General features: G+C 34.2%; 6 protein-coding genes and 1 non-coding gene across 9 annotated transcripts; 3 read left to right on the forward strand and 4 right to left on the reverse strand.

Moving 5' to 3' along the window:
- Positions 1-9,796: 9,796 nt before the first annotated feature.
- On the reverse strand, positions 9,797-15,806 carry LOC140867430 (uncharacterized). Its single transcript, XM_073272502.1, has 10 exons — positions 15,755-15,806; positions 13,407-14,699; positions 13,194-13,298; positions 12,081-12,161; positions 11,884-11,988; positions 11,082-11,189; positions 10,945-11,007; positions 10,361-10,446; positions 10,212-10,263; positions 9,797-9,934 (listed from the first exon to the last, which is right to left on the reverse strand). Exons 2-10 carry the CDS (start codon positions 14,685-14,687, stop codon positions 9,869-9,871), a joined length of 1,947 nt encoding a protein of 648 aa, XP_073128603.1. The 5' UTR covers positions 14,688-14,699; positions 15,755-15,806; the 3' UTR covers positions 9,797-9,868.
- A 10-nt stretch (positions 15,807-15,816) lies between these two features.
- LOC140867431 (sister chromatid cohesion protein PDS5 homolog C-like) lies at positions 15,817-18,040 on the reverse strand. Of its 3 annotated transcripts, none has more exons than XM_073272504.1 (4): positions 17,861-18,040; positions 17,104-17,307; positions 16,755-16,936; positions 15,817-15,922 (listed from the first exon to the last, which is right to left on the reverse strand). In XM_073272504.1, the coding sequence occupies exons 1-4, from the start codon at positions 18,011-18,013 to the stop codon at positions 15,826-15,828; spliced, it is 636 nt and encodes a 211-aa protein (XP_073128605.1). In that variant the 5' UTR covers positions 18,014-18,040; the 3' UTR covers positions 15,817-15,825. The 3 variants fall into 3 exon arrangements, with proteins under 3 accessions (XP_073128605.1, XP_073128604.1, XP_073128606.1); XM_073272503.1 differs by lacking the exon at positions 15,817-15,922 and adding an exon at positions 15,926-16,135; XM_073272505.1 differs by lacking the exon at positions 15,817-15,922 and adding an exon at positions 16,000-16,058.
- Positions 18,041-19,199: 1,159 nt separating this feature from the next.
- On the forward strand, positions 19,200-22,644 carry LOC140864297 (large ribosomal subunit protein eL34-like). The gene is made up of 7 exons (XM_073268392.1): positions 19,200-19,336; positions 19,455-19,534; positions 20,515-20,624; positions 20,746-21,681; positions 21,796-22,141; positions 22,280-22,369; positions 22,470-22,644. Exons 1-4 carry the CDS (start codon positions 19,258-19,260, stop codon positions 20,837-20,839), a joined length of 363 nt encoding a protein of 120 aa, XP_073124493.1. The 5' UTR covers positions 19,200-19,257; the 3' UTR covers positions 20,840-21,681; positions 21,796-22,141; positions 22,280-22,369; positions 22,470-22,644.
- Positions 21,857-22,515, forward strand: LOC140862171 (glyceraldehyde-3-phosphate dehydrogenase, cytosolic-like). Its single transcript, XM_073265178.1, has 4 exons — positions 21,857-21,919; positions 21,987-22,141; positions 22,280-22,369; positions 22,470-22,515. The coding sequence occupies exons 1-4, from the start codon at positions 21,857-21,859 to the stop codon at positions 22,513-22,515; spliced, it is 354 nt and encodes a 117-aa protein (XP_073121279.1).
- A 4,416-nt stretch (positions 22,645-27,060) lies between the features above and the next one.
- On the reverse strand, positions 27,061-27,140 carry TRNAL-CAG (transfer RNA leucine (anticodon CAG)). The gene has a single exon. It is a non-coding gene; the product is annotated as a tRNA-Leu (tRNA).
- A 121-nt stretch (positions 27,141-27,261) lies between these two features.
- Positions 27,262-30,490, forward strand: LOC140862543 (pentatricopeptide repeat-containing protein At1g74600, chloroplastic). The gene is made up of 2 exons (XM_073265571.1): positions 27,262-30,222; positions 30,471-30,490. The coding sequence occupies exon 1, from the start codon at positions 27,267-27,269 to the stop codon at positions 29,943-29,945; it is 2,679 nt and encodes an 892-aa protein (XP_073121672.1). The 5' UTR covers positions 27,262-27,266; the 3' UTR covers positions 29,946-30,222; positions 30,471-30,490.
- A 58-nt stretch (positions 30,491-30,548) lies between these two features.
- On the reverse strand, positions 30,549-33,045 carry LOC140862544 (heat shock cognate 70 kDa protein-like). The gene is made up of 2 exons (XM_073265572.1): positions 32,685-33,045; positions 30,549-32,598 (listed from the first exon to the last, which is right to left on the reverse strand). The coding sequence occupies exons 1-2, from the start codon at positions 32,896-32,898 to the stop codon at positions 30,974-30,976; spliced, it is 1,839 nt and encodes a 612-aa protein (XP_073121673.1). The 5' UTR covers positions 32,899-33,045; the 3' UTR covers positions 30,549-30,973.
- Between the last annotated feature and the right edge of the window lie 39,044 nt (positions 33,046-72,089).

Below are 72,089 nucleotides of genomic sequence, written 5' to 3' on the forward strand. Positions count from 1 at the left end.
GGTGTTGCAACACTGGCGGCAACATCGGGTTCTTTATGGCCTATCTCGCTTCTAATATCCTGTGGATCAAAGCCTGCCATGGCAAATAAAAATTTTATAGAAAGAAGGATGTAGGGTTTGCAGAAGACTTGATTGGGAATAAAGCAAATTGAGAAGATGATAATGCCCGATAATCACGAAAACTTATATATAGAACCCTTATCACAAACGGTAATATTCTCCTAACAAACCCATAATTACCCTGATCCCTGATCTCCCTCAAGTTACAACGGTAACTTTCCTAAACGGCCAAAATTTTAAAAGCCGAGATTTAAGAGATAAAATCTCATAAATAAGGCAATAATCCGAGATAAATATTTCAGCTCAAATCTTCCAGAATTACCTCCACATCAGCCTAACTCCACTGAAAGAAAAGGCAATCACAAAAATTCAATTTTTAGTAAATAGGGTAAATCATCAAAATTCGTCTATTTAGAACCTTACCCAAAAACAGAACCCTATTAACAAAAATACATATGCATGGCCTATTTTATGCCTAAACAAAATGTAATATAAAATAAGAATGCAATCACAAGCAAACAATATATTGACAAGTGTAGTGTTGCCTCTCATGTTGCCAACATCATCAAAAACACCATAGTTTTTCAAAAAGCATTTGAGATTACCCTTGTTTTCAGAAAAATTCCAGAAGTGGTAGCCTGCACACTAAAAGAACAGTCTTCATTGGACTCAATTAGGTAGCTTTTTCCATTTTTTTCCGATTATTTATAAAGCTTGTAAATATGACATTGGTCATCAAACTTTAAAAAAACTGAACACTGAATTTGCAAAACCACCGTTCACATGGGACAAGAACATGGAATACACGTACATCCCTCAACTACTTAGTGGTTTAGTCAGAGTTCGATTTGCAAGGGTCAGTGTGTTTCAATAAATATTTTGCAGAAAAACTTGGCATCGATTGAATCAATGAAACAGAGATTTAAACACTACACATAACAGAGTGAGTGTAGAATGCCTAAGATCCTAAAAATGCATGACAAGAAAAACAACAGTGTTGTCGGTAGTGTTGTAACACCGCAGACAACATATGCAAAGGATTATAATGCACACATGCTGAGAGACCTCCGAAGAGTTGAGAATCTATCATGATCTAATGCTTTAGTAAAAATTTCTGCCAATTGGTTATTGGTTCCAACAAACTCCATTCGAATCATATTTTTTTCTACCAAATCTCGAATAAAGTGATGACGAATGTCAATGTGTTTTGTGCGTGAGTGTTAAACTGGATTCTTTGATATATCAATAGCACTCGAATTATCACAATAAACAATGGGGGGTTCACTCTTAAAACCATAATCTTCAATCATTTGGTTCATCCAAAGAAGTTGTGAACAACAACTTTCGGCTGCCACATATTCAGATTCAGCAGTCGAAAGTGACACATAATTTTGCTTACGACTATACCATGAAACCAAATTATTGCCAAGGTAAAAACACTCACCCGTAGTGCTCTTTCTATCATTCACATCACCAGCCCAATCAGCATCACTAAAACCTACAAGATTAGTGTTGGTTTCCCTCGTATACCACAATCCCAAATCCAGTGTACCCGAAACATATTTCAAAATTCTCATCACAGCTTTTAAATGGGTTACCTTTGGATCAGATTGGCACCTAGCACATAAACACACACTGAACATGATATCCGGACGACTAGCAGTCAAGTACAAAAGACTTCCTATCATGCTGCGATACATGGTGTTGTCAACACCAGCCGCAACACTGTCTTTTCCTAATTTTTCACTCGAGCCCATAGGAGTTTTCATGTTCTAAACATTCTCTTTGCAAAACTTTTTCACCAAATTCTTTGCATACTTACTTTGACAAAGAAAAATCCCATCATTTGATTGTTTAACTTGCAGTCCAAGGAAAAAAGTTAATTCTCCTACCATGCTCATTTCAAACGTAGAAGACATGCATTCAACAAAACTATCAACATGCTTTTGAGAAGAAGCGCCAAATATAATGTCATCCACATAGACTTGACAAATAAGAATTTCACCTTTGGCCTTTTGAATAAAAAGGGTTTTGTCAACCTCACCTCGTTTGAAGCCAATTTCGAGCAAATACTCGGTCAACCTACCATACCATGCTCGTGGAGCTTGCTTCAAGCCATAGAATGCCTTCTTCAACTTGTAAACATGATCCAAGTGGTGTGGATCCTCAAAGCCTTTGGGTTGCTTCACATACACTTCCTCATTTAAAATACCATTAAAAAACGCACTCTTCACATCCATTTGGTAAAGTTTTATACCCATATGACATGCAATAGCTAGCAATAGTCGGACTGACTCAATGCGGGCAACAGGAGCGAATGTCTCATCAAAATCAACCCCCTCAACCTGCGTATACCCTTGAGCAACCAACCTTGCTTTGTTCCTAATGATGTTTCCTGATTCATCGGTTTTATTTTTAAAAATCCATTTTGTACCAATAACATTACCATGATCAGGAGGTGAAACCAAAAACCACACATCATTTCGGACAAATTGCTCAAGTTCTTCATGCATGACATTTACCCAAAATTCATCATTCAAAGCATCATTGACATTCTTGGGTTCAATATTGGAAACAAAACAGGAATGCATTACCTATGAGTACACGGAACTCATGCATACTAACCCAACCAACTTGCGGTAGTCAACTTTGTCCTTAGCTCGGGTTTACCTTGTTCCATGAACATCTCCAATAATTTGTGATGATGGATGATTCTTCTGTATCTTGCTTGGAATGTCCTTTTCAGTAATCATCTCAGCTTCCTCAATACTTTGGGAATTTTCCTCATGGACAGTTTCTGGAGGAACCAGTGTTGTGTTTGGTGTTGTAACATCCGGGACAACACTGTGTTCTTCGGGAGGAATTTCCAGCAAGCCTTCAATATCATCTTCAGTAGTTTTTTCTTTGAGATCTGCACCATCATAAAAAACAACATTAATAGATTCCATAATTGTTCTGGTCCTAAGGTTATACATCCTATATGCACGACTATTAGTAGAATAACCAAGGAACAAACACTTATCACTTTTGGAATCAAATTTTGGTAGGTGATTTCTATCATTCAAAACATAGCATACACAGCCAAAGATATGAAAATAAGTGAGATTTGGCTTCTTTCCCATGAGAATTTCATAGGAAGTCATCGAAGAACCACTTCTCAAATACACACAATTGGAAATATGACATTCTGTGTTTAATGCTTCTACCCAAAATCTCTTGGAGATATTTTTTGAGCTCATTATCACCCTAGCCATCTCCTGCAACGTCCTATTATTCCTTTCGGCAATTCCATTCCGTTGAGGAGTTTTTGGAGCAGAGAACTCCTGTGAGATGCCCTTCTTATCACACAAAAAAAAAAGATGAGTTCTCAAACTCCTTTCCATGATCAGTTCTGATCCTTGCTACAGTCAAAGTATGTAGGTTAGTAATCTTGGTAAACAACTTCTTAAAAACATCAAAAGTATCTGATTTTTCTCTAAGAAACCTTACCCATGTAAAACGAGAAAAATCATCAACACATACCAAGGAATACCTTTTACCTCCATAGCTTTTGACTTCCATAGGACCCATTAAATCCATGTGAAAAAGTTCAAGACACCGTGTTGTCCCACAGTGTTGTAACATGGGATGCGCAACACGGGTTTGCTTACCTTTTTGGCATGCACCACAAACATATGGAACACCAGACTTTAGATTTGGAAGACCTCTGACAGCTTCAAACTTACTCAGATTTTTTAAGGTCTTGAAATTCACATGTCCAAGCTTTTGGTGCCATAGACTAAACTCATCAACCTTTGAGTGTCTACATGCCAATTCCTCACCAAGTTGGTAGCAATTATCCACTGATCTTGTACTTGTTATAACACAATGATTAGTATTATCAAAAACTTCACAAGTATTCTTATCAAACTTCACATGCAAGTCGTCATCACACAGTTGACTTATTGAAATTAAGTTTGCATTAAGTCCTTCAACGTGTAAGATGTTATGAAGCTTTGGAAACCCTTCCACATTGAGTGTTCCTTTGCCAACAATTCTTTCCTTTGCACCACCTCCATAGGTCACTCTACCACCATTTTGTTCAACGTAATCAGTGAGGTGATCTTTCAAGCCTGTCATGTGCCGAGAGCTTCCACTATCAAAATACCAATTACCTGCAGTGTTAGCTTTCAAGGAAGTATAAATAACAAAACATCTAACATCAGGCTTTTGTATCCAAACTTTCTTCACAGTGGGCCTCTTTCTTCCAGTGTTGCTCTTGGTGTTGGGCAACACGGGGGGCAACACCTGCTTAGATTCCCACAACACATAGTCATTCTTCAGCTTTCGACAAAAAAGTCTGATATGACCAGATTTGAGACAATAGTGACATACAAAAGGACGCTTCCATTGTTTTGGCTTAGGGACAGAAACATTCTTTTCAACAATGGCCTTTCGAAGCAGTTGAAGGATGGTTCAAGGAATCATTACCTTCCTTCACAAACACTGGTGTTTTGGAAGATTCACCAGTTTCAAAAACACTTTCTTTAAAACCAAGACCAAACTTATCATTTTTACCCATAGTCAAAATGGAATTAAGTTTGCTTGAACTGGAATTAAATTTATCAAGTGTTGTTTTTACTCTTTCAAGTTCAGAATTCAGCAACCCTAATTCCAGATCTTTCTTACTCATGAGAACTTCCAATCTAGCCATAGCAGCTTTCAATTCAGTATTCTCTTTTGTGAGGGTTGTGTTCAACTCATTCCTCTTGTTCCAATCATAGTATAACTCTTCATAGAGTTTTTTAATACCTTCCAGAGTATAAGGATCAGCTACCTGTTCTTCATGATTATTGGAATTATCAAGGTTAGAAGCAACAAAACAAACAGATTTTTGAACTGTGTTGCGTCCAGATGTTGCAACACCGGAGCCAACACCGAGTGGATTGATCTGAAAATTTTTCTTACTTTCCAGTAAAGCAGTAAAAGATATGAGATCTGCCTGTTCAACCTTTTCTTGTTCTTCTTCCGAATCATCATCACTTAGAGACACATTCATACCTTTCCGAAGGCGATTTGCGCATTCATAAGCATAGTGGCCATATCCCTTACATTCCCTGCATTGAACATTATCAAAATTTTTACTTGAGGACTCAACCTTACCTTCATACCTTTGTCGAGATCCCCGAGTAGCAGCAGGTTTTTGAGGCTTCTCTGAAGTAGGCAGTTAAGGGAATTTTGAAGGTTGTGTACCTTTTACATCCTTCTTTTCTTTCATTACCTTAAGATAATCAGTGAATTTCTTCGAGATCAAAGCAATTGAATTCTCTTCAAGATCAGATTCCTTTAATTCCTGTTGAACTTCAGAAAAATCATTGTAAACATCATTAGATACTTGAAAGGCAATAAACTTACCTTTTGAGTCATCTTCGGCTTCCAACTCCATCTCATAGGTGCGAAGAGAACTAATTAACTCATCCAAACCCATTATAGATGTATCTTTTGATTCATCTATAGCACAAACCTTGGTGTGAAATCTTTTGGGGACAGAACGAAGCACTTTGGATACAAGTCTCTCGTTTGAAATAGGATCACCAAGAACAGACGCTTCATTTGCAAGGCTCTTCAATCTTCCAATATATTCCATGATGGTCTCAGATTCCTCCATTCTCATTTTCTCAAATTTTGAAGTTATGAGACGCATCCTTGTTTTCTTAACACTTGCCGAGCCTTCACAGTGGGTTTGCAGTTTCTTTCAAGCATCACTAGCACAAGTACAAGTACCAATTAGATTAAACATATTCATATCAACAGAAACAAACATAGCATTAAGAGCTTTAGCGTTATAAATAGCCGCAGTATTCTCCTCGGCTGTCCATTGTGATCTTGGCTTTGGTCCTGGTACATCATCATCTCTCATAGGTGGTGACCAGCCGTCAAGAACACGTTGCCAAGCCCTGGACTAAATGGATTGGATGTACATGCTCATCTTCAATTTCCAAGGGCCGTAATTTGTTTCATCCAAAATAGGTGGACGAATTGCACTTGTGTACGGAGTGTCCATAACTAACCTGTAACACAAACCAGGAACTCACTTAGTAAAGTCAAGTGGTGGCTCTGATGCCACGTGAAAAAAATGGTGTGTGGTTGGTTATGTAAAATAGGCAGTGTTGTCCTTTGTGTTATAACACCACAGACAACACAGTGAAGCGGAAATTTAAAGCATAAATAAAACACAAGTAAATAATTTTGCACGAGTATAAAAACTCGTGCGGGTGCCTTAGGGCTAAATATTACGAGTAAACGTAAGATCAGTCTTACAAAGCAATCCTAGTAATTTTACGAAAAGTCATTAAATCCTAAATTTCTCAACAAGTTGAGAAATCAAACTTGCATCCTAAAATACAACAGAGTATAAAAGAAATTGGATGCAACTCCCGTAGCCTAAATTGAAGAGACAGAAAAAATCTTCAACAACACAGTTTCCACAGTGTTGTCTCTGATGTTTTCAACACGAACGGCAACACGGGGACATGCAACAACGATGGTTGCAAACCTTGCTTCAGAGTTCTTCAAATTCTTCAACAGAATTCTTCAGAGTATGCGCAAAGAATTGTACGTCTGAAGCTTGCGTTCATCTTGTGCGTGAAATTTCCTTTTATAGATTAGCATTCAAATCTTGAAGATTTCCTTAGATAGAGTACTACAAGAATAAGCAACTATCTTTTAGTAAGAAATAAACTCTATCAAATCTTGCAAATCAAATCTTGATAATATCGAATTATATTATATCAAATAATCACCTTATCAAGACATGATTTAAACTTGGCAAATATATCTTTAACATAATCGATATATATATAGGATATTTATCATATATTTTATCTTGTCTAGAAAGCAAAATCTTATAATATCCAATTAATTAAGGGCCGAAAATATCAATGAATAAAATTCCTTTCAGTCTTAAAAACAATCTTGAAAAATTTGCAAAAAAATAATACACGGACCCGTGTCCGGACCTTGCACAGTCGGATCTGGCACAAGGTCCGTGCATGTGCGCGAAAAATTTCCCTAATTTACACATAATTATGAAATTTATGGAAAATTCTGATTGCATTCAGTTTTTGGACATTCTTAGGCACAAATTAATGAAAAAAATGAGGTTTTTTTTTTTAAAAAAATGAAAGATAAAATATAAAAGGGAACCTGGGCCCAAGTGGAGAGGTTTTCGGCTAGGGTTTGGAAGAAGGAGAAAACCAAGGACACAAACAATATTCGCATACCATCGCTGAGATTTTCTTATTCTTCTTAATTTTCCCTATTCGTTATGAATTCAAACATTGGATTTTTGTTTAATTTTGATTTTATGGAGTAGTCGTCTTTTTTTTAAGCGGTGGAGTAGTCATCTTTTGACTATACTACAATATGACCAAACTATTGATTTTGCTCGGGTATTTGATTGATTGACAGTTTGATTTATTTTACGTTTATTGATTACTATTCACGTAGGTTTCTTCTTTTAATCTGATTAATTAATTGCATAATAAATTGCATGTTTGTTGTTCAATCTTGACTTGAAAAATAATAGATCGAAAATAACTTCAAAAATATTTGATCAGCACATGATTAAACCGACTAGAAATATTATTCGATTTCAGCGTGCGATTTTAGGCAAAAGCTGAAATTCCATAGTTACGAATATGTTTTTGTTTCATTAAATTCAATTAGATATAATTGATCTGTTAAAAAAAATAAGATTATTAATTCTAGAAACTTGTTTAATTAAATTTAATTAGAAATAATTGATCTGTTAAATTAAATAAAATTATTAATTCTAGAAATAGATAATCATGATAGAGAATTTCATCGTGAACGTAGATAATTCTTGCTTGATTAAATCCAATACATGAAAATAATTGATATTTGATATCGTTGTGCGTCCAACGTCCCGATCATTTTCCTGAAATTTGAATGTTTCGAGTTTATTAATATTTGATTTAATTAAGATTCTGCTTTAGAATAACTTGGTTTATTTTAATTTGTTTAAGTAATTAATCAATATCACTTTTTTAATTTATCCTAGATTAATTAAATAATTTACATCCTAGTAATTATATACTAGTACTGTCAGCTAAAGTCTAAGAGCCCGTTTGGATTTGGTAAACATTTTTTTAAAAAAGTTTTTTTTTAAGTTATAATTTTTGGCTTTTAAAAAAAGCTCTAATTTTGACTTAAAAAGTGCTTTTTTATGCACTTATTTTGTCATCCAAACACCTTATTAACTAAAAAAGCACTTTTTTTAATTTTTTTAAAAAAGTGCTTTTCTAGTCCGGCTTTTGAAACCAAACGGGGCCTAAACTGGATGTCTAGCTTGCTGCCATGGGACATCGCAGCTAAAGTCTAAACAGTCACCAAGTTTCTAGTTCATAAAAAGAACTTTCCCTTTCAATGATATAACTCAAAATCATCATCATAAAATAAATGTTCTAAAAAGCGTTGGATGGTAGGCGGGCGGTCACCCACCGCCTAGTACCTAGACGCTTAGGTGGCCACTTAGGCAAGACCTAGGCGATTTTTTTCTTTTAGGCTAAATATCTAATTATTCTAGTCCGATCCATCTTAATATTTCTCCAACAATTCGTCTTTATCGAATTCATCTGTCTAAGTGATGTTTTTTAGTCTAAATATATAATTATTCTTGTTAGTTTTAATATTTCTCCAATAATTCCTCTTTATCGAATTCAAACTTGAAATACATAACATATTTCTCGTCTTCATCCGCTACAAATTGATAGGCAAATATATCAAATAAACTTTTTTAAAAAAAAAGTTAAATATATGATCATCTAGGCGGCCAATTAGGTGTATTTTGCGGCGTCTAAGCAGCGATTAGAAGGTCAATTAATGTAATAACGTCTAGGCGGCGATTAGAAAGTCAATTAATGTAATAACTCTCTGAAACTTCAACTGTCTAAAAATTGGAGTGATGGACAACCGCCTAGCGCCTAGGCGCCACTTAGGCGTTCCTAGACGTCGCCTTTTAGAGCACTGATAGAATACATGCTTTCAGAGCAAATGCAAATAGAAATTCAGATCCAGATCAACATGCTGGGGAATCTCTTAGCCTTAGTTTACGTTTTGAAGAATTGAGAAGAGTTGGTCCCATCATCACAGGATCTACATGCCAAAAAGTAGTATAAGACTAAATTTAAACATTGGCAGCATTTAAACTACAGAGTCGATAATACGTGTGAACCAAGTGCACTCGACAAAAAATGTATGTTTGGATCTTTTGTGCCATTCTCCAATCAGCTTCAAAACGATTTTTACCTGGTTAAAAGCCAAGACTATTATAGTAAAAAATATTTTTTAAAAAAAAAACCAAGAATAATGATTCAAACATTATGGGGTTACAAAACTAGAAAGATAACTAACAACTAATTAATACAATATTCAAGTTATTAATTTATAATCTTCTCACATTAAGTGTTGGTGTTCCTCACCGGAGAACTGTATTATAAGGGTCAATATTAACAAAAACAGAATCATGCACTTCAGGAAGCATTTCCAGGCATAGTACGAATAAAATCAAGTCATGCTTTCTTTGTCCCGCACTGTTTATACGAGACCAACTGAACAACTAAATTGCAATCAAGTCGCAACTGTACTTGCATAATGTAGAGGCACCAGGAGGTGCCGGAACACTAGTCCTCTGTTCTTGTTGGTAAAAAAAAAAGAAAAAAAAAGTGTCATATAACCAAATTGTATGGGAGGAAAAATAGGAACAAATTAGTGAGTGCAACACTCACATGAGCGGAAATTTGCCTTCTCATAACATTTCCCAACATTCACTTCTAAGGTCCAGTATTTCTTTTTCACCATCATCATAATCGACCTATTCATGAAACAAAAACAATTAAAATTCCGAAAGAGTTGATTTAAATTATTTATCAATTCCCCAATTACTAAATTCATAAAATTTAAGTTAATATCACTTTAGGCACATCTTAGAGCTTAAAAAATTACATCCTGCATTTAGAAGTGACTCGGGAATTATGATGACGGGTAAATGCATATGTGAATCCAGAAATTGAATTAGCCAAAGTAGTTGTGATTGTTAAGGTGAAACTAAGAGTTTCAGACAAGGCATAGGCATTACTGTGAAGTTTTACCTGGTGTTTCTTTTTCAAATAGTCGTAAGACGCAACCTTTCCATCATAATACCTATAAAACCAGAAAAGTAGTTATGGAGAAGAAAATTCTCACTAGAAGAAGTGTTATGAACACCTAGTGATCAGGAATCAGGATTTGAAGTACTTACAGCTTATCCATTGGCCACCAAACTTTTATCTTGCAACCAACCAATTCCTCACCATGACATTTATTTGCAGGATTTACCTTAGGAGCCTAAAGATATAAGGTAAGAAAATCCAAGACAAAATATAGCTGGGTCATATAACTCACCCGAAATGATAAAAATCGATGGAAGTGAATGTCTAGAAACCAATAGAGTAACCACTCTCTAATGGCACAAATGCGGAATATACATTGAATGGAAAATGAATGTATAATTGTGTTTAAGGATTGAAGGCGTGATCTGACACCAACTAATGAATCAGCATGTGCACAATAGAAGACACTAACCACAGAACCAATAGTCAAGGAAAGACTAACGAAACTCAGAGAGGATAAAAAGTTCATTAAGACACTAACCACAACACCGATAGCCAGGGAAAGACTAACGAAATTCAAGAGGATAAAATGTTCATAAACAAAGAAGCCTACGAAGAAAATTGATCTAAAGTTTACCATCGAGTATTTTGAAGGAACATTTGACAAGTAAATATTTATACAATGGATGTTGAACTTATAAGTGATAGAGCAAGATCATTAATAAGACCATACCGTCCGTTGTGGGTCAGAAACTTCATCAGAACGAGCTTCCTCTTTAGATTGAGAAACTAAAGTCTGCAAAGATCGTGATTGGCATGTGAAAAGAGTCGCAACAAACTGCAAAAAAAATTTGTTCAAGCAGTTATTACCTTGATGCTGATATCTTCAGTCTGATTATCGAAAATAACAGCCTTTCCTTGGCTGGTCACTTTCTGGGTCTTCTTGGCTGGAGCATGTATTCTTGTCTTAGAGTGGTTCTGGATCCCATCAGTCAATACCACATTATGAAGTTGGATTTGCAAAACAAAAGTTAAATAAAGAAAGAAGCACGGTAAACAAAAGAGCCTGCGATAACAGAAATATCTTGGCATACATCTCATTGACCATAACCGAGGCAAAAAATAACATTATAGATATCCAAAACATGGTTTGCATGATTGGAATTATAAAAATATTAATTCATCTGACGAAGATTCATAAGAGATTTCAGTAGGCAAACAAATCAATTATTTCCATTTGACGTCCGAAAAATACAATGGTTTTCCTCATTATTTGATCAACAATGTATAATTTTTTTTTTGACATAATCAACAATGCATAAATTGAGGAGTAATATGAGTGAATAAGATATCTAGATACCCGATGGTTGCAGACTTGATTGAACTTCTCCAACAGTTCTAATACATTCAAAACTGCAAATGATGCTTATTCAGTGGTTCCATAATCATCAGGGCTATACGTTATCTTAAATGTTGCAATGGCAAGCATATTTTTTAGACTCATGCATGCCTCAATTGAAGCATGAATGATGATTGATGATAGGAAGGTAAATAGATATCAAGTACAACCTAAAATTACTAAAAATTGTTCTCTTATCATCAAGATTTTTAGAAGAACATCCAACAGATATACGATATGTTGCAAGACTGTTAATAGTGATTAGTGACAAACCTCCTCTTTAGATGAGATGCTACTCCTCTGTTGCTGTAGATTAGAGGCTTCCTGAGAATCAGCTTCCCGTTTAGATAATCTGATTCTAGATTGAGGAGCCATCGTCTTCACCGGATAATGAAATACATAAGAAATTACTTCAGAATACTACTTACACTTGGAAAATCAATACCAAACCTATTGAAGTCAGCTTTTACCTTGACAATAACAGTCTTGCCTGTACCTGTTTCTCCAGGGGCCTTTTTCGTCAAAAACAGTTTTCTTTTCTTAATCTGATTCTGGATACATTTAATTGAACACCACATTAGAGAGGTAGAATATCAAAGGAGGGAAGGAAATGGTGAAAATATGAAATCCATGAGATTGCATTAACATATATGTTGTTGACTAGGAAATAAGGGAAAAGATCATTTTCATGCGTTTCTTTTAACTTGTTACAAGTGAAAACTCCAGTGAAATATAATAAATGTCATTCTCATGATACAAGTTCGCACGTATTTGAAAGGAAAGAAGATTAAATAATCACATTTGGAGTTGGATTTCCAAATACCGTTAGTTAATTTCAATAGTGTTTTCTCGATAACATAATGTGAGTTCATATGTTTTTTGTCACCCCCAACTTGACATTTCCAAATCTGCGGGGAAAAAAATTCCAGATGCATTTACACTTTCCCTTAGAGTGCAAAATCATAAGATATTGATATGGTGAAGACTAAGGGTGTAAATGGGTCCGACACGTGAAATTTCACTAGCTCAGAACAAGGATCTCAGCTCGCGAACTCAGATTAGGTGTATGAACTTTCACAAACATGCTCGCGAGCTTCAGCTCATGAACTAAATAGTGATCTTTATGAATAAAATTCATACAAAATATTTTACATAATCGTAATATTGCATATTATGTTAAAATACAATAATTAAGTTATATTTTGGTGCTGGCTAATGTGCTCATTAACAATTATTTTTTAGCTTGAGCTCGAATCTTAAGCTTAATTGAGTTTGAATCAAGTCAGTTCATCAGCTGGCTTGACTCACCTTACACTCTTGTCAAGACATACTTTAGACTCAATGTCTCACCATGTGATGGTTGACGCTTTGTTAACACAAAAATGGTAATAATTGTACGGGGATGTAAGAACTGTTTAGGAGGACAAACCAAGAAACTTACTCCAACCACTTCTTTATCATAAAAAATTTAGAAGAGCACGCAATAATTTAACAATATATGCATCAAAACGACAAACTTTAGGAAATTGAACAGAAGGTAACCATAAACCAAGTATGCACGAAAAATGTTAACAAAGCAAGACCTCTTCGTCAGGTAATATCTCTCTCTTCAGCAGCTGAGGGTTGGAAAATTCCACAGAGTGAGCTATCCTTTTAGATGACTCATTTCGAGATTGCGAAATCAATGTCTGCATGGCACAAAAAAAGGTGTGGGAAAATACATAAAAGCAAAAGAAAGAACTTCAAAAACAAATTACTTGGATTCAGTAAATGGTAACAAAATCATCAATTACTACCTTGATGAGGAAATCTCCTGATAAATCCTCCGAAATAACAGTTTTTCCCTTACGCTTTCGTGCATGAGTTTCCTTTTTTGAGGGCATTTGTCTATAACGCTTTGGGGTCGTGTAAATATTATTAGCACATAAAATTTTATCTGAGGTCTTCCTAAGTTTCTCTTCTAATGTGTGTACATCTGCTGAATCTTTTGAACTGCCGGTCTCAAGTACTATATTTCTCCTCCAGCTTTCTTTGGCTGGAAGTGCCATGGTAGAAGACCTTTTCCCTTTTACTGTGTTTTGCAGGACTCCATTGATTACACCATGAAGAAAATCCTCCCCTGGGCTTTTATCCATTTTCTCCTTTCTACTCTCTGCGACAGTAATATCTTTAGAAGTGCTTATCTCACGTACATCACTATCTGAGGTGGATAATAAATATTGAACATTATCCTGATCCACTCTATCATCCTTTTTCTCTTTGAGAAACTTCTCCTGAGTGTCGCGAACATTCAATTGTTCCCCCACATGACTGTGCAAAGATTGTGAAGCCTTGGAAATTATAATTCTGTCCTCATAACTAGCATTCCTCAGGCTATTTTTCCTACAGCAAGAATATTTCGTTGGTACCCATTCAGTCATGATCCATGAAGGGTCATATCCCTCCTCTGGTTTTATTAAGGAGTGTGGTTTCCTATTCCTTTTTTGTGAAACTGGAACATCATCTGTTTCCAGTTCTCGTTCCACGCGATTTGGATTGCCTACATTTTCTGAGTGAGAATTTATGCATGCATCATAAGAAACATGCTGCTCTGAAGATTTTCCTTCAAATACAATATCATGATCTTTAATTTGAGAATCTTCCTTAAATGGAATTAAACTAGAATCTCGACCCCCTGATGAATCCACATCTCTTGAACAACTAGCATCAGTTAAGTTTTTAGAACTTAACCTAACCACCTTTTGGTTCTTGACACGATTACAACTATACCATGGTTTTACATTTTCATCTTTCCGACTGTCGCTCCTTGTTTCACCATTACCACCCTTGCTTACTGGAGTCTTAGTTCCATCATCTATGGAAAGGTCATTTACACCAGGGAATTCACCCTCTGGTGCAGGTATATCAAGAACAATTTCTTGGTTGTTGGTTAAATCAGTGGTACGTGACAACACCCCGTGATTTTCCCTAAAATTTTCATCATCCTTCAGATTATCAGTGTCATTCTCCTCTAGCTTGGATAATCCACCATTTCCTGCAACATCAACCTCTCCACGAGAAGAAGCATGGACTCCCATCTCATTAGCATCCTGGAAAGGGAAAAAAAAGAAAATATTATTTGGTCATAAAAGCGATAGAACGTCCTCCTTTGGAAACAAATGCAGTTCAGTAAGACTGAAATAACCTAGTTTGTCAGTAAGAGAAAATTGGACACCTGAACACAAAACTGCAAACATACATTTGCCTTAGGGATGTAAACTTGATCATGGGCTCCAAAGGCATGTAGTGTGAACGAATTTACAACAGAAATCCTTTTACGTTAACTTTCCTCGTGGAAAAACTAACTCGGGGAAATAAAGTAATTATCATTTGCCATCTAAATGTAGTAAAATCTGGCGTTTTAGTTTAGGTTGCCTAGTTAGTCAATTATCCTAATGAAGTTGCTACCATTTTAACTCAGGATGTCACATTAAAACACCATTGCTTTAGGATCATTTTTTTGAGAAGTATGATTGCTGATGGTATTGGATTTGTATTCAGTCAATTTTCCAGATAATCTTTTCACAAGAATAAGGTTCAACAAGAACTCATTGACCATGTATGCCCGTTTAGAGCACAAGAACGTTAGAGACACATGAGCAATAATTTTATAAGGTTCGAATAATCAAGAAAACATACAAAATAACAATTAGTCAATTAACTGCTAACTTATCCATACAAGTGTATTCAAGCTTAAGGCCAAAACAAAAGCAAAACTTCGAATACATCATTCTCAATCCAGTCATAGACTCATAATACAGAATCCATCTCATTGAATTTTAAAGCAGTGAAATCCTTATTAATAGAACGCAACATGATACAAGATCTATTGGTCAGCCACGAAACGTACATTCACAACAGAATGTCTGGAGGACTAAACCTCTTAAATACCTCTCTTATTTAATTTTAATACAATCGATACTTCTATATCATATATAGAAAAGAAATATTTATGGATAACATGGTGGTAAATTTTTCTTGACAAAAATCATTCAACAATGTATTAAAATCTTAGTAATATCAAATTTGATTCAGGAATATAGTTATTGATGTCTAAAAAACCTTTTATTAACATTTAATTTAAGTCATTACGAGAGAAACACACCACGTCGGCCCTTTGAGTTGAATCTTGGAATGATGATACAACAAGACCATCATACTCCTCAACAGAAACCTTCATGCATCTAACAGCCTCTGGAATGTAGTCTTTGAGGTCATTAGCACATTTCTCAAACACTTTATTTGCCAATTGAAAGGCAAGTGGTGAAACATTCTGTAGAAAAACAATTAGAAAGATCAAAAGACATTCCAATACTAATATCATAAAAAAGTAAAACTAGGATCAGTTACTTCATTTTCCTTCTTCATAGCGACGAGAAGGATCTTAGTAAGCTCCAATGGTGATTCATCTGAATCCACATTATTTTGAATCATCAGAGTCATAACATGTTCCATGCTTGAGGATACCGATTCTGAATGGCTAGGCCTAAAGTTGGCAAAGAATAAAATGCCAATATTTGGTAATTATGACCCCAAATAACCAATAAAGATTCAAAAGATTCAATGCTACAACAGAACTTTCTTACACAATAAAAGTTTATATTAGAAGATAAGGAGGAGGTGGCAATATGGACCAAATCCCTACTAGTACAGGAGTACAAACTGAACCCTGAAAGACAATTGGTTCTATATAATGTAAAAACTAAAGACCTGTGGTGCAATCTACACAAAAAGTGACAATAACATAAAATACAATCTCCAAAAGTCAACAAGGTTGTCAGGAAAGTGAGTTTAACAGTGACATGTTATCTTCGTATACCAACGAATCTCAGTGGCTAACTCAAGCAACTCAAAATTTCAAATTAGCCAGGTATTAGATTTCATTTTGATTAGGCCATCTACATAATTTAACCCAAAAGGAATCAAAATTTTGGTTTATAAATTCCATCCAGTGAGGCTTAAAACCTCCAAGACCAACAAAATACTCCAAGCTTATGGTAGCCAAATATGAACTGTTGGACATAAACAAATGCAGCAAGAAATATTTAGAATTTGGAAGAAGGGAAAGATTAAAAACAAATGATGTAAAGGGATTGAAGTCTCACCGTATTCCATTCAAAAACAGGCGAAACATTTCATGAACCAAGTCATGCAACTCATAATCCAACATCATAACGCATATCTGGCAATGGGATATAGTTTGAAGGATTGAAACCACTTTTGAATAAGAACGTCCAGAAATGGAAGGCAATTCTTTGAAAGCAGTATTAACTAACAGAAAATAATCCTGCATATAAAACCAAAGGAAGATTTGATCCATCACCCATGAATTTTACAGTACATATAATTATTAGACAAAGTTGAAATGATATTTTTTGGACTAAACTTCAAAATAAAATGCAGAAATTGATCAATGAAAATATCAGCAGCGCATCTTGGCATGTTTGGAGTTACCTTCATTTGCTCTTCTCTGTAGGGGATGTCAGGTGCTGTTATTCTTATGATCTCAGTAATGCAAGATGCAATGGTGAACCTGACTTCCACTTCAGTGTGTCGAAGAAGGTCATCGGAAATCAGTGCTATTTTGGCAGGTTCAAGTGCAGTTTTAACCAACTCTTTGTAAGCTTGTCTCAAGTGTTGCAAAAGATGCTCCATTTTCTAAGGCGCCAATAAAAAATCAGAGTTTTGAACTGAGTTAATTCCCAAGGTTTTCAAACATAACCAAAGAAAAGATAAGTCATACTACCAGTGTCCCCTAATTCTCATCAGAATCTATATCTTGAAAGACACATAAAGCCCATTAATTCCAATCAGATTCTGCAAATAACCAAGACTAGTACAGAACATGCTAACATACAAACTAACCTACTTGTATCTCAATTTATCAGTCAAGATTGTGGAACTCCCTGATTTTTTAGATGAAACTGAACTTCATACACATAGCGGTGTAGATGTATGTAATATTTGCTATTCTACAACTTATAACCATCAATCTCCACAAGGGTATACGTGTCTCATCTCATAGCAATGATTCAAAAGCAGAAATCTTTATAACAGAGGCACTCAACACAAAGTTTCACTGGTTCAAAATATGATAGTTAAAAGTAACAAAAATAAGCAGCCTGATTATCTACAAGAACAACCAAACACATAAACCCCGAATAACCAATAAAGATCATATCACAAATCACAAAACGAGTTGGGGGCTTACATCAAGTTTCCTTAGAAGCTCTTCAATAGAATCACAGGGTTTAAGAAGTCCATTCCCACACTCTAAAATAACTCTCTTCAACTCCTCTTCCATATCTATCTCCTCACCATCACCATCGCTCATGTTTCCATTTGGGGAAGCTGAACCAGCCATTTACAGGAAATCGCTAGGAAAAATCAAACCTTTTTTATGCAACCAACCAAAAATACACAAAAGGGTTGCTTTATATAGAACAGACAAGAAAATCGAAAACTCGGGTTTTGTGCAAAATGGAAGTCATGCAGCAGCCCCTGCAACGTGTGGCTTTATGGGCTTGCAAGATTTTGGAAAAACAAGATTTTGGAAAGAGTTCGATTCTTGGTGGGAATATGAGTCTATGACGCTGGCAAAGGAAATTTTGTTGCATTGTTTTGGAAGAATGCTATTGAATGGGAGAGTGAGTTTTTGCCAACTGAAATCTAGTAAGAACGTCGAATGAGAATTAATGTACAGATATTGAACATTAATGGGAATTTGAATCATCTTAATTGTGATTTGATGTAATATTGTGTTGAGATTACGTGGAATTTTTCTAATATTCATGTGATCTAGTGCATGAGATTATGTGAAATTGTTACCACTATGTTATTGATTTTTTTTTTTTTTTTTGAAATTACTATGTTATTGTACGACAACTCTTTATTGTTATTTATTTAGATGTGACCGTAATATAAATGTTATTTTTGGTGGTTTTTTATAATTAGATCACTAAATTAAGATTGTTTTTGTGAAAAAATAAATTCATTCAACTATAATTTCATTATATCATTCTCAAATCTCAATTATATTACTAAAATAAGTTAATAATATGAAAAATAAATATTATATAACACCAAAATTCTGATAATAAAAAAACAATTTCTATCACATGATGAACAAGCTTCTTATGAAAATCGGTCGATTCTATATATACATACAGTAAAAATTAATGCATTTGACAAAAAAAAAAATTAAATCGAGTCAAAAAATTGTGTGACAAAATCAAAATGTGAAATAATCTCATAAATTTTTAAAAAATATTTTTCAATGGAGGCTGTCGCAATAGTAACGACATAGGCTCATGCTCAAAGTAGGAAAACAATCACTATAATTATTTATTTGTTTTTACAAATCACATGGAATAAAATTAACAATTTTGTAAATGTTTTTTTTAAGAAGAATTTTGTAAATGTTTTAAAATATTATTTTTTTACAGAATTGAAATTTTATCTTCTTTTTCTTTTCTTTTATTTATTTATTTTGTTTGTTTTTGTTTTTTTAGTCAAAATTTTCTCATTTTCCACCTACATAAATTTCAATACAATACCTCATTAGGCGCAGGAATTTCGATCTAGGTCAACAAGAGATACAATCCGAAAATGGTGCAGCGCCTCACGTACCGCAAACGCCACAGTTATGCTACCAAATCCAATCAGCACCGTGTCGTTAAAACCCCAGGTACCAATTTTTCTGGCAAAAATCCGTATTGATAATTTCTTAATTTTATGCAATCAATTCGATTTTGTCGGATCTTTGTGTACTTTAGCTATTGTTTCTGAAAAATGTGTTTGTGTAGGTGGTAAGCTGGTGTATCAGAGCACCAAGAAGAGTGCAAGTGGCCCCAAGTGTCCTGTTACTGGCAAGAGGATTCAAGGGGTAATGCACTTGATCTTAAGCTTCATATATTGTTAAAAAATCAATTTTTACATTTGGAATCAAGTGTACTCAGTGGTTGGAGCTGTTTTTTCTTGTATATTTTTGCTTTATAAATGGATTTTAGGTTGGTGTATTAGGGTTGTTGATTTATCATTTTGGGTGAACAGTTTGTTCTTTCAGTACTTGTCGCGTCTTCAGTTCTAGTTTAACATAGCGGTAGAGTTTATGTGTGCCGCACGCATAGTTTCTGAGAGCATGAGGTACATTAACATGCTTGGGAGCCGGAGCCATTACCATGATGAGGCATGCATATTTAATATATTATCAAAGACATGATATTGTGAAATCTGGATTACCAGCATGAACTGCACACATCTTTGCCAGTGCCTAAACAGCAAGGGTCGAGCCTCACCGTCCTTTGAGGAGACGTGTCTTGTAGGATTTTAATAGCTTTGGTTACTTTGGGGTGTTTAGCTCATCTAAGATTTATCCCATGAACTAGCTCTGTCGAGCTCTGTGTAATTTATTGAAAAATGGAAATTTTGCTCCCATAATTGTGGTTACACTGAGGTGTTTAGCTCACCTAAGATTTAAACCATGAACCAACTCTGTAAAACTTTGTGTAATTTATTGAGAAATGGAAATTTTGTCCATAAAAGATTCTCAGTTTCATGAAATGGAATCTTCGCGGATATATATCTCTTTGTCCAAGTAATGGTGCGCTTCACTAAACCAACATCAACTATGTTTATTGTGGAAGGTAAACATGTCCAACTCCAAAAATTTTAACACTCATCTAGAGCTTCATGCCATGTCAAAATGGCAGATATGTTTGTTAAGGTAGATAATATGTTGCCCATTTGTCGATCTCGTCTCTGATTGTTTTGTTGGGAATGAATTATTAATGGCTATTTTGTGTTTGCTCATAAGAGATATATCTAAATCTTGTTGGAGGAACTAAAGTATTTCGCTTCTGGTAGATTCCTCACCTGAGACCTGCGGAATATAAGAGGTCGAGACTATCCAGAAACCGGAGGACTGTGAATCGTCCTTATGGTGGTGTATTGTCTGGAGGTGCTGTAAGAGAGAGGTCTGCGCTTGACACAATATATTTGCTTAATGCCTAGTGCTGTCGAATGTTTTGCCTGTATGATCATACCTGTTCTTGCCATTCAGTTCATCTTACTTTTGCTTAATTTTCGGTTTCACAGGATCATTCGGGCTTTCTTAGTAGAAGAGCAGAAGATTGTGAAGAAGGTGTTGAAGATCCAAAAGGCAAAAGAAAAAATTGCTGCAAAGAGCTAATGAGAGAGAGTGGCTTTTTTTTTTTTTTTTTTTTTTTTTTTTTTGCTTTTTAGCTTTTCGAAAATTTTTGACATACAATGTGCACGACATTTGACGGACAATGATTTCTCTTTAAGTATTTTCTTGACATGAAACTTACAGTTTGTTATGTCTGGACTCTGGTTGCATTGTTCTTTTTTTTTTTTTTTTTTTTTTTTTGAAAATAACATTAATATTAAAAACTGAAATCTTGAGTTACAAGAGAATAAAGCCATGAAAACAGAGTACTACTAGACAAATACAAACAGAAATCTGAAGATAAAATCATATGAGCTAATTTGTGTGTGGTTGCATTGTTCTTGATTACTCTATATTTCTAATTTTTCATTTTTTTTTTTCCATTTGCCCTAACCTTGTATATAGTAAAATTTGTAAATCTCAGTGAATTGTCTATGGTTTGATATCATAAAAAATCAAAATATCTACTATAATTTAAATCAGCCAGTTTGAATTGTGAATTTTCATGTATACCCTTAGCTATCAGGTTTAAATTTGGTTTCTCCATGTCCTCGATTGTGATTTCATGCTTTGTATCATGTAATTAATATATGGGCTCAGCGCCTCAGCCGCTCATTTATTTGCTTCGGCCGTTACTTTCCTTCTCATTTGTGCATTCCTTTACCATGGTAATAATGGCTGCTTAGTTAACTCATTCACGTTGTGGTACAATCTCCATATCGCCTGATTTTTTTTTCCCTCAGACTTTTTATTATCTGTTGCCTCAGTTTTCCTCCTTCTGCCTCCCATGACGTGGGGTAGAGGTAGAGTAGACGGCCGACTGCCATCTCGGGCTTTCCCTCATGGTATGTGTTTTGCTCTCTTTTTTTTTTTTCTCCTGTTAATTTGCTTTGTTGCTGCCTCTTTTCATCTCCCGATGTATGTTCTTCTCATTATTTTTCTGGATGGTTTTCAAGTAGTCGTTTTAATTTGGCAACGGAGTTTGACACTCTTCGCGTGTTGGTGTTTTTGCGCTCTGGCATGGCTTTTCGTGTTCCAGTCGTCGATATCTCAGTTGTCGATCTCACTGCAAGGCTCGAGAAGGCAGCTTCATATGATGAAATCAAAGCAGCGATCAAGTAAAATACCATTTTGATCTTGTTTCTTTTAGACCACAGAAATCCCTCCTCGAATTCAGACTCATTTTGCCGAATGGGGTCTGACTTGTTTGCTGTTTCATATGGAGGAATCTGAGGGTAAGTTGAAGGGTATCCTAGGATACAAAGAAGATGATGTGGTGTCTACCGACTTTCTTGGTGACTGCAGGTGATCGTCTTCTCCGGCTATTTTCCACTCTTTTTCGACCTACCGATTTCCTTTGTTCGTTATTTTGATCTATAAATCCACTAGAAATTAACGTTTGAGCCATGGAACTTACTACCTTTATCCATGGGATCAATGTAGGTCAAGTATCTTTGACGCCAAGGCCGAAATTGCTCTAAACGACAACTTCATCAAGTTTCTCTCTTGGTACGACAATGAATGGGGTTACAGGTAACTCACATTACATTAAAGTGGTATTTTCATTGCCAACATTGGGATCAGTAAGTGCATTCATTGCTGATGTAAATCTGACTTGCATTGCATGTGACAGCAACCGCGTGATCGACCTGATTCGTTACATGGCGACGTCTGCTTGAGCTGTACGTTTGAAGGAGATCAAGTTTCATTTCATTCATCTCGATTTCGTTTTTGTTGTTTTAGATAATTAACCGAGCCATTGGCTTTCCCAAGGATTTTTTAAGTTTTTCTAGCTGAGAATATTATTAGCTTCTGAGTACACGTCAAACAGAGTTCATTTATTCGCACTTCTGTTTGAATTTTTGCTCTTTATGTATGAGTGTTTTCGCAAGTTGCTTAATCTTTGCAATGAAATTAGTTAAATGAAAATTTGAGATTAATGGTGTCACTCAAATCTTTTAAATCGTAACTCAAATCTTTTAAACCATACAACATCCACGTCATAGTTCGATCGCTCTACCAGCAGGAACAATTCTTGCACCTCAACAATCTCACTCTCAATAACTGCACTCTTTACAATCAATAAGAATCAAATTCATGACATTGGCTCTGATACAATTGTAGGACTGATTGCTTGCCCTTTTACCAAAACTTATAGCGGGCGGTAATGGTGCAACTCAAATCTTTTAAACCGTACAACATCTCAAGAAACATGGTTAGATCTCTCTACCAGCAGGGACGATTATTGCACCTCAACAGAGTTTTCCATTGTTTTGTTGATTAATCTTGAGTAATTATGACATGTTTCATACCATGAATTCGTCTTATTTTCTATCTCATATATGTATATCTTGAATAATGTGATTTATTATTTATTTGTTAATAAATGAAATACATTAATCGAATTACATTAAATATTGATTTTGTAATTTTCTATCTTATATGTTAGATCATTTATTTTGTAACTATTGATTTATGGAATAAAATTGATATAGCTAATGCATTCTAAACCTTAATTTAAATTATTGCGTCAAATTTTTTTTTCTTTATATTTTGATATTTTCTCTCTTTCATATTTTTTTTCATACCATGCGGTTTTTATTCTCTATGAGAATCAATATTATCATCATATTAATAGAAATTATTGTGTTGTCTTTTATTTTATTATTTTGTTAGAAGGTCTCTTTTTTATTGTAAAAAAATTTACTTGCAAGAATAACAATAATTTTATTATTCTCAATTGCATTCCAGTATTTTGTCGTCTTCTATTATTTATATGTCAACATCATTAACGATCAATGTATTTGTTAGAAATTTCCTATCTCATGCTGTATAAATGTCATTTATAAAATATTAATGTGCTCCGATCCAATGATGAAATATTCAAAATTTTGATTTTGAAATGATAAACATAAATTGAAATAATAAATAATATTGTGCCTTTTGTAGTAGGAATAAATAGTGAGTAATGTTAATAACTAATTTTTGTAAAGATTTGTTTACAAAAATATATTTTCAAAACATGTATTTTTATGTTACAAAAATTAGTTATTAATTACAAAAATTTACCTTCAAAACATGTATTTTTAATTTACAAAAAGCCATAACTGGTTTATCCATCTCATCTTTTGTAAAAAAATTTATTCGTTAATTTCAAGATCATCCCATAAATATATTGTTATAGTTTTTAGTCTTTATAATGGGAAAAATAGTTAAGTTTTTAAATTTCAATGTTTACATATATGGTATGCGTGTATTGGTGTGTTCGAACAATGTAACTGTTGCAGTTTCAGTGTCATCATTTATGATCATCGCTTTTCTACATTTACATTAACATTTTAAGATAAGACATTTCAATAGCTCATGTGAGCGTATAAATATAATGTTTCTCATATCTATAATTATCATATCATTTTCTTTTGTCATATTCTTATTGTAATGATTTTTTTACCATGTTTTATTAAAGCGATTTATAAATATAAATCACAAAAAAGCATTGGTTGACAAAAATGATTAAAAATTAAAAAAATTAGAAACACTAAAAAATCATATCAAAACGATATTTTATTATGTTTTATTTAACTAATTTATAAATAAAAATCATAACAAAATGTTTGTTGCAAAAAAATTTAATAAGTTAAAATAGCCATGAGATTCTCATGCGGCAATCATGCCTAACTGCAACAGAGTTTCTTGAGTTATTCAGTATATATTTTAGTGTTTCTAGCCATGACCCATTATTATCGAGGGCTAGCAAGGAGCAGTGTGCTATTGAGGTTGTAACAAAATTATGCTCAGTTGCGGGGCTCTCGACTTCTACAGACTAACGATTGATGAAAGTACAGTCCTGAATACTTAATAGTTATTGGGAGTATCAATTGGAATAATAGAGACTGTTAGATAAAAAAAATAGTGATATGATGTTCACTTATGTTTAGGCTGTGACTTTATAGACTTTATAATTTGTGCTGCTAACAAGTTTTTTTTAGAGATATGTAAGTAATGACTGATATATCCAGCTGAGGATGCATCGATCTTAATTTATATATTGTAGTATTATCTGTCATATGATGCATTAGTATCTTGTAGTGTATGTATATATGAACATGTGCTAATCACGTTGAGCCTGATATCCCTTGAGATAGTCAGTTGAGTAGGGTTGTTCAGCTCCTGTTTCTTATAACCGTGTGACACCCACTAGATCCATAGAAAAATGTGTGCGGTTATCCAGGACAATGTATGTCCAAGATCACGGTCAGTATTTGTGGCATCCAATGAATTTTTGGAACATCGAATCATATTGGGGTGCCTACACTCTTAGCATGAGTTTCAAATTTTTTTCAATCCAGGTTTATCAAAGTAGTCTTGTTTTATGCATTGCATATAAACTTGTGTACTCAGACATTGAGTACTTGGCAATTTCACTAATGTCCCCGCTTCTATCATGAACACCACATTCGATGATGCAACTTGCAAGTTGTTCACAAGGTGAATCAATGTTAAGTCAATTATCAGGATCTAGAAGCAGATGACACCATTGGTTTTAATTTAAGGATATTTCTATTTTTTTTTTGTAATTCGATTGGGTTGTATAATTAACTCACAAGTTTCTGTTATATTCAGCTATTTATATGTTAATATTTTAAGAAAAAATTGCTTTTTTGGTCCCGTACGTTTGTCACTTTGCGATTTCGGTCCTCGATATTTTGAGATTTCAATTTTAGTTCGCTATCTTTATTTTTTGGCAATTTTAGTCATTTTTCCGATGTGACACTGATGTGACACCAATGTAGTGCTGATGTGAAGCTAACGTGTATAGTGCCACATAAGCATTTTCGAATAAAATGACTGAAATTATCAAAAATCAAAACATGTAGGACTAAAACTAAAATATGAAAACATAGAGGACCAAAATCACAAAGTGATAAACATATAGGACCGAAATTGCAGTTTTTCCATATTTTAATTAAGTTAATTACATGTTTATTGAGTGATTAGTAGTGGATCCCAGACGTGACGAACATACGTCGGAGTAATTAGAATTCGAAAAAAATTAAATGAACAACTCCTGTAAGACGATCTCACAAGTCAATTTTATTAGATATATTTCTTATTTAGGTCACACAAGAAAAAATATTAATTTTTTTTGTCAAAAGTATTATTTTTATTTATAAATATGAACAGTGTTGACTCATCTTAAGGATAAAAATCGGTGAGATTGTCTCACATAACATCTACTCAAAAATTAATTAACTCAACAAAAGATAATGAAAATAGTATTAAATTTAAAAATGTCATGTTAATTACTCATATGTGAGTAATTTGAAAAACAAACTTTTTTTTAAAAAAAATTAAAATATTTGAATACTCATTTTTTTCTCATATATGATTTTATCTTTATCATTTTATTTTGTCATCCATGTTGAGTGAAAAATCGAAACGTGGCGCTTGAGTTGTACAATTTAAAATATTTGAGTTGCACCATTACTATCAGCTATATATTACTTCTGGTGAAACGGCATGCCCTCGGTCTTACATTATTTTTATTGTTTTTCTTTATGATTAGTATTTGGATGAAAAAATTTATCTTCTCCGATCGACTTAAAGAGAATTGTCATTATATCAAATTCACCAAAAAAAAAAACAAATTGTGAATATATATGAGTTATTGTCGTGCACGATTTTTTTCATGTATTGTATTTTACTCTATTTAGATTGATAAATACTTCTAAACATAGTGATATTTAAACGAATTTAAACATATCTAAGGCAGTGTTTGCAACCTCTAAAAATAAATGATTATCATTAATATTTTGAGATTGCAAACACTACCTAAATTTCATAATCATTTTTTCAATTGTTAGTCACCCACGTGCGTTGCACGTGCAATTTCCTAGTTTATAAAAATAAAGGAGTTAATATCCACCATGAATGTAAAATGAAAAATAAACTTCATCTATGCTAATATAAATTTTCATTTGCTGTATTATATAATATACAAGCATATGAATCGAATTTTTAAATCGGTTTAATTTACTTCTGCCAATTTTTATATAATAAAATTTTAAATAATAAAAAATGGTGTATCCGTATAATATAATATCATTAAATTAAAAATTTAAAATACACGACGTAAATTAATTTATTACTATTTACTATCGTATTTTTTTTAAAAAAAGTGAAAATTAAAATTATTCCAAAAAAATTGAAAATTTAAAGAAAATTGTCAAGAGTGGGATTTGAACCCACGCCCTTTCGGACCAGTACCTGAAACTGGCGCCTTAGACCGCTCGGCCATCTTGACTTGGTTGTTGTTTTGTTTATAAGTAGTTATTTATTAATAATAATAATTACAAGTTCCTAAGCCTATTTCAAGAAATTAGCTTTCAAATTTCCGCGGTTCCGCCATTGATGTCTTTGTGAGATCCAGATGAATGGCATCAAAAGTCCTTCACTAAGCCACAAAAGTTCGTTAAAGTTGGCCCGGAAACTCTTGTGCTCCACTGCCTCACCCGATAATCGTTTGATCGAAGCAACCACCAATTACATTAAGGTCGACCCAGTTGACTTGCTCGCCAATCCCACCAATTTCAGGCGTCTAACACTCACAGAAGCCAAAACAACACATGCCGTTTTCCTGAAAACATGCGTGCTGTACTCCAATATCTATGTAGCCAACAATTTGATCGATTCTTATTCAGAATGTCGTCGAGTGAATTATGCTCTGGATCTGTTTGAAGAATTAAGTGAACCAAATGTAGTAACGTGGAATTTAATGATTTCAGGGTTTAATAAGAATTCATGTTATGATGATTCTTGGTGGGCTTTTTGTCAAATGCATGTTTTCGGAGTAGAATTTGACGAGTTTACTTATAGCAGTATTTTTGCTGCATGCGGGGCGTTGGAGAGTGTCGTCTGTGGAGAGCAGGTTTATGCTCATGTTATTAAAAATGGTTTCTTTTTCAATGATTATGTGAGGACCGGGGCCATAGATTTGTTTACAAGGAGCTGCAGGGTCAAGGATGCTCTGAGAGTGCTTGATGATGTTGACAGTGAGAATGTGGTTTGTTGGAATGCTGTGTTATCAGGAGCTGTAAAGAATGAGGATAATAGGTTAGCATTGGAAATTTTCAGGCAAATATGTTGGCATGCTTCTATAACTCCGAATTCTTTTACGTTTGCTAGTGTTTTGACTGGCAGTGCTGCTCTCAAGGAGCTTCCATTTGGAAAGAGTATTCATGGATGGACAATCAAATGTGGCGTGGGCACAGATGTTTTTGTTGGGACGGCTATTGTGGATTTGTATGCAAAATGTGGAGCTATTTGTGATGCTATCAAGCAATTTAATCTTATGCCAATGCGGAATGTCATCTCTTGGACAGCAATAATCTCTGGTTTTGTTGGGAATGGTGATTCAGCTTCTGCTGTTTGGGTCCTCGATGAAATGCGTAAAAAGGGAGAGGATATAAATAGTTACACCATCTCAAGTGTCCTTTCTGCTTGTGCATATCCAGATATGTTTAAGGAAGCAAAACAGATCCATTGCTGGATTTTAAAAATTGGCTTCTACTCAAATGCAGTGGTGAAAGCATCTTTAATTTCCATGTACTCAAAACTTGGAGCCATTGATTTATCTGAAATAGCATTTGCAGATACCGACAATCTGAAGATGGTAGGTATTTGGGCTAACATGATTTCGGCTTTAGTTCGTAACCAAAGTTATGAGAAAGCGATCTTGTTGTTTCAAAGAATGGTCAAAGAGGGCGTCACAACTGATAAATTCAGTGCATCCAGTATCTTAAGCATAATAGATGATCTATCTTTCGGGAGACAGCTTCATGGATATGTTCACAAAACTGGTTTGCAGTTTGATTTGTCTGTTGGCGGTTCAATTCTAACAATGTATTCAAAATGCGGTAACTTAGAGGAGTCTCTTAAAGCTTTTGAGCAACTTGAGAGGAGAGACATTGTTTCTTGGACCTCTATGCTTGCTGGTTTTGCAGAACATGGGTCTGCAGATAACGCTTTTAGGCTGTTTAGAGAGATGCAATTTGAGGAATACATTCCCGATGTGATGATTTTAAAGGAGATTCTAACAGCATGTTCTGATCTTCGCTCCATGAAGCTTGGTAAAGAAATTCATGGATTCTCACTTCGACGTCGATTTCAAGATCAGATTATCCTTGGTGGGGCATTAGTGAATATGTACTCCAAATGTGGTGATCTGAATGCAGCAAGGATTGTTTTCGATAGGATACCCTTCAAAGATCAGGTTTCATGGTCCTCCTTAATTTCAGGATTCGCCCAAAGAGGGCACATTGAGGAAGCTCTCCAGCTTTTTCAAGACATGCTTCTATCTGAATTAAGCATCGATACCTTCACTTTTTCATCTATTCTATGGGCTCTCGCAAATTTGAACAGACCGGTCATCGGTACTCAGGTGCATGTGCATGCCATAAAAACCGGGGTAGAATCAGAAGCGTCCGTTGGAAGTGCACTTGTCTTGATGTATTCAAAATGTGGAGGCATTCACGACTCTATCACAGTGTTTCAACAGATAAAAAATCCTGATTTGTTCAGCTTTACAACAATGATTGCAAGCTATGCGCAGCATGGAAAAGGATTGGAGGCCTTAAAAGTCTATGAACTAATGAAAAAATCAGGAATCGCACCCGATGAAGTTGCTTTTGTTGGCATTCTGTCTGCCTGTAGTAGATCTGGTTTGGTTGAGGAAGCATATTTTCATCTAAATTCGATGATCAAAGACTATGGACTGGAGCCTGGTAATAAACATTACACTTGTATGGTAGATCTTCTTGGTCGTGCAGGAAGATTAGCAGAGGCAGAGAGGTTTATCGCAAATATGCCTATGGAACCCGATTCTTTGGTGTGGGAAACTCTGCTTGCTGCTTGCAAAATTCATGGTAATCATGATCTAAGTAGGCTAGCTGCTCAGAAGATATTGGAGTTGCAGCCATCTGATGCTGGAGCTTACATTTCTGTTGCAAATATCTTAGCTGATGCTGGACGCTGGGAACATGTTCTGAAAATTAGAGGTTCAATGAAAGAAACTGGAATAAAGAAGGAACCTGGGTGGAGTTCTGTATGAAGTATAATCTGGTAAATTCATTTTATAATGGATGATTCTCTGTTGAATCAGGATCACAATCTCCAGCAACTACGATCCTTGGATTCAAGCAACGGTGAGCATCACATTACTTAGGTTGCGTGGCATGAATTACTGTTGGACAAATCCAGCGTTATCTCCTTGTCCACCGTTGGACAACCCTTCTAGAATGAAGACATGAACAATGGTCCTATCTTTATCTACTAGCTCTGGAGTCTGGAGGAATCAATACTTTCTGTTTGGATAAAAGCTCCATCAGGTGTGCTCAAGTCAAATGAATATTGTTTCTGAGATTTTAATGGTTTTCATATTCCTCTACGTCTTGGTTTGTTGATAAAAAAAAATTACACAGCTTCTTGGGCCTACTTTTTTGTTTTGTTTGTCATTGACACTTTCTCAACTTGTTTGAGCTAATAGTTAAATCCCACTCAATGAATTTGAAGCTCGAGTACCAAAAACTACGAGAGGCTTCACTCTAGCAGCTAAGTTTGGCTGATGAATTTGCAGGTTGCGATCGTAAAGGTAGGAAGAGGGAGGATCTCATCCATGATCACATGCTCTGTTCTTTCAGTATGGTATGGTTTATGCTGAGCTCGAGAAAAAAACATTTCTTGGGTGTTCGGTTTCTTTGGGATGTCTCTGTAGCTTTGCAAGGGGAAGTTGTGGATGAAATTTCTGAGAGGAGAATCTGCACGTTTGAAAATTGATCCTTGTTTCTTCTGCCCACTTGGAGCACGCCTGTATAAAGGAAGCATTTTTCAAAGAGTGGAAGGCTAATTGTTGTTATTTCTTGAAGATATCAGTCTCCTTGTCTTCAAATAGGTTCAAGCTTCTTTTTAGCTTGAAATTGACAACATTCATTGTGAATATATATACATACTTTTTTGGATGATCTTCATTATAGATTTTGAAAGTTGATTGATAACCATTCAAATGAGTTTCTAGTAATTAACTATAATGCCATCATGTCAATATAAAAATTTCTGAACAAAAATCCATCAAATCTTAAGCTAGACTTTTTTGAAAAAAGTATCCCAGATGCTCTCCAGCTCTTTTCTTTTCTTCTCCAACACATACGCTTCTGCGAATTCGTGTTCATCCAACCACTTGATAGCAGATTTGAGCTCGCGTTCTATTTTTTTAGCGTCGGCAACTGGTAATGTGCTGTTCCAAAACGTAGCTCTTGTGTCATAAACATAATTTTTCAGAGATTTCATTGCCTCGAATTTCTTTTTCTGCTCCTCATCTTCTAACTTCAACCTCGCGGCTTCCTTCAACATTCTCTCAATCTCATCTTTGGACGTTATGTCTTTAACATTGCTGATTGTAATGTTGTTCGTGACACCGGTTGTTTTTTCTTTAGCAGACACGGTTAAAATACCATCAGTATCAATATCAAAGCACACCTTTATTTGAACGACGCCCCTTGGAGCAGGAGGAAAGCCAGATAGAACAAATGCACCCAGCAGGATGTTGTCGCTTGCTCTAGATCTTTCACCTTCGTACACTTTGACTGTTTCCCTAGTCAAGTCGTCATGCGAAGTGGTGAACCATTCTATCTTTTTAGTAGGAATAGTGGTATTCCTGGGGATTATTACAAACATTTCATCCTCTCCAACACAAACACCAAGAGAGAGAGGGGTGACATTGCACAACACCAGGTCTTGGATCTCGTGATTGCCTTGACCAGTCAAAATCGCCGCCTGAACCGCTGCACCATAGGCTACAGCCTCATCAGGGTGTATGCTTTTGCACAACACCTTGCCGTTGAAGAAATCTTGAAGCAATTGTTGCACCTTTGGAATTCTAGTCGATCCACCAACAAGGACCACGTCGTGGATGCTTTTCTTGCCCATCTTTGCATCCTTCAAACACTTCTCCACATGGCCAATGCATTCATCAAACAAGTCCATGTTGAGCTCCTCGAATTTGGCGCGTGTTATGGTAGATTCAAAATCAATCCCGCCATACAAACACTCGACTCCAATAGTTGTATGCGCCATGAAGGACAAGTTTCTTTTTGCCCTTTCACAAGCTGTCCTCAACCTTCTCAACGCTCGCGGATTGTCTCTTATGTCCTTCTTGTGCCGTCTGTTGAAGTCTTGAACAAAATAGTTAACCATCCTATTGTCGAAATCCTCTCCTCCAAGGTGAGTGTCACCTGCAGTCGACTTAACCTCAAAGGTACTCTTCCCCATTGTAAGAACAGAAACATCAAGAGTGCCACCGCCAAGGTCGAAAATAAGCACATTCTTTACCATTGAGCTGCTAGACTTTTTGTTAAGACCATAAGCAATAGCCGCAGCAGTCGGTTCGACAAGGATATGCAAGACATTGAGCCCCGAAATGATTCCGGCATCCTTGGTCACCCGTCGTTGGGAATCATTGAAGTAGGCCGGTACTGTAATAACAGCATTTTTCACTCCACATCCAAGAAAAGCTTCTGCAATCTCCTTCATCTTTGTCAATATCATCGACGAAATTTCTTCAGCAGTAAATTGCTTCTCTGCACCTTTATAGGTAACCAGAATCATTGGCTTATCATTCGCGCCACAGGTAACCTTGAATGGCCAAAGCAACGCATCATTCCGCACTACTGAGTCGCTGAATCTCCTACCGATCAATCTTTTGGCATCTACAAAGTGAGACATATTCATAGAAGCATATGACAACAGTTTTTGTTCAACAAGACAAGGTCATGATCATGTATAAATGTCTCACCGAAAACAGTGTTAGTCGGGTTCCTGGCGACGACGTTCTTGGCAGCATCACCGATGAGACATTCGGTTTCATTGAAAGCTACGTAAGAAGGCGTGATCCGGTTGCCTTGATCGTTCGGTATGATCTCAACACGATCCCTTTGCCACACGGCCACGCAAGAATAAGTCGTGCCCAAGTCGATTCCGATCGCCGGCCCTTCGTTTTTTCCAGCCATTGTCTAACAATACTGGGAGTGGCAAGTGTCACAAATTGTAAAGAAGATGAAGTCAACGTCTATGGTTTTGTTTAGCGAAGGGCCGGAAAATTTCAGTACAATATTTTCTGTGAGTTGTTTGAAAACATGAGATGACTGTCAGAGATTGAGTTAATGAAATTAATTGATGATGTAAGGAAGAATCGACGACTTTGTACAGAAGAAAGCGCCTTCATTGACTTGCAATGTCGTCTCCAAAAATAATAACATTTTAGTAAATTTGTGCGTTCTGTTATTTATTTATTTTTAAAAAATCTAAGAACATGTAATTTTTTAAATAATAATAATGTTGGTCATGTATGTTTATCACTTTGCGATTTCGATCTCTATGTTTTTATATTTCAGTTTTAGTTTCGCATGTTTTGATTTTTTTTTTTTTTGTAATTTCAGTCACTTTTATTCGAAAATGCTTACGTAATACTATACACGTCATCTCCACACCAGCACTGCATTGACCATCAGCGCTACATAGGAAAATAACTAAAATTACTAAAAACATAAAGATAACAGATTAAAACTGAAATGTGAAAATATAAAAGACCGAAATTATAAAGTCACAAACATACAGAAAACAAACAATTTTATCTTCTAATAATAATAATAATAAGAAGTTTTTGACAAGCTAATTGGGACAATATGCGAGGGTGAACTATGATTTGATTTTATCATCGAAAGATTTTCACATTAGGTATGTGTTAGCATGTACAATTGATCGTCTTGTTTTGTCCCATCGGTTTCACCAATCTTATCTCATGATGATTGCCACATTAGATGTCCTTCCTTTGGCCAATCCGTCGTTGTTTCCTTTTGATTTTCGTTTTTCACCATCATCAGAATAATGGTATCTTATTTTTTTACCTATAAATAAAGCATGTGCGTTGCACGTGAAAAATGTATGTTGGATTAATTAAAAATCGAAACAAAATTAACACAAAACTCATATGAGGCGATCTCGTGAGTCAATTTTGTGAGGCAAAATTCTTATTTTAGACGCCCATGAAAAATTATTAATTTTATGCCAAAAATATAATAGGCAAGGTTGATTCGCCTAAAAAATTTTCACATCAAACATCACTTCATTCGAGATCATGTTATGAAGAACGACATTCAGCTTGAATATATTTCAAATGATTAACAAGTGTCATACATCTTCACTAAGTCACTAGCTGACGCTAAGTTTTCATACTTATTGGTTTAGCAGATTTAAATTGATTACGCAGTGACTCAGTAGGAATGAAAATTAGAACTGATAAGACAATTGTCAACCTAATTTTGAAAATCCAGCTAGTACAGCTTGTTTTTTAACTCAAACTGGTACAACTTGGTTTTGAACTCAAGCTGATACAATTTAATTTTGAAATCAAGCCGGTACATTTCAACATTTCATAACTTAGTTTGATCTTATCCATTTTTTACGAATCATAAGCTTGTAAGTAGAGATGTAAAATATGGTATAACAATCAAACTCTAGGTTCGGACAACTGCTGATCCTGGAGTTTTATTGGATACAGTCATACTTCAAAGACTTATAGAAAGTTTCAACCACAAACTAGAAAAATTCTTGTAAGTAGAGTCGTAAAATTTATGGAAGATAAACAATGAGACCGGGAGGAGTCTAAAAAACACTGTCATTAAAATCATCTTATAAGCTTGCAAAGTCCATTTCATCTATCAATAAGCTTGGTATCACACAAAATTGTCTTAAAAACCATCAGAATGAGAGATCAACATAAACAGCAAAACGAAATCTTCATATGCCTGCCAAATAGCTCATAAAGTTATTAGTTTTCCAAGACATGAGTATGGAGTTCAACCCATGTGTTATTTTTCAAAATTGTTTTTAGAAACCTTTTTGGTTACCATGATTCCAAACCATCAAAATCAGAAAGATGATCAATTCAATTTCGTCTAGAAAAAAGTAAAACAAAGATAATTTAGTTACTCAAATTCCAACTCCAATTCAATAGACTAAATTTTGAGCAAATCCAGATGCATAGATCATGATGCCTTGAAGATACTTGAATCTAAAACAAACTAAATTCTTTTAGTTTGCAGTATAACGGCATCACTACGAAGCCTTCAATCCCCACTTCTTCCCTTCACAATTATGAACAATGGCACACGTACGTGCACCACGTCGTTTAAATTTCACAAGTCCTACTATAACCACAACATGATGTCCAAGCTGGTCTCTGTCCACATCATTAATCTCTTTCTTGCTTGGCCCCCCTGTAATATTCCTAAAATCAAGTAAATGTCAAAATCATATTGTGACGTCTCGTATTTCTCACTCATGCATATGAAAATATGAGATGAACACAATGCAGAATGATTTTTTCTTTGTAAAATGTGCATTGTGCGTAGGTATAAAGTAAAATACATAAAGTCAAGTTCAACCAAGTGACTCAAAAATCTCATGACCCAAAACTAGTATAAATTCTCTTTGAACAAAAAGAATGCTAACGTATATGGAAACACCAAAACTTCCTCATTCATGCAAAAGTTGAAATTATAAAATATACGGTCTCAAAATAACATATTTAAAACATGATTTGATTTTAAAAATAACATGCTAAAACATGATTTCAATTAAGCATGCATAAAGTTGATAAAATTCATAAAAAATTTTGTGAATATGCTTGGCTTAAGGATTCTCAGACAACGTGTCATGAAATTACTTCTCGCCTCCTCGATTACTCAGCCCCATGATCAACTTTTAAATCATGAACTTCTTCATTTTTATCTGCACCATCCAACTATAGTAAGTCTGACTCATCACGCATACATATGTATTAAAGTATACATAATAAAATCTTAAAACATGCTTTGGTTGTATCTAACAACATAATCATACATAGTAAAATAAATCAACTGCTTCATTTTGGGGTGATGAAATATACGTAAATGTGGAAACCGTTAGGGCCTTTGGATTTCATGATCACGACCGTTGTACAACAATCATATAATTTGGTACAACTCATACGACCTTGTGCTAATATGCGTACCGTCTCGGCCTTGTTTCGCTTAAACTTTCATACCAGCCTTGTGCCGATATGCATGAATTTCATTCTTTTGGAAATGCCCTCCCCCGAGCTCATCATGGGACACCAATCCCGTATTGCCACCACAAGTATTCCACACAAGACATCAAACTATTTTAATTTTTACATATATACATAACATCATTCATCCTCATCATAAACTTCTTGAATCATCTTAAAATTCATAAACTTTCTTATAAACTTTCTCATCAAGAACCTCGCATAACTTTCTCATAAGAGCTTTCATAAACATATCATGCCTTTAAAATCTTTCGTGCTTGAAAATCATGCATGTCATTTGAAAGAAAAGAGTACATTAACTTGTCATTCAAAAAACTTCATGCTTTTATAATGATCATAACTTTCGTGTGGAGAAGTATATATAGATGTAATACATGGCTAAATTGATCCACGTGAGTCGTTCTTTCCGCTCTAACTTCAAAACTTGAACATATTTCCATGAAAACATCTTATAAATAGTTCCAAAACCTTAAACGACCTTAAACTTAGATTTAAGACATCAAAAATAAATTTAAAAGAAGTTCCGGGGCATAAAAAATACACACATCAAAATTTTCGAATGCACACATCTTTTCTCATCAAATCTCAAAAATATTGCACAAACGTAAAATACGATTCACGTATCACAATTCTACATCATGTTCTTTAAAATCTCATAGAATCAATGCAATATACATTACATACATATCAACATGTAGAATTTTTATATCAAAATACATATATTCTTGAATGGTGTCTCAAAACATTAAAAGTTGCGTACATGTTATAACTTAATGGATTTTACAGGCGTTACACATACGTTCTTATTTAATAATAACCTAGTAACTTTAGAAAAATTGAAGATGTTTTTTTATTATAAAAAAATGATGCATACGAAATCATCCTAGCAATAATAAGGCATTATCGGAGATATTTGATTGCCTGCCTCAACTCCACGCTCTTATATACGAGTGGATGTAATACCTTTCCTATTCTTTTAACATAATACAAAAACAATCAAACTTTAATTCTATATATACACAAGACAATAACGTCTTACCTCAGCATCAAAATGTGCAAAGAGATTTCTCTCCAAGGGGTTAGTGCAAACTATCGAAGCTCTTAATCCATGCTCTTTTGTGTACCACAAAATATCATTGGTAGAAGCACCATTGTAACATTTGATATCCTGTCTCATATCATCTGCATTAGCAAGCGGCGGCGGTACCGAGTATAGGTTTCCAATGACATCAACCACAACAAAACAATAATCCTGATCAGCTCGCACACATTTCCACTAAAGTAACAGTCGCAACGTACGAACATACATAGAGAAACTTTTCGTCCTGCACAGGGGACAAAAAATCATTTAACATTCAAAATTGTGAAATTTATATTGAACGTTTCTTGCTTATTTCCTCTGCTAATCGATCATTAATAGACCTGTTAAAAAGGAATTAAAACAATCACAAAACAAATAACACGGTTCGTAGAATAGTTAAAAAAAGACAGCATACATGAATTTTGATAATTTTTTAGCCAGAGACATTTTTGGACGTACGCTTCAAATTAAATGTTTCTCCAAAATAACTGAACAAAGATAAAAAAAATAAAAATACATCCCAAATCACTATAAACAATGATTAAAGTGCTATAATTTAATTATTAAAATTTGAGTCTTCTAGTCAGGTTTAATGGTAATCACTGAGAATCAAGCAATGCAAAACAGTAAAGAAGAATACAATAACACCCCCCACCCGCGGCATGGGGAAAGAAAAAAACAAAAAAAAACCATGCGGTGGGGTGGGAGTGTGTGGGTTAGGAATATTTTTTAAAAATAAAATATTAATAAGTTGAAAGTTGCATATATGTTATAAATTTATGAATTTATGTATTATACGGCCGTTACACATACGTTATTATTTAATAATAACCTAGTAACTTTAGGAAAATTGAAGATACCTTTTTTTTTTTTATCAAAAAATGATGCATACAAAATCATCCTAGCAATAATAGGGCATGATTGGAGATATTTGATAATCTGCCTCAACTCTATGCCCTTATGTGAGTGGATGTAATATCTTTCCATCCAATATCATTCAATTGCCCCAAAGACAAAAGATTTTTTGTCAGGCCTTTTACATGATGTACCTCCTATATGGTACGAACAGTGTCATCAAATATTTTTATTTTGATGGTACCAACCCCACTGATTTCCAAGGCATGTTCATTTCCCATGAATACAGATCCTCGTGAGACTGATTCATACTAATCAAACCATTTTCTCCGTGAATTCACGTGCCACGTCGCTCCTGGATCCATAATCCATGCATCACAAAATTTGTGTCTGACTTTTGCAGGTGTTGCTGCTTCGCTGAATAAAATTTCACTACTACCTAAAGTACTAGCCACATTTTCTTGAGATCCCTTCTTGATGCTCTTCGTACATTCTCTCTTGAGGTGCCCTTTACCGCCACATTTAAAGCAGCAAATATTTTTTTCCTTACTTCTTGACTTTGATCTACCATATCTGTGGCTCCCACTGGAGTCACGCTTCGTCAATCTTTCTCTGGTCATCGATAAAGCCTCTGCTTGATTCAAAGTCGCAAAAACCTATCTTCCTTGTTCCTTTGACGACTCTCTTCTCCAAGAACAATAGTTAAAACATCCTCAAAATTTAAATTATCCAAAAGAAAATTGTTGGTAACATTGATGATGAGTTGATCATATGAATCTGATAAACTTTGAAGTAAAAGCTCCGCACGTTCTTTTTCCTCTATTTTATGCCCCATAAAAGTTGAACCGGGAAAATAAAGTATTTAATGTGTTGACGTGCTTGATGATTGATGATGATTCTGCCATCCGAATAGTATAAAGCTTTCTCTTTAGAAAAATTTTGTTGTGTAGTGACTTGACCTCGTACAATTTTTCCAGAGTATCCCAAATAACTTTTGCGTTCTTTATTTCCGAGATACTCGATAGTACTCCATCTGTTATAGCCAAGTGCAAATTGACAACATCATTATGATTTATCTCATTCCATTTTTTATCGTCCATGATTTCCGTCGGTCTATCTCCAATAGCTGCCAAGAAACGTTCTTTTGTTAAAGCTTGTACCTTCAATTTCCACAGCAAAAAATTTCTTCCGTTAAACCTTTCTATCTCGTACTTTGCCGTCATCTTGACTACAATAATATTGCCTCAACAAAATCTCGAAAAATCTTTTCTGATGTGGAAGATCAGTCAAAGATGCAACCACATAGCATACTCAGAATTTTAAAAATTTTTAAACCAAGTCTCTGATATCACTTGTTGGTCCCAGGTGCGGCATATCGAGATAGGAAAAATGAAAATGGAGAATAAAATAGACACAAAGATTTACGTGAAAAACACCTAAAATTTATTAGGGTAAAAACCACAAGCAAGATGAAAAGATTCTACTATAATATTTGGAGAATTACAACATCTCTTTGTGTTTCCAAAGAGACACTCACTCTCTTAATATAGGAAAAAACGTATCTCACAAATATTATAAAAAAAAATGGGGGAGATGAAGCTCAAGAATCAGAGAGAATTACTTGAGATTAAGGGATGATCTGAAGTGATCAGTGCGATCATGAGAATCAAATTCTCAATTTGCTTTGCTGCATGTTTTCGTTTCAATATTTGATTGCCTTCCATGACCAAAGCCACCTATACCTCCACCTACCTTTACTTTTCAAACTGACAGCCGGGGGACTGTCATATAAATCAAAAATAAAATAATAATTATTTATTATTATATTATAATTACACAAATCATTATTGATAAATACCTGGAGGCACGTCGATAAATTTCACTCCATCATCATTTAAAATTCTTTTCTGCTTCGATGAAAATAATTTTACGTTTCCACAAGAAAATATTAAAACTTTACTCAAGTAGTCCATTGCTTTTAATGCCTTCGCTATGTTGCAGCTAATGTTTCTTATGTTGCGGCTGATAACACAACTTACACAAATAACTTGGTGATATCGGGAGAAACAAACTTCTGACCAATGATTAGGTTTTGGGGTTTAATGACATCAATGTTATGATGGCAAGTAATCCAACTATATTATCAAAAATCTTCTGCAGCAACATGTGGCAATTGGGCCACCTTAGCAGCCGGAGGACTGTCATATAAATCAACAACAAAATAATAATGATTTATTACTATATTATAATTACACAAATCATTATTGATGAATACCTGGTGACACGTCGATAAATGTCACTCCGTCATCATTTAAAATTCTTTTCTGCTTAGATGAAAATAATTTTACGTTTACACAAGCAAATAATATATGCTTACTCAAGTAGTCCATTTCTTTTAATGCATTCGCTATGTTGCGGCTAATGTTGCTCATATTGTGGCGGATAACACAATTTACACAAATAACTTGGTGATATCGGATGACACAGACTTCTGGCCCATAATTAGAGTTTTGGGGATTAAAGGCATCAATGTTATGATGACAAGTAATCCAGCAATATTCTAAAAAATCTTCTGCAGCAACATGTTGGAATTGGACCACCTTAGCAGCCGGAGGAGTGCCATATAAATCAACAACAAAATAATTATAATTTATTATTATATTATAATTACACAAATCATTATTGATGAATACCCGGAGACACGTCAATAAATGTCACTCCGTCATAATTTAAAATTATTTTCCGCTTAAATGAAAATTATTTTACGTTTCCACAAACAAATATCAGAACTTTACTCTTGTAGTCCACTGCTTTTAATGAATTTGCTATGTTGCAACTAATGTTTCTCATGTTGTGGCGGATAACACAAGTTACACAAATAACTTGGTGATATCGGATAACACAGACTTCTGACTCATGATTAGGGTTTCGAGGATTAAAGACATCAATTTTATGATGTCAAGTAATCCAGCTATATTTTCAAAAATCTTCTGGAGCAACATGTTTGAATTGGGCAACCTTAGCAGCCGAAGGACTTCCATATAAATTAACAACAAAATAATAATTTTTTTATTATTATATTATAATTACACAAATTATTATTGATGAATACCCGGAGGCACGTCAATAAATGTCACTTCGTCATCATTAAAAATTCTTTTTTGCTTCGATTAAAATAAATTTAGGTTTTCAAAAGCAAATATTAGAACTTACTCAAGTAGTCCATTTTTTTTAATGCATTCGATATGTTGCAACAATGTTTCAACTTACACAGACTTTTGTCCCATGATTAGGGTTTTGGGGTTTAAAGACATCAATTTTATGATGGCAAGTAATCCAACAATGTTCTAAAAAATCTTCTGCAGCAACATGTTGGAATTGGGTCACCTTAGCAGCCGGAAGACTTCCATATAAATCAACAACAAAATAATAATTATTTATTATTATATTATAATTACACGAATCATTATTGATGAATACCTGTCACTCCGTTATCATTTAAAATTCTTTTTCGCTTTGATGAAAATAATTTTACGTTTTCACAAGAAAATATTAGAACTTTACTTAAGTAGTGCATTGTTTTTAATGCATTCGCTGTGTTGCAGCTAATATGTCTCATTTGCGGCGGATAAAACAACTTACACAAATAATTTAGTGATATCGGAGGACACAGACTTCTGTCCATGATTAGGGTTTTGGGGATTAAAGACATCAATGTTATGATGACAAGTATTCCAGCTATATTCTCAAAAATCTTCTACAACAACATGTTGGAATTGTGTCACCTTAGCAGCCGGAGGACTGTCATATAAATCAACACCAAAATAATTATTATTTATTATTATATTATAATTAGACAAATCATTATTGATGAATACCTGGAGGCACATCGATAAATGTCACTCCGTCATCATTTAAAATTCTTTTCCGCTTAGATGAAAATAATTTTACGTTTCCACAAGCAAATATTAGAACTTTACTGAAGTAGTCCATTGTTTTTAATGCATTCGCTATGTTTCAGCTAATGTTGTTCATGTTGTGACGGATAACAAAAGTTACAGAAATAAATTGGTGATATCGGAGGACACAAACTTCTAAACCATGATTAGGGTTTCGGGGATTAAAAACATCAAAGTTATGATGGCAAGTAATCCAACTATATTTTCAAAAATCTTCTGCAGCAACATGTTGTAATTGGACCACCTTAGCTGTCGGAGGACGGCCATATAAATCAACAAAAAATTAATTATTATTTATTATTATAATATAATTACACAAATTATTATTGATGAATATCTGGAGGCACGTCGATAAATGTCACTCCGTCATCATTTAAAATTTTTTTCTGCTTCGATGAAAATAATTTTATGTTTCCTCAAGAAAATATTAGAACTTTACTCAAGTAGTCCATTGCTTTTAATGCATTCGCTATGTTGAAGCTAATGTTTCTCATGTTGCGGCAGATAACACAACTTACACAAATAACTTGGTGATATCGTGGTACACAAACTTTTGGCCCAGGATTAGGGTTTTGGGGTTTAAAGGCATCAATTTTATGATGGCAAGTAATCCACCAATATTCTAAAAAATCTTCTTAAGCAACATGTTGGAATTGGGCCACGTTAGCAGCCGGAGGACTGCCATATAAATTAACAACAAAATAATTAAATTTATTATTATATTATAAATACACTAATCATTATTGATGAATATTTGTCACTCTGTTATCATTTACAATTCTTTTTGCTTCGATGAAAATAATTTTACGTTTCCACAAGAAAATATTAGAACTTTACTCAAGTAGTCCATTGTTTTTAATGCATTCGCTATGTTGCAGCTAATATTTATAACGTTTCGGCGGATAAAACAACTTACACAAATAACTTAGTGATATCGGGGGACACAGACTTCTGTCCATGATTAGGGTTTTGAGGATTAAAGACATTAATATTATGATGGCAAGTAATTCACCTATATTTTCAAAAATCTTCTACAGCAACACGTTGGAATTGGGCCACCTTAACAGCCGAAAGACTGTCATATAAATCAACAATAAAATAATAATTATTTATTATTATATTATAATTAGACAAATCATTATTGATGAATACCTGGAGGCACGTCGATAAATGTAACTCCGTCATCATTTAAAATTCTTTTCCGCTTAGATGAAAATAATTTTACGTTTCCACAAGCAAATATAAGAACTTTATTCAAGTAGTCCATTGATTTTAATGCATTCGCTATGTTGCAGCTAATGTTGTTCATTTTGTGACGGATAACACAAGTTACACAAATAACTTGGTGATATCGAAGGACACAGACTTCTGAACCATGATTAAGGTTTCAGGGATTAAAGGCATCAGAGTTATGATGGCAAGTAAAAATCCTATATTTTCAAAAATCTTCTGCAACAACATTTTGGAATTGGGTCACCTTAAGAGTCGGAGAACTGCTATATAAATAAACAAAAAAAATATTATTATTATTATTATATTGTAATTAAACAAATTATTATTGATGAATATCTGGAGGCACGTCGATAAATGTGACTCCGTTATCATTTCAATTTTTTTTCTGCTTCGATGAAAATAATTTTACGTTTCCACGAGCAAATATTAGAATTTTACTCAAGTAGTCTATTGCTTTTTATGCATTCGCTATGTTGCAGCTAATGTTTCTCATGTTGCGATGGATAACACAACTTACACAATAACTTAATGATATCATGGTACACAGAGTTCTGGCCCATGATTAGGGTTTTGGGGTTTAAAGACATCAATTTTATGATGGCAAGTAATCCACCAATATTCTCAAAAATATTCTGAATCAACATGTTGGAATTGGGCCACCTTAGCAGCCGGAGGACTGACATATAAATCAACAACAAAATAATTAATATTTATTATTATATTATAATTACACTAATCATTATTGATGAATATCTGTCACTCAGTTATCATTTAAAATTCTTTTCGTTTCGATGAAAATAATTTTACGTTTCCACAAGAAAATATTTGAACTTTACTCAAGTATTCAATTGTTTTAAAAGCATTGGCTATGTTGCAGCTAATATTTCTCATGTTGCGGCGGATAAAACAACTTACACAAATAACTTAGTGATATCAGGGGACACATAATTCTGTCCATGATTAGGGTTTTAGGGATTAAAGACATCAATGTTATGATGGCAAGTAATCCAGCTATATTCTCAAAAATATTCTACAGCAACATGTTGGAATTGGGCCACCGTAACAGCCGGAGGACTGTCATATAAATCAACAACAAAATAAATATTATTTATTATAATATTATAATTAGACAAATCATTATTGATGAATACTTGGGGCACGTCGATAAATATCACTCCGTCATCATTTAAAATTATTTTCCGCTTAGATGAAAATAATTTTACGTTTCCACAAGCAAATATTAGAACTTTACTCAAGTAGTTCATTGTTTTTAATGCATTCACTATGTTGCAGCTAATGTTGTTCATGTTGTGTCGGATAACACAAGTTACACAAATAACTTGGTGATGTCGGAGATCACAAACTTTTGAACCATGATTAGGGTTTTGAGGATTAAAGGCATCAAAGTTATGATGTCAAGTAATCCAACTATATTTTCAGAAATCTTTTATAGCAACATGTTGGAATTGGGTCACCTTAGCAGTCGGAGGACTGCTATATAAATCAACAAAAAATAATTATTATTTATTATTATATTATAATTACACAAATTATTATTGATAAATATCTGGATGCACGTCGATAAATGTCACTCCGTTATTATTTAAAAAAATTTTCTTCTTCGATGAAAATAATTTTACGTTTCCACAAGAAAAATATTAGAACTTTACTCAAGTAATCCATTGCTTTTAATGCATTCGCTATGTTGCAGCTAATGTATCTCAAGTTGCGGCGGATAACACAAATAAATTGGTGATATCGGATGACAAAGACTTCTGGCCATGATTGGATTTTGGGGTTTAAAGACATCAATGTTATAATTGCAAGTAATCCAGCTATATTCTCAAAAATCTTGTACAACATGTTGGAACTGGGCCACCTTAACAGCCGGAGGACTGTCATATAAATCAACAACAAAATAAATATTATTTATTATAATATTATAATTACACAAATCATTATTGATGAATACCTGGAGGCACGTCGATAAATGTTACTCCGTCATCATTTAAAAATTTTTCCGCTTCGATAAAAACAATTTTACGTTTCCAAAAGCAAATATAAGATCTTTACTCAAATAGTCCATTGCTTTTAATGCATTCGCTGTGTTGCAGCTAATGTTGATCATGTTTGACGGATAACACAAGTTACACAAATAACTTGATGACATCGGGGGACACAGACTTCTGGCCCTTGATTAGGGTTTTGGGGATTAAAGACATCAAAGTTATGATGACAAGTAATCCAACTATATTTTCAAAAATCTTCTGCAGCAACATGTTGGAATTGGGTGACCTTAACAGCTAGAGGACTGCCATATAAATTAAAACAAAATAATAATTATTTATTATTATATTATAATTACACAAATCATTATTGATGAATACCCAAAGATACGTCGATAAATATCACTCCATCATCATTTAAAATTCTTTTCTGCTTCGATGAAAATAATTTTACGTTTCCGCAAGAAAATATTAGAACTGTTGGAATTGGGACACTTTAACAGCCTGATGACTACCATATAAATCAACAACAAAATAATTAATATTTATTATTATATTATAATTACACTAATCATTATTGATGAATACCTGATAACGGAGATGAATACCTGTCACTCCGTTATCATTTAAAATTATTTTTGTTTCGATGAAAATAATTTTACATTTCCACAAAAAAATATTAGAACTTTACTCAAGTAGTCCATTGTTTTTAATTAATTAGATATGTTGCAGCTAATATTTCTCATGTTGCGGCGGATAAAAAAACTTACACAAATAACTTAGTGATATCGGGTACACATACTTCTGACCATGATTAGGGTTTTGGGGATTAAAGACATCAATGTTATGATGACAAGTAATCTAGTTATATTCTCAAAAATTTTCGAAAGCAACATGTTGGAATTGGGTAACCTTAACAGCCGGAGGACTGTCATATAAATAAAATAAATAAATATTATTTATTATAATATTATAATTAGACAAATCATTACTGATTAATACCTGGAGGCACGTCGATAAATGTCATTCCGTCATCATTCAAAATTCTTTTCCACTTAGATGAAAATAATTTTACATTTTCACAAGAAAATATTATTACTTTGCTCGAGTAGTCCATTGCTTTTAATGCATTCGCTATGTTGCAGCTAATGTTGTTCATGTTGTGACATATAACACAAGTTACACAAAATAATTAGTGATATCGAAGGACACAGACTTCTGAACCATGATCAGGGTTTCGGGGATTAAAGACATCAAAGTTATGATGGCAAGTAATCCAACTATATTTTCAAAAATCTTCTGCAGCAACATGTTGGAATTGGGTCACCTTAGCAGTCGGAGGACTGCCATATAAATTTTTAAAAAATTAATTATTATTTATTATTATATTATAATTATACAAATTATTATTGATGAATATCTGGAGGCACGTCGATATATGTCACTCTGTCATCATTTAAAAATTTTTTCTGCTTCGATGAAAATAATTTTTCGTTTCCACAAGCAAATATTAAAACTTTATTCAAGTAGTCCATTGTTTTTAATGCATTCTCTATGTTGCAGCTAATGTTGTTCATGTTGTGACGGATAACACAAGTTACACAAATAACTTAGTGATATCGGAGGACACAGACTTCTGAACCATGATTAGGGTTTCGGGGATTAAAGACATCAAAATTATGATGACAAGTAATCCAACTATATTTTCAAAAATCATCTGCAGCAACATGTTGGAATTGGGCCACCTTAGCAGTTGGATGACTGCCATATAAATCAACAAAAAATTAATTATTATTTATTAATATATTATAATTACACAAATTATTATTGATAAATATCTGGAGGCACATCGATAAATGTCACTCCGTCATCATTTAAAATTTTTTTTCTGCTTCGATAAAAATAATTTTACGTTTTCACAAGCAAATATTAGAACTTTACTCAAGTAGTTCATTGTTTTTAATGCATTCTCTATATTGCAGCTAATGTATCTCATGTTGCGGCGAATAACACAAATAACTTGGTGATATCGAGGGACACAGACTTCTGGCCCATGATTTGGATTTTGGGGTTTAAAGACATCTTTGATATGATTGCAAGTAATCGAGCTATATTCTCAAAAATCTTCTACAACAACATGTTGGAATTGGGCCACCTTAACAGCCGGAGGACTGTCATATAAATAAACAACAAAATAAATATTATTTATTATAATATTATAATTATACAAATAATTATTGATGAATACCTGGAGGCACGTCGATAAATGTCACTCCGTCATCATTTAAAATTCTTTTCCGCTTTGATAAAAATAATTTTACGTTTCCACATGCAAAATATTATAGCTTTACTCAAATAGTCCATTGCTTTTAATAAATTCGCTATGTTGGAGCTAATGTTGATCATGTTGGACGGATAACACAAGTTACAACAATAACTTGATGATATCGGGGGACACATACTTCTGGCCCATGATTAGGGTTTTGGGGATTAAAGACATCAATGTTATGATGGCAAGTAATCCAACTATATTTTCAAAAATCTTCTGCAGCAACATGTTGGAATTGGGACACCTTAGCAGCTCGAGGACTGCCATATAAATTAAAAATAATAATAATAATTCATTATTATATTATAATTACACAAATTATTATTGATGAATACCCAGAGACACGTCGATAAATGTCACTCCGTCATCATTTAAAATCTTTTTCCGCTTCGATGAAAATAATTTTTCGTTTCCACAAGAAAATATTAGAACTTTACTCAATTAGTCCATTGTTTTTAATGCATTCTCTATGTTGCAGCTAATATTTCTAATGTTGCGGCGGATAAAACAAATTACACAAATAACTTAGTGATATCGGGGGACACAGACTTCTGTCCATGATTAGGGTTTTGTGGATTAAAAACATTAAAGTTATGATGGCAAGTAATCCACCTATATTTTCAAAAATTTTTTATAGCAACATGTTGGAATTGGGTCACCTTAACAGTCGAAGGACTGTCATATAAACCAACAACAAAATAATTATTATTTATTATTATATTATAATTAGACAAATCATTATTGATGAATATCTGGAGGCACGTCGATAAATGTAACTCCGTCATCATTTAAAATTCTTTTCTGCTTAAATGAAAATAATTTTACTTTTCCACAAGCAAATATTAGAACTTTATTCAAGTAGTCCATTGTTTTTAATGCATTCTCTATGTTGCAGCTAATGTTGTTGTTGTGACGGATAACACAAGTTACACAAATAACATAGTGATATCGGAGGACACAGACTTCTGAACCATGATTAGGGTTTCGGGGATTAAAGACATCAAAATTATGATGACAAGTAATCCAACTATATTTTCAAAAATCATCTGCAGCAACATGTTGGAATTGGGTCACCTTAGCAGTTGGATGACTACCATATAAATCAACAAAAAATTAATTATTATTTATTAATATATTATAATTACACAAATTATTATTGATAAATATCTGGAGGCACATCGATAAATGTCACTCCGTCATCATTTAAAATTTTTTTTCTGCTTCGATAAAAATAATTTTACGTTTTCACAAGCAAATATTAGAACTTTACTCAAGTAGTTCATTGTTTTTAATGCATTCTCTATATTGCAGCTAATGTATCTCATGTTGCGGCGAATAACACAAATAACTTGGTGATATCGAGGGACACAAACTTCTGGCCCATGATTTGGATTTTGGGGTTTAAAGACATCTTTGATATGATTGCAAGTAATCGATCTATATTCTCAAAAATCTTCTACAACAACATGTTGGAATTGGGCCACCTTAACAGCCGGAGGACTGTCATATAAATAAACAACAAAATAAATATTATTTATTATAATATTATAATTATACAAATAATTATTGATGAATACCTGGAGGCACGTCGATAAATGTCACTCCGTCATCATTTAAAATTCTTTTCCGCTTTGATAAAAATAATTTTATGTTTCCACAAGCAAAATATTATAGCTTTACTCAAATAGTCCATTGCTTTTAATAAATTCGCTATGTTGGAGCTAATGTTGATCATGTTGGACGGATAACACAAGTTACAACAATAACTTGATGATATCGGGGGACACATACTTCTGGCCCATGATTAGGGTTTTGGGGATTAAAGACATAAATGTTATGATGGCAAGTAATCCAACTATATTTTCAAAAATCTTCTGCAGCAACATGTTGGAATTGGGACACCTTAGCAGCTCGAGGACTGCCATATAAATTAAAAATAATAATAATTATTCATTATTATATTATAATTACACAAATTATTATTGATGAATACCCAGAGACACGTCGATAAATGTCACTCCGTCATCATTTAAAATCTTTTTCCGCTTCGATGAAAATAATTTTTCGTTTCCACAAGAAAATATTAGAACTTTACTCAATTAGTCCATTGTTTTTAATGCATTCTCTATGTTGCAGCTAATATTTCTAATGTTGCGGCGGATAAAACAAATTACACAAATAACTTAGTGATATCGGGGGACACAGACTTCTGTCCATGATTAGGGTTTTGTGGATTAAAAACATTAAAGTTATGATGGCAAGTAATCCACCTATATTTTCAAAAATTTTCTATAGCAACATGTTGGAATTGGGTCACCTTAACAGTCGAAGGACTTTCATATAAACCAACAACAAAATAATTATTATTCATTATTATATTATAATTAGACAAATCATTATTGATGAATATCTGGAGGCACGTCGATAAATGTAACTCCGTCATCATTTAAAATTCTTTTCTGCTTAAATGAAAATAATTTTACGTTTCCACAAGCAAATATTAGAACTTTATTCAAGTAGTCCATTGTTTTTAATGCATTCTCTATGTTGCAGCTAATGTTGTTCATGTTGTGACGGATAACACAAGTTACACAAATAACATAGTGATATCGGAGGACACAGACTTCTGAACCATGATTAGGGTTTCGGGGATTAAAGACATCAAAATTATGATGACAAGTAATCCAACTATATTTTCAAAAATCATCTGCAGCAACATGTTGGAATTGGGTCACCTTAGCAGTTGGATGACCACCATATAAATCAACAAAAAATTAATTATTATTTATTAATATATTATAATTACACAAATTATTATTGATAAATATCTGGAGGCACATCGATAAATGTCACTCCGTCATCATTTAAAATTTTTTTTTCTGCTTCGATAAAAATAATTTTACGTTTTCACAAGCAAATATTAGAACTTTACTCAAGTAGTTCATTGTTTTTAATGCATTCTCTATATTGCAGCTAATGTATCTCATGTTGCGGCGAATAACACAAATAACTTGGTGATATCGAGGGACACAGACTTCTGGCCCATGATTTGGATTTTGGGGTTTAAAGACATCTTTGATATGATTGCAAGTAATCGAGCTATATTCTCAAAAATCTTCTACAACAACATGTTGGAATTGGGCCACCTTAACAGCCGGAGGACTGTCATATAAATAAACAACAAAATAAATATTATTTATTATAATATTATAATTATACAAATAATTATTGATGAATACCTGGAGGCACGTCGATAAATGTCACTCCGTCATCATTTAAAATTCTTTTCCGCTTTGATAAAAATAATTTTATGTTTCCACAAGCAAAATATTATAGCTTTACTCAAATAGTCCATTGCTTTTAATAAATTCGCTATGTTGGAGCTAATGTTGATCATGTTGGACGGATAACACAAGTTACAACAATAACTTGATGATATCGGGGGACACATACTTCTGGCCCATGATTAGGGTTTTGGGGATTAAAGACATCAATGTTATGATGGCAAGTAATCCAACTATATTTTAGAAAATCTTCTGCAGCAACATGTTTGAATTGGGACACCTTAGCAGCTCGAGGACTTCCATATAAATTAAAAATAATAATAATTATTCATTATTATATTATAATTACACAAATTATTATTGATGAATACCCAGAGACACGTCGATAAATGTCACTCCGTCATCATTTAAAATCTTTTTCCGCTTCGATGAAAATAATTTTTCGTTTCCACAAGAAAATATTAGAACTTTACCCAATTAGTCCATTGTTTTTAATGCATTCTCTATGTTGCAGCTAATATTTCTAATGTTGCGGCGGATAAAACAAATTACACAAATAACTTAGTGATATCGGGGGACACAAACTTCTGTCCATGATTAGGGTTTTGTGGATTAAAAACATTAAAGTTATGATGGCAAGTAATCCACCTATATTTTCAAAAATTTTCTATAGCAACATGTTGGAATTGGGTCACCTTAACAGTCGAAGGACTGTCATATAAACCAACAACAAAATAATTATTATTTATTATTATATTATAATTAGACAAATCATTATTGATGAATATGTGGAAGCACGTCGATAAATGTAACTCCGTCATCATTTAAAATTCTTTTCTGCTTAAATGAAAATAATTTTACGTTTCCACAAGCAAATATTAGAACTTTATTCAAGTAGTCCATTGTTTTTAATGCATTCTTTATGTTGCAGCTAATGTTGTTCATGTTGTGACGGATAACACAAGTTACACAAATAACATAGTGATATCGGAGGACACAGACTTCTGAACCATGATTAGGGTTTCGGGGATTAAAGACATCAAAATTATGATGACAAGTAATCCAACTATATTTTCAAAAATCATCTGCAGCAACATGTTGGAATTGGGTCACCTTAGCAGTTGGATGACTACCATATAAATCAACAAAAAATTAATTATTATTTATTAATATATTATAATTACACAAATTATTATTGATAAATATCTGGAGGCACATCGATAAATGTCACTCCGTCATCATTTAAAATTTTTTTTCTGCATCGATAAAAATAATTTTACGTTTTCACAAGCAAATATTAGAACTTTACTCAAGTAGTTCATTGTTTTTAATGCATTCTCTATATTGCAGCTAATGTATCTCATGTTGCGGCGAATAACACAAATAACTTGGTGATATCGAGGGACACAGACTTCTGGCCCATGATTTGGATTTTGGGGTTTAAAGACATCTTTGATATGATTGCAAGTAATCGAGCTATATTCTCAAAAATCTTCTACAACAACATGTTGGAATTGGGCCACCTTAACAGCCGGAGGACTGTCATATAAATAAACAACAAAATAAATATTATTTATTATAATATTATAATTATACAAATAATTATTGATGAATACCTGGAGGCACGTCGATAAATGTCACTCCGTCATCATTTAAAATTCTTTTCCGCTTTGATAAAAATAATTTTACGTTTCCACATGCAAAATATTATAGCTTTACTCAAATAGTCCATTGCTTTTAATAAATTCGCTATGTTGGAGCTAATGTTGATCATGTTGGACGGATAACACAAGTTACAACAATAACTTGATGATATCGGGGGACACATACTTCTGGCCCATGATTAGGGTTTTGGGGATTAAAGACATCAATGTTATGATGGCAAGTAATCCAACTATATTTTCAAAAATCTTCTGCAGCAACATGTTGGAATTGGGACACCTTAGCAGCTCGAGGACTGCCATATAAATTAAAAATAATAATAATAATTCATTATTATATTATAATTACACAAATTATTATTGATGAATACCCAGAGACACGTCGATAAATGTCACTCCGTCATCATTTAAAATCTTTTTCCGCTTCGATGAAAATAATTTTTCGTTTCCACAAGAAAATATTAGAACTTTACCCAATTAGTCCATTGTTTTTAATGCATTCTCTATGTTGCAGCTAATATTTCTAATGTTGCGGCGGATAAAACAAATTACACAAATAACTTAGTGATATCGGGGGACACAGACTTCTGTCCATGATTAGGGTTTTGTGGATTAAAAACATTAAAGTTACGATGGCAAGTAATCCACCTATATTTTCAAAAATTTTCTATAGTAACATGTTGGAATTGGGTCACCTTAACAGTCGAAGGACTGTCATATAAACCAACAACAAAATAATTATTATTTATTATTATATTATAATTAGACAAATCATTATTGATGAATATGTGGAGGCACGTCGATAAATGTAACTCCGTCATCATTTAAAATTCTTTTCTGCTTAAATGAAAATAATTTTACGTTTCCACAAGCAAATATTAGAACTTTATTCAAGTAGTCCATTGTTTTTAATGCATTCTCTATGTTGCAGCTAATGTTGTTCATGTTGTGACGGATAACACAAGTTACACAAATAACATAGTGATATCGGAGGACACAGACTTCTGAACCATGATTAGGGTTTCGGGGATTAAAGACATCAAAATTATGATGACAAGTAATCCAACTATATTTTCAAAAATCATCTGCAGCAACATGTTGGAATTGGGTCACCTTAGCAGTTGGATGACTACCATATAAATCAACAAAAAATTAATTATTATTTATTAATATATTATTATTACACAAATTATTATTGATAAATATCTGGAGGCACATCGATAAATGTCACTCCGTCATCATTTAAAATTTTTTTTCTGCTTCGATAAAAATAATTTTACGTTTTCACAAGCAAATATTAGAACTTTACTCAAGTAGTTCATTGTTTTTAATGCATTCTCTATATTGCAGCTAATGTATCTCATGTTGCGGCGAATAACACAAATAACTTGGTGATATCGAGGGACACAGACTTCTGGCCCATGATTTGGATTTTGGGGTTTAAAGACATCTTTGATATGATTGCAAGTAATCGAGCTATATTCTCAAAAATCTTCTACAACAACATGTTGGAATTGGGCCACCTTAACAGCCGGAGGACTGTCATATAAATAAACAACAAAATAAATATTATTTATTATAATATTATAATTATACAAATAATTATTGATGAATACCTGGAGGCACGTCGATAAATGTCACTCCGTCATCATTTAAAATTCTTTTCCGCTTTGATAAAAATAATTTTACGTTTCCACATGCAAAATATTATAGCTTTACTCAAATAGTCCATTGCTTTTAATAAATTCGCTATGTTGGAGCTAATGTTGATCATGTTGGACGGATAACACAAGTTACAACAATAACTTGATGATATCGGGGGACACATACTTCTGGCCCATGATTAGGGTTTTGGGGATTAAAGACATCAATGTTATGATGGCAAGTAATCCAACTATATTTTCAAAAATCTTCTGCAGCAACATGTTGGAATTGGGACACCTTAGCAGCTCGAGGACTGCCATATAAATTAAAAATAATAATAATAATTCATTATTATATTATAATTACACAAATTATTATTGATGAATACCCAGAGACACGTCGATAAATGTCACTCCGTCATCATTTAAAATCTTTTTCCGCTTCGATGAAAATAATTTTTCGTTTCCACAAGAAAATATTAGAACTTTACCCAATTAGTCCATTGTTTTTAATGCATTCTCTATGTTGCAGCTAATATTTCTAATGTTGCGGCGGATAAAACAAATTACACAAATAACTTAGTGATATCGGGGGACACAGACTTCTGTCCATGATTAGGGTTTTGTGGATTAAAAACATTAAAGTTATGATGGCAAGTAATCCACCTATATTTTCAAAAATTTTCTATAGCAACATGTTGGAATTGGGTCACCTTAACAGTCGAAGGACTGTCATATAAACCAACAACAAAATAATTATTTATTATTATATTATAATTAGACAAATCATTATTGATGAATATGTGGAGGCACGTCGATAAATGTAACTCCGTCATCATTTAAAATTCTTTTCTGCTTAAATGAAAATAATTTTACGTTTCCACAAGCAAATATTAGAACTTTATTCAAGTAGTCCATTGTTTTTAATGCATTCTCTATGTTGCAGCTAATGTTGTTCATGTTGTGACGGATAACACAAGTTACACAAATAACATAGTGATATCGGAGGACACAGACTTCTGAACCATGATTAGGGTTTCGGGGATTAAAGACATCAAAATTATGATGACAAGTAATCCAACTATATTTTCAAAAATCATCTGCAGCAACATGTTGGAATTGGGTCACCTTAGCAGTTGGATGACTACCATATAAATCAACAAAAAATTAATTATTATTTATTAATATATTATAATTACACAAATTATTATTGATAAATATCTGGAGGCACATTGATAAATGTCACTCCGTCATCATTTAAAATTTTTTTTCTGCTTCGATAAAAATAATTTTACGTTTTCACAAGCAAATATTAGAACTTTACTCAAGTAGTTCATTGTTTTTAATGCATTCTCTATATTGCAGCTAATGTATCTCATGTTGCGGCGAATAACACAAATAACTTGGTGATATCGAGGGACACAGACTTCTGGCCCATGATTTGGATTTTGGGGTTTAAAGACATCTTTGATATGATTGCAAGTAATCGAGCTATATTCTCAAAAATCTTCTACAACAACATGTTGGAATTGGGCCACCTTAACAGCCGGAGGACTGTCATATAAATAAACAACAAAATAAATATTATTTATTATAATATTATAATTATACAAATAATTATTGATGAATACCTGGAGGCACGTCGATAAATGTCACTCCGTCATCATTTAAAATTCTTTTCCGCTTTGATAAAAATAATTTTACGTTTCCACATGCAAAATATTATAGCTTTACTCAAATAGTCCATTGCTTTTAATAAATTCGCTATGTTGGAGCTAATGTTGATCATGTTGGACGGATAACACAAGTTACAACAATAACTTGATGATATCGGGGGACACATACTTCTGGCCCATGATTAGGGTTTTGGGGATTAAAGACATCAATGTTATGATGGCAAGTAATCCAACTATATTTTCAAAAATCTTCTGCAGCAACATGTTGGAATTGGGACACCTTAGCAGCTCGAGGACTGCCATATAAATTAAAAATAATAATAATAATTCATTATTATATTATAATTACACAAATTATTATTGATGAATACCCAGAGACACGTCGATAAATGTCACTCCGTCATCATTTAAAATCTTTTTCCGCTTCGATGAAAATAATTTTTCGTTTCCACAAGAAAATATTAGAACTTTACTCAATTAGTCCATTGTTTTTAATGCATTCTCTATGTTGCAGCTAATATTTCTAATGTTGCGGCGGATAAAACAAATTACACAAATAACTTAGTGATATCGGGGGACACAGACTTCTGTCCATGATTAGGGTTTTGTGGATTAAAAACATTAAAGTTATGATGGCAAGTAATCCACCTATATTTTCAAAAATTTTCTATAGCAACATGTTGGAATTGGGTCACCTTAACAGTCGAAGGACTGTCATATAAACCAACAACAAAATAATTATTATTTATTATTATATTATAATTAGACAAATCATTATTGATGAATATCTGGAGGCACGTCGATAAATGTAACTCCGTCATCATTTAAAATTCTTTTCTGCTTAAATGAAAATAATTTTACGTTTCCACAAGCAAATATTAGAACTTTATTCAAGTAGTCCATTGTTTTTAATGCATTCTCTATGTTGCAGCTAATGTTGTTCATGTTGTGACGGATAACACAAGTTACACAAATAACATAGTGATATCGGAGGACACAGACTTCTGAACCATGATTAGGGTTTCGGGGATTAAAGACATCAAAATTATGATGACAAGTAATCCAACTATATTTTCAAAAATCATCTGCAGCAACATGTTGGAATTGGGTCACCTTAGCAGTTGGATGACTACCATATAAATCAACAAAAAATTAATTATTATTTATTAATATATTATAATTACACAAATTATTATTGATAAATATCTGGAGGCACATCGATAAATGTCACTCCGTCATCATTTAAAATTTTTTTTCTGCTTCGATAAAAATAATTTTACGTTTTCACAAGCAAATATTAGAACTTTACTCAAGTAGTTCATTGTTTTTAATGCATTCTCTATATTGCAGCTAATGTATCTCATGTTGCGGCGAATAACACAAATAACTTGGTGATATCGAGGGACACAGACTTCTGGCCCATGATTTGGATTTTGGGGTTTAAAGACATCTTTGATATGATTGCAAGTAATCGAGCTATATTCTCAAAAATCTTCTACAACAACATGTTGGAATTGGGCCACCTTAACAGCCGGAGGACTATCATATAAATAAACAACAAAATAAATATTATTTATTATAATATTATAATTATACAAATAATTATTGATGAATACCTGGAGGCACGTCGATAAATGTCACTCCGTCATCATTTAAAATTCTTTTCCGCTTTGATAAAAATAATTTTACGTTTCCACATGCAAAATATTATAGCTTTACTCAAATAGTCCATTGCTTTTAATAAATTCGCTATGTTGGAGCTAATGTTGATCATGTTGGACGGATAACACAAGTTACAACAATAACTTGATGATATCGGGGGACACATACTTCTGGCCCATGATTAGGGTTTTGGGGATTAAAGACATCAATGTTATGATGGCAAGTAATCCAACTATATTTTCAAAAATCTTCTGCAGCAACATGTTGGAATTGGGACACCTTAGCAGCTCGAGGACTGCCATATAAATTAAAAATAATAATAATAATTCATTATTATATTATAATTACACAAATTATTATTGATGAATACCCAGAGACACGTCGATAAATGTCACTCCGTCATCATTTAAAATCTTTTTCCGCTTCGATGAAAATAATTTTTCGTTTCCACAAGAAAATATTAGAACTTTACCCAATTAGTCCATTGTTTTTAATGCATTCTCTATGTTGCAGCTAATATTTCTAATGTTGCGGCGGATAAAACAAATTACACAAATAACTTAGTGATATCGGGGGACACAGACTTCTGTCCATGATTAGGGTTTTGTGGATTAAAAACATTAAAGTTATGATGTGATGACCCGAGTTCTAATCTCTCATTAATCTCATTAATCATTATTAAACCATGTTAGACAATAATCAAAGTCTAAATAAAAGAATAAAAAAAAAAAATTTCGAATAAATTGCCCTGCGCACGCGCGGGCATCACCCCTCGCGCTCGCGCAAGCCAATGGGACCGAGGCCCCCTAGCTTGGCCCGCGCGCGCGCGAGCAGTAGCTCGCCCGTGCGCAGGCCAATCGGCCAGAAATTTGGCTGCACTCTGCTGCTGTTCAAAAATTGAGTTCATGCATCCCTTTGATTCAAGATAATCTCCTACCAAGGTATAGACATGGTATAATCAATAGCAACATCTATCATGCTATACAAGGAATACAATTAGATCACTCCAAGGCCTTAAAACATAACCAAGATGCATCAAGATACACAAGAAGCTATATACAATTCAAGTTCAAGATACATCATATTGATTTAAGGATTTATATATCTATTCAATCCCAACTACAACAAACAAGACTACAACATCATCATAATCAAGTCTTGGTACAAATATCTAAACCATAATCATGTTTAAGACTCCATTTCACTACAAGACAGCTCATAATCATCTAAACTCGAATCATCACGCTATGTTCATCTCATTCCTTGTTCTTCATGTACGCCTTTGCCCGGTTCCACTCCCTCCTATTGCGATGACACATACAACAAGACAATAGCCGGATAACTCCGGTGAGAAATAGATTTCCCAGTAAAAGCAACTAAACATGCATAACAACATATATCAAGATCATGATATAAAAGTAAGTACAATGCATGTTTTCAAAACAAGGTTCATTTCGTTATTCGTCAATTGGGATCCCGAGAAGTGGATATCATAACTAATCCACCGACTCTCCCGATCGAGGTGGGGTTACTTATCTTTCTTCTCTAGACTTTGAAGCAATCATATATGCAAATCAGACGCTAGGCTAAAACAACCACCCAGGCCATACATATACAATTCCTCAAATCGTCTATTCGAACGTTTTCGTTCATTTCAAAATCAAAGAATAAGTCTTCAAGATGAATGCAACATATAACATAATCAGGGCATTCATTATATCAAGAACTTATTCAAGTAATCAAAAGAAAGCACATAAGAGCACTTAAACAAACAAGTATGTGAATTGAGGGAACTCGATACAAACCATCTCGAGTTGTAATCCCAATCAAATTGTAGTCCACTTTTACCTTTCAAATGTGATATCTAGAAGGTCTTCAAACTTGTCAAAATCTGTACAAGATCACACACCAAGCATAACTCAAAATCTGCTCAAGATCAACCCCAAACTTCAACAAGAATGCCAAAGGAAACTCTACCAACCTTGTGCTAACGTCTATCGGTTTCGAAGTTGAGATTAATCAATTGAAATGTCCTGTTCAAGCACTGAAACAACAACATAACAAGCAAAGAATCATCAGCTAAGAGCTCATCCACTTCTAAGCTGAAGAATGATAGCAAATCACTCCAATTCAAAAGTTCGACGGCATTTCGGTATAACTCGGCGATTCCCGCAAATCTCTATATCATTTCTAACATTCATATCAATTGTTCAACCTCTAAACCAACATATCAGCAGGTGTATAGAGTGAATCACAGCTAAGAAATCATAAGAACAAGATATACAATTCAATCTTCAATCAAATCTCAAGATTATCAAAGATAGAAGATCCATAACATCAATTCAATACCAGCTGCTGATATCTGTCATTTTCGAACCATCAAACCTTGATTAAAAAAGAAGAAACTTACATCAAATCGAAGGTCTTGTCAATAGGATTCCAAAACATCTTTCGGAATCGAAATCGGACAACCGTAGCTCAAGATATGTGACAATGAAGATGAAGATCAAATTTGGAAATTCTGCTCTCGGTTCTTCCTCCTTCAACTTTGAGAAATCTGATAAGTCATATAAATTGTACACGTGCATGCTGAGCAACCTCCACTATTCTGATAAGTTAAATACAATTTGCACTTTAGCCCCTCAAGAGTTCAAAAATGGCAATTCAGCCCTCAATTACTCAATTCATTCAAATTCAATCCTAATCAATTTAAGAATATTAGAATTTAAATCAAAACTCCAAATATTCCCAAATTAACTATTCTCGTATTAAAATTAAATAATTCCGGGCGTTACAATTCTCCCCCACTAAGACTCGATTTCGTCCTCGAAATCTTAGCAATATCAACAAATCATATCACAAATATCAGATAACAGAAAACTAAAGGAGACTCACATCAAGAAAATAACTCTGGAAATCGTTGTCTCATATCTGATTCAGTCTCCCAAGTCGCTTCTGTAATACCATGACGACTCCACTGAACCTTCACAAGCGGAATAGTCTTCGTACAAAGTTGCTTCTCTTTACGATCAAGAATCTGAATCGGCTTTTCAAAATAACTCAAAGTCTCGTCAAGTTCAGCTTCATCAGATTGAAGTACATGAGATTCATCAGACAGATACTTTCGAAGCATCGATACATGAAAGAAATCATGTATTCCAGATAACGCCGGAGGAAGAGCTAATCGATAGGCAAGATTGCCTATTTTCTCCAGAATTTCATACGGACCAATGTAGCATGGAGACAACTTCCCTCGCTTGCCAAATCTGACTGTACCTCTGAAAGGAGAAATCTTCAGGAATACTCGATCCCCCTGATCAAAAGACAAAGGTCGACGTCGAATGTTAGCATATTTCGCTTGTCTATCTTGAGCTGTCTTCATTCTTGTCTGAATAAGCTTCACTTGATCAGTCAAATCACGTATCATATCAGGGCCAGTGTCAGGTACTTCTGAAATATCATCCCAGTACAAAGGAGATCGACATTTTCTTCCGTATAAAGCTTCAAAAGGAGCCATTCCAATACTCGATTGATAGCTGTTGTTGTACGAGAATTCACAAAGAGGTAATGAATCTTGCCAACTCGTGCCAAAATCAAGCACTACAGCTCTCAACATGTCCTCTAATGTCTGAATGGTACGCTCAGACTGCCCGTCTGTTTGTGGATGATAAGCTGTGCTCAAACGAAGCTGAGTACCCAAAGCACTCTGTAAGCTATGCCAGAAGTGAGATGTAAATCGAGGATCACGATCTGATACAATAGACTTCGGCACACCATGTAATCTGACAACTTCACGGACATAAATTTCTGCCATCTGATCATGTCTGTACGTCATACGATAAGGTATAAAACACGCAGACTTTGTCAATCTATCGATAATCACCCAGATAGCATCATAACCTCTAGAAGATCGAGGTAATCTCGTCACGAAATCCATGGAAATATGATCCCATTTCCATTCTGGCACGGATAAACTCTTAAGTAAACCAGGCGGTTTCTTCCTTTCAGCCTTCACCTGTTGGCAGTTCAAACATCGAGACACAAACTCAGTGATATCAGACTTCATTGGCTTCCACCAGTATCGAGTCTTCAGATCATTATACATCTTCCTACCTCCAGGATGAATACTATAACGACTACAATGCGCCTCTGTCAGTAGTTGTTGTCGCACGTCAGAAATATCAGGCACTACAAGGCGATTGTGAACATAAAGAAGATCATCTCGAACCCGGTATTCAGATACATGCCCTGATCTGACTTTCTCAATCGAATTCTGTATATTCTGATCAAGTTTCTGAGCATCTCGAATTCTTACCAATAAAGCTGGTTCAGCTTGCATTTGATAGAGTCGAAGAGGTTGATAATTCGTATCAAATACTAACCCAGACAGACAACAGTCTTCAATCAAATTCGATACACCAATCGTCGATAAGGACAAAGAACATACCTTTCGACTGAGTGCATCTGCTGCCGCATTCGATTTCCCTGGGTAGTACTTAATCTCACAATCAAAGTCTTTAAGCAAATCAAGCCACCTCCGCTGTCTCATATTCAATTCTGACTGTGAAAATAGATACTTCAGACTCTTGTGATCAGAATAAATCTCAAACTGCTCCCCGTACAGATAATGTCGCCAAATCTTCAAAGCAAATACAATGGCGGCCAATTCAAGATCATGAATCGGATATCTGGTTTCGTGAGGCTTCAACTGTCTTGAGGCATAAGCAATCACATGTCCTCGCTGCATCAAAACACACCCTAATCCTCGATGAGATGCATCACAGTAAACAGTGAAACCACCAGTACCTGAAGGAATCGTCAAGACTGGTGCACTGGTCAGTCGTTTCTTCAACTCCAGAAAACTGGATTCACAAGTTTCAGACCAGATAAAAGGAACATTTTTCTGAGTTAACTGAGTAATTGGCTTCGCAATACTGGAAAAATCTTTGATAAATCGACGATAATACCCAGCCAATCCCATAAAACTCCGGATCTCAGGAACAGATGTCGGTCTAACCCAATTGATCACTGCTTCGACTTTACTTGGATCCACAGAAATACCATTTCCAGATATAATATGTCCAAGAAAGACAACCTGTTTCAGCCAAAACTCACATTTCGAAAGTTTAGCATACAATTTCTCGGCTCGTAAGGTTTTCAAAACTGTTCTCAGATGTTCAACATGATCAATCAGATTCTTGGAATAGATCAGAATATCATCAATAAAGATAATCACAAAATCATCGAGATACTTCTGAAACACACGGTTCATCAAAGCCATGAATACAGCTGGAGCATTCGTCAAACCAAACGGCATAACTATAAACTCATAATGGCCATACCTGGTTCTGAACGCAGTCTTAGGAATATCAGAATCCCTAACTCTCAGCTGATGGTATCCAGATCTCAGATCGATCTTGGAATACACAGAAGAACCCTGCAACTGATCAAACAAATCATCAATACGAGGCAAAGGGTATTTGTTCTTTACCGTAGCCTTGTTCAGTTGCCGGTAATCAATACACAATCTCATTGAACCGTCTTTCTTTCTGACAAACAGAACTGGAGCACCCCAAGGAGAAACACTGGGTCGAATGTATCCCTTGGCCAATAAATCTTCTAACTGTTCTTTCAACTCTTTTAATTCCACTGGTGCCATTCGATATGGTGCTTTCGAAATCGGTGCAGTTCCAGGCATCAGTTCAATGTTGAAGTCAATCTCACGATACGGAGGTAATCCTGGAATCTCATCCGGAAAGACGTCCGCAAATTCACTAACCACTGGCAAGTCAGCCAGGTTCAGGCTAGGTTTCAACAAATCCACTGCATAAACAAGAAATCCCTCCGCTCTTTTCTGCAAAAGTCGGGTCATAGATAATACAGAAATAAGAGGAATCTTAGCACGTGTACCCTTACCATAGAACTTCCATTCTCCAGCCATCTCAGGTCTGAATCTCACTACCTTCTGAAAGCAATCGACGGTAGCTCTGTACTTATTCAACATATCAATCCCAATAATACAATCAAAATCAGACATACCAAGTACAAAACAATCGATCTCAATCTCATTACCCTCATACTGTAGTACACAATTCTTTACTATCTGAATCGAGATAAGACCCCTCCCCAAAGGAGAAGAAACATATACTACAACTGGTAATGACTCAACAGGCAAAGAATGCAATGCAACAAATTTGGCAGATAGAAACGTATGGGATGCACCGGTATCAAACAACACATAAGCAGAATAACCAGAAATAGAACAGTTACCTGCAATCACATCATCAGGTGCTCCCTGTGCCTGCTCCTCAGTCAAAGCAAAGACATGAGCCTGCTGTCTCTGAGGCTGATTGCCTGCCTGACTTCCACCTAGTCGAGTCTGCTGCTGTGGATGTGCTGGCTGGAAAGAATGAACAGAAGAGGCCTGTCTTCCAGGTTGAGCCACTGATCGTGATGATTTTGCACCTCTTGCCTGTCCAGTATTTCTCTGAGGACACACCCTTGCAAAATGACCCGTCTGTTGGCATATATGGCACCTCCCAGATACACCTCGGCACTGATCGGTTGGATGATTTCCACCACAACTGTTGCAGAATACTCCTGACTTCTGCTTCGTACCACTGGAACTCGAAGAACTGCTCCCAGACTTCTTAAACTGTTTTCCTCTTGCTTGCAAGAACCCTTTCTTTCCACTGCTACTACCACCTTCAAATCGAAAAGGTTGCTGTTGCGGAGTTGGAGCTGCAGGTTGTGACTGTCTCGGAGGTTGTGCGGTATACGAAGCTCCTCGCTGCTGTATCAAACCAGCTTCCGCTCCCTTGGCACTGTTCAAGGCATCAACAAAGGTATTCGGTCGCCTTGTATTCACCAGTGTAAAAACATCCGGACTCAGGCCATTGATAAACTGATCAGCCATAGCCTCGTCACTATCAGCAACATGTGGAGCAAAACGTAGCAATGTAGAGAATTTTGCAACGTAGTCTTCGATATTCAAATTCCCCTGTTTCAGATTTGCAAACTCAGCCCCTTTATCCTTGCGGTAAGACACAGGAAAGAAGCGTTGGTAGAACTCATTTTTGAAGACATTCCAAGTCAGTACAGTTCCTCTACGCTCCAAAGCTCTTTTTGTAGTAAACCACCAGCTCTTCGCAACTTCATGCAACTGGTGCCCAATCAATCTAACTCTCCGTTCATCCCCGTAGTCAAGTGAATCAAATAGCATCTCCATATCATCAAGCCATCCCTCGCATTCAACAGCATTTTCTGTACCTTTCAAAGTAGGCGGCTTGTAGGATTGGAAACGTTTCAGAAGTGTTTCCATAGGAGTTGCTGTCATATCAGTCATATCTCTTGACGTACTTCCCTGTTCATTACTCGGCACTGCAGTAGCTCGAGGCACTATCGGTGTGACAACTGTCGGTGGAGTATGAACTGTCTGTTCTGGTAGAGAAATAGGAACATGGGGTCTCAGAGGAGGTCGGCCTGGTCTTCGAGACATATCTGATTATCAAAATGGTTAGGATACCAAATCATCAAATTATCTCAGTCCTCCTCTGATCATCTTACCTCTGATCAAGACTCGGTTCTGATTCAATCTTAAATAAATAATCATACTCTTCAAATAAAACATGCTTCCAATCAATTCAGATAATCAGGTAGCATGTCATAATTCATCAGGATACATGCCTCTATCAGTTCAGATATTCCAATAAGCATGCATCTTTAATCATCGTAATCATACTTTCAAATAAAATAAATACAACATCTTGTAATAAAATACTTGAAAGTAAATCATGCTAGAATTTAAACCATGTAATTCAATCACGTAATTAAATCATAGCATGATAAAAAAAACATAAATAAGTAAGGCAGAAGACTCGATCTACCCCACTCACTGTCTATCTAAGTCCAGAATGTTCTTGCTCTGATACCACCTGTTGTGATGACCCGAGTTCTAATTTCTCATTAATCTCATTAATCATTATTAAACCATGTTAGACAATAATCAAAGTCTAAATAAAAGAATAAAAAAAAAATTTCGAATAAATTGCCCTGCGCACGCGCGGGCATCACCCCTCGCGCGCGCGCAAGCCAATGGGACCGAGGCCCCTGGCTTGGCCCGCGCGCGCGCGAGCAGTAGCTCGCCCGTGCGCAGGCCAATCGGCCAGAAATTTGGCTGCACTCTGCTGCTGTTCAAAAATTGAGTTCATGCATCCCTTTGATTCAAGATCATCTCCTACCAAGGTATAGACATGGTATAATCAATAGCAACATCTATCATGCTATACAAGGAATACAATTAGATCACTCCAAGGCCTTAAAACATAACCAAGATGCATCAAGATACACAAGAAGCTATATACAATTCAAGTTCAAGATACATCATATTGATTTAAGGATTTATATATCTATTCAATCCCAACTACAACAAACAAGGCTACAACATCATCATAATCAAGTCTTGGTACAAATATCTAAACCATAATCATGTTTAAGACTCCATTTCACTACAAGACAGCTCATAATCATCTAAACTCGAATCATCACGCTATGTTCATCTCATTCCTTGTTCTTCATGTACTCCTTTGCCCGGTTCCACTCCCTCCTATTGCGATGACACATACAACAAGACAATAGCCGGATAACTCCGGTGAGAAATAGATTTCCCAGTAAAAGCAACTAAACATGCATAACAACATATATCAAGATCATGATATAAAAGTAAGTACAATGCATGTTTTCAAAACAAGGTTCATTTCGTTATTCGTCAATTGGGATCTCGAGAAGTGGATATCATAACTAATCCACCGACTCTCCCGATCGAGGTGGGGTTACTTATCTTTCTTCTCTAGACTTTGAAGCAATCATATATGCAAATCAGACGCTAGGCTAAAACAACCACCCAGGCCATACATATACAATTCCTCAAATCGTCTATTCGAACGTTTCCGTTCATTTCAAAATCAAAGAATAAGTCTTCAAGATGAATGCAACATATAACATAATCAGGGCATTCATTATATCAAGAACTTATTCAAGTAATCAAAAGAAAGCACATAAGAGCACTTAAACAAACAAGTATGTGAATTGAGGGAACTCGATACAAACCATCTCGAGTTGTAATCCCAATCAAATTGTAGTCCACTTTTACCTTTCAAATGTGATGTCTAGAAGGTCTTCAAACTTGTCAAAATCTGTACAAGATCACACACCAAGCATAACTCAAAATCTGCTCAAGATCAACCCAAAACTTCAACAAGAATGCCAAAGGAAACTCTACCAACCTTGTGCTAACGTCTATCGGTTTCGAAGTTGAGATTAATCATTGAAATGTCCTGTTCAAGCACCGAAACAACAACATAACAAGCAAAGAATCATCAGCTAAGAGCTCATCCACTTCTAATTTGAAGAATGATAGCAAATCACTCCAATTCAAAAGTTCGACGGCATTTCGGTATAACTCGGCGATTCCCGCAAATCTCTATATCATTTCTAACATTCATATCAATTGTTCAACCTCTAAACCAACATATCAGCAGGTGTATAGAGTGAATCACAGCTAAGAAATCATAAGAACAAGATATACAATTCAATCTTCAATCAAATCTCAAGATTATCAAAGATAGAAGATCCATAACATCAATTCAATACCAGCTGCTGATATCTGTCATTTTCGAACCATCAAACCTTGATTAACAAAGAAGAAACTTACATCAAATCGAAGGTCTTGTCAAGAGGATTCCAAAACATCTTTCGGAATCGAAATCGGACAACCGTAGCTCAAGATATGTGACAATGAAGATGAAGATCAAATTTGGAAATTCTGCTCTCGGTTCTTCCTCCTTCAACTTTGAGAAATCTGATAAGTCATATAAATTGTACACGTGCATGCTGAGCAACCTCCACTATTCTGATAAGTTAAATACAATTTGCACTTTAGCCCCTCAAGAGTTCAAAAATGGCAATTCAGCCCTCAATTACTCAATTCATTCAAATTCAATCCTAATCAATTTAAGAATATTAGAATTTAAATCAAAACTCCAAATATTCCCAAATTAACTATTCTCGGATTAAAATTAAATAATTCCGGGCGTTACATATGATGGCAAGTAATCCACCTATATTTTCAAAAATTTTCTATAGCAACATGTTGGAATTGGGTCACCTTAACAGTCGAAGGACTGTCATATAAACCAACAACAAAATAATTATTATTTATTATTATATTATAATTAGACAAATCATTATTGATGAATATCTGGAGGCACGTCGATAAATGTAACTCCGTCATCATTTAAAATTCTTTTCTGCTTAAATGAAAATAATTTTACGTTTCCACAAGCAAATATTAGAACTTTATTCAAGTAGTCCATTGTTTTTAATGCATTCTCTATGTTGCAACTAATGTTGTTCATGTTGTGACGGATAACACAAGTTACACAAATAACATAGTGATATCGGAGGACACAGACTTCTGAACCATGATTAGGGTTTCGGGGATTAAAGACATCAAAATTATGATGACAAGTAATCCAACTATATTTTCAAAAATCATCTGCAGCAACATGTTGGAATTGGGTCACCTTAGCAGTTGGATGACTACCATATAAATCAACAAAAAATTAATTATTATTTATTAATATATTATAATTACACAAATTATTATTGATAAATATCTGGAGGCACATCGATAAATGTCACTCCGTCATCATTTAAAATTTTTTTCTGCTTCGATAAAAATAATTTTACGTTTTCACAAGCAAATATTAGAACTTTACTCAAGTAGTTCATTGTTTTTAATGCATTCTCTATATTGCAGCTAATGTATCTCATGGTGCGGCGAATAACACAAATAACTTGGTGATATCGAGGGACACAAACTTCTGGCCCATGATTTGGATTTTGGGGTTTAAAGACATCTTTGATATGATTGCAAGTAATCGAGCTATATTCTCAAAAATCTTCTACAACAACATGTTGGAATTGGGCCACCTTAACAGCCGGAGGACTGTCATATAAATAAACAACAAAATAAATATTATTTATTATAATATTATAATTATACAAATAATTATTGATGAATACCTGGAGGCACGTCGATAAATGTCACTCCGTCATCATTTAAAATTCTTTTCCGCTTTGATAAAAATAATTTTATGTTTCCACAAGCAAAATATTATAGCTTTACTCAAATAGTCCATTGCTTTTAATAAATTCGCTATGTTGGAGCTAATGTTGATCATGTTGGACGGATAACACAAGTTACAACAATAACTTGATGATATCGGGGGACACATACTTCTGGCCCATGATTAGGGTTTTGGGGATTAAAGACATCAATGTTATGATGGCAAGTAATCCAACTATATTTTCAAAAATCTTCTGCAGCAACATGTTGGAATTGGGACACCTTAGCAGCTCGAGGACTGCCATATAAATTAAAAATAATAATAATTATTCATTATTATATTATAATTACACAAATTATTATTGATGAATACCCAGAGACACGTCGATAAATGTCACTCCGTCATCATTTAAAATCTTTTTCCGCTTCGATGAAAATAATTTTTCGTTTCCACAAGAAAATATTAGAACTTTACTCAATTAGTCCATTGTTTTTAATGCATTCTCTATGTTGCAGCTAATATTTCTAATGTTGCGGCGGATAAAACAAATTACACAAATAACTTAGTGATATCGGGGGACACAAACTTCTGTCCATGATTAAGGTTTTGTGGATTAAAAACATTAAAGTTATGATGGCAAGTAATCCACCTATATTTTCAAAAATTTTCTATAGCAACATGTTGGAATTGGGTCACCTTAACAGTCGAAGGACTGTCATATAAACCAACAACAAAATAATTATTATTTATTATTATATTATAATTAGACAAATCATTATTGATGAATATCTGGAGGCACGTTGATAAATGTAACTCCGTCATCATTTAAAATTCTTTTATGCTTAAATGAAAATAATTTTACGTTTCCACAAGCAAATATTAGAACTTTATTCAAGTAGTCCATTGTTTTTAATGCATTCTCTATGTTGCAGCTAATGTTGTTCATGTTGTGACGGATAACACAAGTTACACAAATAACATAGTGATATCGGAGGACACAGACTTCTGAACCATGATTAGGGTTTCGGGGATTAAAGACATCAAAATTATGATGACAAGTAATCCAACTATATTTTCAAAAATCATCTGCAGCAACATGTTGGAATTGGGTCACCTTAGCAGTTGGATGACTACCATATAAATCAACAAAAAATTAATTATTATTTATTAATATATTATAATTACACAAATTATTATTGATAAATATCTGGAGGCACATCGATAAATGTCACTCCGTCATCATTTAAAATTTTTTTCTGCTTCGATAAAAATAATTTTACGTTTTCACAAGCAAATATTAGAACTTTACTCAAGTAGTTCATTGTTTTTAATGCATTCTCTATATTGCAGCTAATGTATCTCATGGTGCGGCGAATAACACAAATAACTTGGTGATATCGAGGGACACAAACTTCTGGCCCATGATTTGGATTTTGGGGTTTAAAGACATCTTTGATATGATTGCAAGTAATCGAGCTATATTCTCAAAAATCTTCTACAACAACATGTTGGAATTGGGCCACCTTAACAGCCGGAGGACTGTCATATAAATAAACAACAAAATAAATATTATTTATTATAATATTATAATTATACAAATAATTATTGATGAATACCTGGAGGCACGTCGATAAATGTCACTCCGTCATTATTTAAAATTCTTTTCCGCTTTGATAAAAATAATTTTACGTTTCCACAAGCAAAATATTATAGCTTTACTCAAATAGTCCATTGCTTTTAATAAATTTGCTATGTTGGAGCTAATGTTGATCATGTTGGACGGATAACACAAGTTACAACAATAACTTGATGATATCGGGGGACACATACTTCTGGCCCATGATTAGGGTTTTGGGGAATAAAGACATCAATGTTTTGATGGCAAGTAATCCAACTATATTTTCAAAAATCTTCTGCAGCAACATGTTGGAATTGGGACACCTTAGCAGCTCGAGGACTTCCATGTAAATTAAAAATAATAATAATTATTCATTAATATATTATAATTACACAAATTATTATTGATGAATACCCAGAGACACGTCGATAAATGTCACTCCATCATCATTTAAAATCTTTTTCCGCTTCGATGAACATAATTTTTTGTTTCCACAAGAAATATTATAACTGTACTCAAGTAGTCCATTGCTTTTAATGCATTTGCTATGTTGCAACTAATATTTCTAATGTTGCGGCGGATAGAACAACTTACACAAATAACTAGTGATATCGGGGACACAGACTTTTGGCCCATGATTAGAGTTTATGGGATTAAAGACATCAGTGTTATGATTACAAGTAATCCAGATATATTCTCAAAAATCATCTCCATCAACATGTTGGAATTGAGCCACCTTAACAGCCGGATGACTGCCATGTAAATCAACAACAAAATAATTATTATTTATTATTATATTATAATTAAACAAATCATTATTAACTGGAGGCACGTCGATAAATGTCACTACGTCATCATTTAAAATTCTTTTCCGCTTAAATGAAAATAATTTTATGTTTGCACAAGCAAATATTAGAACTTTATACAAGTAGTCCATTGCTTTTAATGCATTCGCTATGTTGCAGCTAATTTTTTTCATGTTATGACGGATAACACAAGTTACACAAATAACTTGGTGATATCGGAGGATGCAGACTTCTGAATCATGATTAAGGTTTCGGGGATTAAAGACATCAAAGTTATGATGACAAGTAAACCAACTATATTTTCAAAATTCTTCTGCATCAATATGTTGGAATTGGGCCACCTTAACACTCGGAGGACTTCTATATAAATCAACAAAAAAATTATTATTATTTATTATTATATTATAACTACACAAATTATTATTGATGAATATCTGGAGGCACGTCGATAAATGTCACTTCGTCATCATTTAAAAATTTTTCTGCTTCGATGAAAATAATTTTAAGTTTCCACGAACAAATATTAGAATTTTACTCAAGCAGTCCATTGCTTTTAATGCATTCTCTATGTTGCAGCTAATGTTTCTCATGTTGCGACCGATAACACAACTTACACAAATAAATTTGTGATATCGTGGTACACAGACTTCTGGCCCATGATTAGGGTTTTGGGGTTTAAAGACATCAATTTTATGATGGCAAGTAATCAAACAATATTCTAAAAAATCTTTTGAATCAACATGTTGGAATTGGGTCACCTTACCAGCCGGAGAATTGCCATATAAATCAACAACAAAACATGTAAAATTTATTATTATATTATAATCAAACTAATCATTATTGATGAATATCTATCACTCCGTTATCATTTAAAATTCTTTTCGCTTCGATGAAAATAATTTTACGTTTTCACAAGAAAATATTAGAACTTTACTCAAGTAGTCCATTATTTTTAATGCATTCGCTATGTTGTAGCTAATATTTCTCATGTTGCGGGGGATAAAACAACTTACACAAATAACTTAGTGATGTCGAGGGACACAAAATTCTGTCCATGATTAGGGTTTTGGAGATTAAAGACATTAATGTTATGATAGCAAGTAATCCACCTATATTTTCAAAATTCTTCTACAGCAACATGTTTGAAT

The sequence above is a fragment of the Henckelia pumila genome, chromosome 4, assembly GCF_033568475.1.
Source record: "Henckelia pumila isolate YLH828 chromosome 4, ASM3356847v2, whole genome shotgun sequence".
Classification (NCBI taxonomy): Eukaryota; Viridiplantae; Streptophyta; class Magnoliopsida; order Lamiales; family Gesneriaceae; genus Henckelia; species Henckelia pumila.

Coding starts and splice junctions, on each gene's coding strand:
- LOC140862171 (XM_073265178.1), top strand. CDS start 21,857: ATGGCTTTTCGTGTTCCAGTCGTCGATATCTCAGTTGTCGATCTCACT. Junction 21,920..21,986: donor TCACTGCAAGGCTCGAGAAG/GCAGCTTCATAT, acceptor TGTTTCTTTTAG/ACCACAGAAATCCCTCCTCG. Junction 22,370..22,469: donor GACAATGAATGGGGTTACAG/GTAACTCACATT, acceptor TGCATGTGACAG/CAACCGCGTGATCGACCTGA.
- LOC140867430 (XM_073272502.1), bottom strand. CDS start 14,687: ATGGGAGTCCATGCTTCTTCTCGTGGAGAGGTTGATGTTGCAGGAAAT. Junction 12,162..13,193: donor AGATATTACCTGACGAAGAG/GTCTTGCTTTGT, acceptor AAATGTATCCAG/AATCAGATTAAGAAAAGAAA. Junction 10,447..10,944: donor TTTCTGACCCACAACGGACG/GTATGGTCTTAT, acceptor TTATATCTTTAG/GCTCCTAAGGTAAATCCTGC.
- LOC140862544 (XM_073265572.1), bottom strand. CDS start 32,898: ATGGCTGGAAAAAACGAAGGGCCGGCGATCGGAATCGACTTGGGCACG. Junction 32,599..32,684: donor CCCGACTAACACTGTTTTCG/GTGAGACATTTA, acceptor CTCACTTTGTAG/ATGCCAAAAGATTGATCGGT.
- LOC140864297 (XM_073268392.1), top strand. CDS start 19,258: ATGGTGCAGCGCCTCACGTACCGCAAACGCCACAGTTATGCTACCAAA. Junction 19,337..19,454: donor CCGTGTCGTTAAAACCCCAG/GTACCAATTTTT, acceptor GTGTTTGTGTAG/GTGGTAAGCTGGTGTATCAG. Junction 20,625..20,745: donor GGAGGTGCTGTAAGAGAGAG/GTCTGCGCTTGA, acceptor TCGGTTTCACAG/GATCATTCGGGCTTTCTTAG.
- LOC140862543 (XM_073265571.1), top strand. CDS start 27,267: ATGAATGGCATCAAAAGTCCTTCACTAAGCCACAAAAGTTCGTTAAAG.
- LOC140867431 (XM_073272503.1), bottom strand. CDS start 18,013: ATGGCTGGTTCAGCTTCCCCAAATGGAAACATGAGCGATGGTGATGGT. Junction 16,937..17,103: donor ACAGAGAAGAGCAAATGAAG/GTAACTCCAAAC, acceptor TTTTATATGCAG/GATTATTTTCTGTTAGTTAA. Junction 16,136..16,754: donor CTGTTTTTGAATGGAATACG/GTGAGACTTCAA, acceptor TGCCAACTTTAG/GCCTAGCCATTCAGAATCGG.